Source organism: Cavia porcellus, unplaced genomic scaffold (assembly GCF_034190915.1).
Source record: "Cavia porcellus strain 051 isolate PalLab524CR breed Dunkin Hartley unplaced genomic scaffold, mCavPor4.1 scaffold_17, whole genome shotgun sequence".
NCBI classification, from domain to species: Eukaryota; Metazoa; Chordata; class Mammalia; order Rodentia; family Caviidae; genus Cavia; species Cavia porcellus.
In genome coordinates, this window is record NW_026947500.1 from 47,051,939 (window position 1) to 47,112,886 (window position 60,948).

The 60,948-nt window shown below is 48.6% G+C and overlaps 1 protein-coding gene and 1 long non-coding RNA gene across 4 annotated transcripts; one reads left to right on the forward strand and one right to left on the reverse strand.

Annotated features, from left to right (window-relative positions):
• Positions 1–31,862: 31,862 nt before the first annotated feature.
• Positions 31,863–36,908, reverse strand: Clec4o (C-type lectin domain family 4 member O). The gene is made up of 5 exons (XM_063229262.1): positions 36,814–36,908; positions 36,189–36,405; positions 34,488–34,639; positions 32,932–33,005; positions 31,863–32,208 (listed from the first exon to the last, which is right to left on the reverse strand). Exons 2-5 carry the CDS (start codon positions 36,223–36,225, stop codon positions 32,070–32,072), a joined length of 402 nt encoding a protein of 133 aa, XP_063085332.1. The 5' UTR covers positions 36,226–36,405; positions 36,814–36,908; the 3' UTR covers positions 31,863–32,069.
• A 12,393-nt stretch (positions 36,909–49,301) lies between these two features.
• On the forward strand, positions 49,302–57,878 carry LOC134470963 (uncharacterized). 3 transcript variants are annotated; one of them, XR_010040253.1, is made up of 2 exons: positions 49,302–51,858; positions 54,508–57,878. It is a non-coding gene; the product is annotated as an uncharacterized LOC134470963 (long non-coding RNA). The 3 variants fall into 3 exon arrangements; XR_010040254.1 differs by having other exon boundaries at positions 49,302–51,345; XR_010040255.1 differs by having other exon boundaries at positions 49,302–50,798.
• The last annotated feature ends 3,070 nt before the right edge of the window (positions 57,879–60,948 follow it).

Genomic DNA, 60,948 nt, shown 5'->3' on the forward strand with positions numbered 1-60,948 from the left:
CAGCATTACTGAAAATACTCAAAAGAATCCTAATGGAGACAATTAGATCCCAACATCACCCAAGAGCCTAGAGGAAAGAATACATCTCACTTTTCTCATTGCTGAGGCAAAATACCTAACACCTACAAGTTAATGGAGGAAAGGTGTATTTCCCCTCACAATTTGTAGAGGTTTCAATTCATTGTCAGCTGCTCCAAGGTAGATTGGCATAGGGAGGGATATCAGAGAAACAGCTCATGGCATGCAGGCAGAAGGCAGCAAGCAGCACCAAGCCTGCGTTTCCATTGTATCCTATCCAAGTTACAAACCTTTTGGGTGATGCCACCCACATCCAGGATATGGCTTCTATTTTTGGTAAATCCATTCAGTCACATGCAGAACTACACTAATTCCAATCAGTGCACTTATTTAGTATCACATGCCTTCAATCCCAGTACCACACCCCTAGATTTAGCAAACTCCAAAAGTCCCACCTACAAGTGCAGGAAACAAGATATAACAAAGTAAAATAAAAAAGAATCAAACTCTGGGAAAAAAATAATACTCAATGTAAATGGTCTTAATTCTCAAAAGAAGTGCAAATGGCTAATATGCATGTGAAAATATACCCAGCATCTTTGGCCATTAGAGGAATAAGAATTAAAACACTGAGATTCCATCTTAGTCCAAAATGAATAGTTACTAATGGTTACTAATGCTTGAAAACAACAAATGCCAGAGATGTAGGTAAAAAGGAGTCCTTCTACACTGTGGGTGGGAATGTAAACTGGTAGTGAGGAAAATACAGCAGCAGGAAATTTAATTCTAGGACAACTACACACCTACTCCCTCCCTCTCAATGTGAACTCTCCTTTGTATAGGCTCTGACCTCAGACCATACACTCAGCCAGAGCCAGTAAATATTTGTGGCTTTTTTTTTCTTTGAGCCAGGGTTTCACTAAGCAGTTCAGGCTGGCCTTGAACTCACTTTGTAGCCCAGGCAGGCCTCGAACTCACAGCTATCTTCCTGCTTCAGCCTCCTGGATGCTGTGATTACTGGCATGCACCACAATGCCCAGTTGTTGTATCTTTCTGTGACATCACTGATAGCAAATATATGGTTTACTGAACACCAACCAACTCCCCAAACCGCTGTGTCCCACAATTCAATTCTGACATAACCTAGAGGACAGTTGATGCAAATCCAAACATGCATTTGGTGTATCTGTTTAATAGTTCTCATCCCAAGGTGACACAAAGTGACATCCAGTCACCTCATTTGCAATGAATTCAATCATTGTCTGTAAAGGGCTTATCATAAACTAGAAGATCTTCCTACTGCTCAAGAAATTCCTGAGGATTTCAATTCTGTTAGAATCTGAGATGAAGACCAACTTTTAAAAATTATTGTGCACCTGAAGTAACTCACACATCTCAAATTCATAAACCTTTCTCTCTAGAGAGCCAAACCCAAAAGTGTCCTTGTCTCGCTGCCCTAAGAGACTTTATTTGGCACAAAATACACTCTTAATGCATCATCTTTGAGGATGCAAAAACAGCTAATGATGTTTATTAACTTCACCCAACTGCTTACTCCTGGTAAACAGCTGTAATTACAAAACTCCCACCTCACAACACTTTCTGGTCTGGAGAATGAATGGTGCAAAGAAATGCCTTCCCATTACACTTGGGTGACGCCTCTTTATTCTAACTTGCACAAAATTTCAGACTTCCCAATTTTGACTTGAAAATAATTAGGCGAACTAACTAATCAGCAGAAACAAAACATGCAGGTAAAGGCTCCTTAGTTCATCTCCTCCCATTCCTCTGATTACCGCTCTCGCCCTCGCCCTCAGTCTGCATCAACAAACTAACAGACTCCTCCCCGCCTCCTCCCTGCGCCTGCGCGCTTCGCCCAGGAAGCAAGTCCGCGCATCCTGACCCCGCTAGAGGCAGCAGACTTCACACTGCGGCCTCTCCCTACAGCATGCTCCTTTCCACAAAGTCGAGTCCTCCTCATTCTGTTAACAGTCGGAAAATAACGATATGTCACACAAAAAAGCCTGCACCCGCCCGCGGCTCCCAGGAACCCCTGGCCTAGACCCGAGGTTCCCAGTGCTGCCGGCCTGAGGTCCCCGCCAAGGGAACAGCAGAGTCGTGGTCAGAGCCCCGCTTCCCTACAGAGAGCCTGGGCCATCTGGGCTCCCCGGAATCTGCGCCACAGAGTCCCGCGCAGTGTGGGAGAACCCCGACCTCCTGCGCCAAGGCCCCGCGACCCGCAGGACGCAGACACGGCGTCAGCCGCTGGGACCATAGGGAACGAGGGCGAGTGGCCCGGAGACTCCGCACGCTGCCAGGCTGGAGCCACCACGCTGCTCTCCAAGCGGGGACACCTGTCGGGCGCAGGCGCTCAACACACCCCGCCCGGGAGGATAAGACCATGTCAGCTTCCGCAATGCATTATGTCCCTCTCTAAACTAGCCACCCCGTGCGCACCTCATGCTCGCTCCGTATTCGCCTGTGCTGACTCTGTGGCAACCCCTGATTGGCCACAGCTGGGTATAGTAGCCAGAGCCTGGGTCCCATTCCCGCCCTGCTTCCTCCTGGCAGCCTGTGATTGGTCACAGCCGAATATATAAACCAGAGCCCTTGTAAATAAAGCAGCAGTTACCTGTTACCCACAAGAGCGTCCTCTGTCTCATTGGGGGGCTGCGCCGGTCAGATGCCGAGCCTGCACAGTCACCACTTCCAGCTTCCAGGGTCCCAGCGTCTTCCCCACAGCTCCTAAAGTCAGTGGCGAGTGTGGAGCGGTGGGGTTTATGCCACCAGGGAGTCTCTCAAAAGCGAGCAAGACTATAACTATGGTGGTGCCGGAAGTGACGATCTTGAAGCTGGCACGCCCACCGCCACTGCTGCTCCTGATTGGGTGGTTCTTACAACTTAGCCCTGTTTCGGGAAACTGTGTTTATCAAAGCCGGGCCCCTGAGGCATGAGTGTTGGAGTTCCGGATTTACGCGGAACTGCCTGAGGGTAATGGAAAAGAAACAGCCCCGCTCTGGCTCTTTCCAGGCCAGGCTTCCTCCCAGAGCAGGAATCTAGCCCAGTCATGGGAATAACGACATTTCAGTCAAGCTTGTCCTGGCTTTCCAGAGCGGGCATCGACTTTGCACTTCTTACTTACTGCTGTAAAAGTTGATATTCTGTGAAAGTGTAATAACTCAGACCCTGGTATAAAATCCAAGGAAGCAAGAGACTGAAATTTGGGAAGCAAAGGCTTTACTTCCAGGCCTGGTGACAAGTCTCCGGGAGCCAGTTTGGAGACTGTGTGCCAAAGACTGAAGGGAGGACTTGAAAAAGAGGCTGGAGGAAAATGGGGGGGGGCCTGACAAAGAAACCTGCAGAGCCATCAAACTTGTTGACCCGAATCTGGAAACTGGATAGCTGTCCACTTAGTTCTGACAACCTCGGGAGCCTTTGGCGCCTTTTGAGTTACTCCCATCCTGCAGATAAGAATTATCTGCAATATCATTTGGAGAAGAAAGTAGAAAACTAATTATCTCAGGACAGCTCCTTAACACTAACAGGTGGGAAGGGGTCGAAAGTTACAAGAAGCTGAAACTTGAGCCTTCATAAGAATTTGGAACTTAACCCTTTTGGTGCATTAGGGTTAAGCCACAGCATTTTCCTGTAATTTCTCTGAAGCTAAGGCATATTTTATGACAGACCACCACCAGGTCAGGAAGAGGTCACCAGAAACCCAAAATCTTTATGGCCTAGTCTAGATAGATAGGTAAGGGGAGAGGGGAAGCAATAAGGCACCATACAGAACAGAAAATGGTGGTTATGTTTTTCTTTCTGGGGAGCGAGATCAAGGTCAGGTAAAAGGTTATGTTAATAAGCAAATCTCCCTGCACACAAGCAAGTTACTTCAAACAAGTGTAAATTAGAGGGCCATCCTAGTTTTCTTTAGCTCTTTAGTGGAGAATAGAGGCGCCTAACAGTGATTAATAACCCGTTAGCTTGTTTTAGCACAACTTCTGTTATGTAGAGGGCAACAATGGTTAACATATCAATTAGGTAAGGTTTTACAATTCTTTACAGAGGAGAGCATTGCTTAACATATCAATTAGGTCATCGAAAGACGTAAGAAGGAAAACATATACAGTAAGCCCGTGTTACAGGTTTTGCTATAATACACATATAACGAAGCTATTTTTTTAGAGTACAACAAAAGCACAGTGTTGAGCCTCCAGTCACCTTCACACTACTCCAACCTCATTAATGGTTTATAAATATGCTTTGCATTAAAATAGGAGTCAATTCTAGGATGACATGCTTAAACAGTGGCCTGTCAAGCACACCTAGAGATTCAGGAGGAGGAACCTAAGATGGGGTGCCTGACCTTTAGCGTGGAGAATAATTATGTCATAAAGTTGCAGAAACATGGATCTACCAGACCCACACTTATTCTTTGGAATATTTCTATTGATGAATTATTTTATGAGTTTTATTATATTAACCTGAGTACTTAGCAGGAAAAATACCACAAAAATAAAGTATTGAGTTTTTAGTATTTATTGTTTATTTAAAAAGTATCAAACGTTTCAAAATCGACTTTTTTGGTGTATAAAGTCTAAGAAATCCTTGCAAGTGCACGGTTGTGAGTCCAATCCCCAGTACCAAAAAAAAAAAAAGTCTAAGAAACAACAACACAAATTCTTATATGAACTACAATGAAAATTCCAATGGCACTTTACAAAAAAATCTGTACTTCAATAATCATGTGTTTGCACACATGACAACAGCATATTCCATAGACATGCATGACCTACACTGACAGCACATGTCTTTTGATTTCCTGGCCTTTTTGTAGGACATAACTGACATCTCATTGATTTTGCTATGGTATCAGAATATTATTATATTATACCATATGTAGTTAACAAGAACATAAAATATAAATGAAATAAACTATTAAATTCTTCATATGTACTGTGCCTCTAGAATAAACATCGACTGTTGGAGCCACTGAACTAGTTATTGTTTACACAGGTAAAGCCAAAAGCACAGAGCACCAGAAGAATGCCCTGAGGGCATGGAGCACTGAGGCAATCAGGTGTTTCAGCCCAGAGAACATGGGGCATAAGAAATGAGCTCCTGGGGCTGGGGATTTAGCTCAGCGGCATAAGCACTTGCCTTGCAAGCAGGCAGTCGTGAGTTCGATCCCTGGTACTGATAAAAACGAAAAAAGACAAAAAAAAAAAAAAAGGAAATGAGCTACTTAAACTAAGGGGCATCCTATGACAAATGTCTAAATAAACTCATTTTATTGGACAATGAACCAATCACAGATGCATAATGTAAACGCATGAGGCCTGGGGGCCACCGACAAAAACCATGACAATTATTTTCCAAACACTAAACATCTAGGTCACATTTAAGGGTAGGAGAAGTATTCTTTATCCAGAATATTTGAAAACAAATATGTTTTGATTTTGAATTTTGAAATACTTGTACATACACAAGGAGAAATGTTACACATGAGAACTAAACATAATCATAAAAGCAGTAATATTTTATATACACCTACTTCCAAATCATTAATAATTCTACACAACATTTTTAATGCTTATTTTGCGTGGAACAAAGTTTCTGTACATTAAAAGATAAGAAACAGGGCTGGATATTTAGCTCAATGGCATAAGCACCTGCCTTGCAAGCACATGAACTTAAGTTCCATCCCTGGTACCAAAAAAAATATATATATATATCAGAAACAGTGACTTCTTCTATTGAATTGGTACTTAAAAAATTTAAGATGTTAGAGTAGGTGCCTCCTTGGTAAGCGGCAGCGGTGTGGCCAGCTGTGGCCCTTCCAGGGGGAGAACCACCAGCAGCTCCTGAGATCCGCACCATGTTGGAACTTAGGACGCTGGGAAACCAAACAACCAGCCTGCCTCCCTACTAAGCAATAGTGAACCTACTGGTACACAGCCTAGAGTCAAACATCCCACTCCCCCTACCCCCTTTCTCCTGTCCCCCCATTAGCAAATGGGAATCAGAAATCTGAGCATCTCTTGGGAGGTTGACCATAGCAAATAAGGGGGATTTCCTTCTACCATCTCTTTGAAGGCAAATATTTTTATTACCGTTTTGCTCTATTCTGATTAATGGTACTTCTGTATTCAATATTCTATTTTGATAAGTTCTATAATGTTCTATATTTCTTTTTATTTTGATATATGTGATTGAAAGAACAACTATTGTAAAGATAACAAAATATACTGTGATATCTATTACTGTTATCCCAGTCACCTGCTGTAAAGTTCTGTACCAATTTCACTACACAGTCTCAGTTGGCTTTATTCTGTCTTGTTCTGTTGTATTTTACTACTTACAAATTAAATTTTAAAAAAAGATGTTAGAGTAGGTAGAGTTTTGACTTTCTGAAATGCAGATATTCAACTTGCAGTTTTGGAGAAAGTTTTTTGACAGAAAAAAATTTTCTGAGTCTCCCCATGTAGTTCAGATCAGCTATGAACTCCCCATGAAGCCCAGGATAGCCTTGAACTCACAGGACTCCTCCTGCGTCACCCTCCTAAGTGCTGGGATTACAGGCATGCACCATCATATCCAGCAACATGAAGATATTTTGAAGAAAGTAGGGAGGGGTTGCTTGCTTTCTTTAAATAGTTTCAGTCATGCAAATATTGTGAAGAACACTGCTTTCTTTTGTAAGTATGCATCACCTTGAATTGCTCCCAGAATCTTTGTACTCATCTTCAATGATGTGATCTCCCCATTTGTGTCCTAAAATGCAGACCTAGACTAAACATTATGAAATATTACTACATAATAAAAATTGTAACATGTTGCACTGTGTGACCATGGCAGTGTAAAGTGTGAGTGATTACTCAGACACACGACTTAATTCAGTATCCAAGAAGTCCCAGAGGAGTTAGCTCAACTGAGAGCACCCAGCATTAGAGAGACTCCCAAGAGAACCCCAAAGCTGAGAACTCTCTGGCTTTTATTTAGAATATCAGTGGAAGTGAAAAAAGCAGGGGGGGAAGCAGTTTGGAAAAGGAGCTGTCTGAAGGCTTGGCAGTTTTCTTGGCAAAAGGGGAAGAACGATGATCACACACAATGCGCTTCACCAGCCATTCATTCCTCACAGAAGCTGTGTGCTCTGCCCTGCAGCAGAACCACTCATTCTTCATCCCAAGTCCAACACAGTAGCCTTCTAAGTTCCATTGCATTGCATCCATGCCATATTTACCTGCAAAATAATTCCCTCTTTAAAGCCAAACTTCTCAGCAGCGTTGATGAGCAAGAAATACTTGTTCGTGGAGTGACCAAATGCAGAAACGATGGCATGCTTACCTACAGAGGCAGAGGCCAGGTTCCTAATGGTTCCCTGCATCACAGCTCTGTAAAGGTCCTCCTGGGAAGACTTCAGGAAAGCCTACCCTTCCTGGGTGAAGTTCACGGACATGTCCGCAGTGGTCACTGCCTCCTAAAACATCTCAAATGTGTTTTCAGATAAAAGGGTGCAGCTGATGGCACCAGGCCTATTCATGAGGCCTGTTCATGAGGAGTCTGTGTGATGCTGTGCCTTCCAGACATTCACTGCATGCCTTGATTCATTTATTCTTTCTGTTGTCCACAGTTTCATGTGCTCACAAGACTTTCTAGGACTAGATTTGAGTATTTCCATAAAGAATAATCAAATCAGAAACAATGGTCTCCTAGTGACTATAGGTGTACTGCTGAACATCCCAGATGGTTCTTTGCACAGTGTGTGTCTAATGGCAGTCAGAGCCCTGGTATCTGCCATGTGCCATACACAACACACTTAATATCAACAGTCCTGAGACTTTGTACACTAATTAAAATATTCACCTGCTCTTTCTGTCTCCTTTTACTACTCTCTGAGAGAACTGGGGTACATATCATATATCTGGTGGGGAAGAAGAGCTTAGCTCAATTAGCCTTAGCTCAGATTTCCTCAATTTGACCATAACTTAAGAGTCCAGTCATGTTCTGCAAGAATATATTATGCATTTAAAACTTAAGAAAGTTACAAACTCATGTTTTTTCCTGGAGTAAAAATTCAACATGAAAAATGCAAACACCACAATCACTGGAATGAGTAGACTAAACGGTCTTTGCCTCAGACACTACCATGTCTGCAACACACCTCAGGAAAGCAAGTGAATAAATCCTTCACTGTAATTTCATTAAGACTCATTTATTCAGAGTCCAAAGGATGTGAAACTAAAAGAACACTGTTCAGTGAGATATAGTAGATAGTAAAGACAGGGAAAGTAGCCAAAGAAGCAGAACAGAGGTCATCTATGGGGAACATGGAGAGGTGCCAGGGAAGGGCGACCTGGACACTCCAAAGATTCTCAAATGACCTCACAAACTTTCCTGAAAATCCAAAGATATTTATATTGTTAATCTTAAATCTCACCAGAAACTTTGTACTCATTCTTTGGTGACTATTTCTTTTTTGTCTTTTTTTTTCTTTTTTTATCAGTACCGGGGATCAAATTCATGACTGCCTGCTTACAAGGCAGGCGCTTATGCTGCTGAGCTAAATCCCCAGCCCCTTTTGTAACTATTTCAACACTGCTTCTGCAGCCCTTCTGAGGAGATGTATGCCACTTGTATGGGAGGGTGATATCTCAGGAAGCACACAAAGGCTCTTAGGCTTCCCTGTGTAGACTCAAGATGGGCCTCGACTTGGACTCCCCAGACAGATCCTCTTCTACTGCTCCCAGAATACTTTTAAAACATAATTAGTGTACAAGCAATGGGCACCTGCCTTACACTAACACTGAAGTTCTAAAGGAGAAAAAGAGACTTCCGGGAGAGCATGGCAGACAGATAGCAGCAGCTACGGAGGCTCTCTAAAAGACCCAGCTTAGAATTCAGGAATGGTGCGGAGTAAGGAATCATAAGCAAGTGGAGATATGCCCTGCTGACCCAAGAACGAACTGAGCTGAGAGAAACCAACTGGGAATGCAATCCTGGTGCTATAACAGGAACAGAAAAGCCTCAGTGTGTAAGCTGGAGCGGCGGCATTGGAAGCCACGATTTGGGTTTCCCACTGTGCGGCGGCTGCGTCTACATCGGCTCGGCAGGGAGAGAGACGCGCAGAAGCTCTGAGAACGGGAATCGGCAAACGGAGTTGAAAACAGGATGGGAGGGGAGCTGTGCATTGACTTGCGGTGAGGTGAGTGAGAGAAACTGACACTCTTCCACAGTTTAGGAGACTCCAACAGAGGACATTCTGGGACTGGGCAGACTTGCGGGAACAGGGCGCTGCAGCGACTTCAGCCACATATCCCCCTCTCAAGCAGGATTGGTGAGAAGTGCCTAGCCTACGTGACGCTGCTGGCTGAGACCCAGTGGGCTAGCACAACCCAGATCCCAGAGCCTGAGGGTGACCTGGAGGGGCGGGCCCCACGTAGGCTTGCCTGGTCTGCAACTTCCTGGTGTGCTGCAGTGGGCGGGAACACCTAGCCAGCGCAATTCAATCAGACTGTGGCTGACAGGGTAGAAAGCTGGGCCTCCTATATACGCTTGCATATAAAAGGAACAAAGAATATGGGAAGAGGGAGCAACAAGAAAGGCCCTTCGGCCCCCAGTCCTGAGAAACAGGCAATAGCGGACACCACACCAATAGACATAAAGCGCCATCTAGAGAGCTCATAGATGAGTTCAGGAATGAAGTTATTAATGACCTGAAGCTAGAAATAAGCAGAATAGTTAGAAAAATGCTAAGCACCACCCCAGAAAAAACAGATGGTGGAATGGAAGAACAGAAAAAGAGGGAAGAATTGTTCGATGGAGAAAACAGAGAAAGCATAGAATACGTGAAGCAGGTTCAAAGAGACTACCAGGAAACTAAAAACTCTATCAAAAACTGGCATAACAGCTTGAAAGAAACTAAGGAAAGATTATCTGAACTGGTGGGCAGATTTGTAATATGGGAGAATGAAATGAAAAACTTCTTAAAAGTAACAAAGAAACAAACAGCAATAATACAAAGACTAGAAGATGATAAGAGGATCCATAACTTAAGAATTAAGAACATAAAAGAAGAAGTAGGGACACAAACAAATGAACTACAAAAGCTACTCACAGAAATAATCCAGGAGAATTTTCCTAATTCAGCAAAAGGTAAAGATACTCAGTTACATGAAGCATACAGGACTCCAGACACCTACAACCCAAACAGAGCAACACCCAGGCATATAATAATTAAAATTCCAGAAATTCAATACAAGAACAGAATATTAAAAGCTGTCAGAGACAAGAAACAGACCACTTACAAGGGAACACCCATCAGAATTACAGCAGATTTCTCTGCACAAACCATCAAATCACAAAGAGCATGGGGGGAAATAATTCAACCTTTGAAAGATAATAATCTCCAGCCAAGATTGATATATCCTGCACAACTATCCCTGGAAATTGATGGAAAAACAAGGTGCTTCCAGGATAAAGAGGAACTAGGGAAATTTGCAACCACCAATTCAACTCTACAGAGAATACTGCAGGATATTCTAAAAAAGTAAAATACGAAGAAACCTGAAATAGTGGCAAAGAAGCCACAATGAATGGAGCAGAAAACAAAATGAAGAAGACAAACTGACAACTAATGACAGAAAAAGAGCTCAACAGAAATGAGGCAGAGAAGATTGGATCATAGGAATAGCTATTTTGGAGAAAATAGGTATATTGATTTAGTATCATCTTGTTTTGAAGTCTCATCAAGCTTTTGTTGTTCTGTCTCCATTGGTCTAAACAGGTTGTATCTTATTGGATTTTGCTATGTATGATAGTATAAGCAAAAACTTTTAAAGACAAGGACATTATACAGAAACCATTGTTCATTTTCTGTTAGTTGATTCTAAATACCCTGTAATGCTGTCATTCTCTTAAATGGTTTTACATTGTTTTGATATATTTGATGCTACAGTATACGAAGTTATACTCAAAGATTTCAAGGAAAGAGACAATATGGTAACTACTTTTATGTCAGGATTATCTCGTGGTGAAACACTATTCTGCTTAAATGGTTATGTTTTGATCTGCGCTGTTTTGCTGTTATGCCCTCTTTTATCTCAATCTCCACTTCATTATTTACTTTTTTATTTTTATCCTTTTAATTAAGGGAAAAATAAATAAAAAACAGCAGGATATATTATAGTAACCCACTTTGACTTTCCATTATCTTGATTTAAAGCTCTGTATTACTCTCACCATCTTGTTTTTGACTGATGTCCCCCTATTCTGTTTTGCTTGATAGTACCAGGTTCGAAAGTTTAAGCAACAGCTGTGAAAATACTGAGACTCATTATGACGCCCATTCTCATTGACTATTATCTACTTTTGAAGACATATAATGTCTCCAATGTTTTGGTTTTGTCGGTTTTGTTCTTTATTGTTTTGTTCAATTTTATTATAACTGATGATATAGGCAATTCTATTAGAGATAGCGGAAGGCATATGGTAACCATTGTTGATCACCTTGTATTATGCTTTTACCTTATCTATTATGTCCACCCTTTTGATTTGACTGACTCTGTTCTGTTATGTCACATTTGGTTCTACTCCCTTCCAAAAAAGTAATAAGAACTGTGGGAGCAACAAAACCCAAAATGTGTAATTGTCATTGTACAAAAGAGAGGAAAAGAAGTGCTCTAAACCATATAACTGCATGTATATTTAAGTGTATAAGATAGATAATGATATCACTGAGTTTTGTTGGATCATTGAACAGAACTGTTTTCAGTCTCACTGTTGGAATGTCCACTTTACAAGCTTTAATTTTGTGACTTGAACAATTATTTCTAAGATGACAATATGTAATCCATTAACTAGTGATTTCCTACTGTTTATTTTTTTTCTGTAAATCTGTATAATTTATACCCTTTCTCTGCTTTTTTTTCTCCTTAAATAAAATTTTAAAAAAATAAAAAAAAATAAAGGAGAAAAAGATACTGAGTCTAATTCTTTTAAAACAAAACCTGGAAATCCAGATGCGCTGTGAACCCAGCACTCAGGAGGCAGAAGCAAGAAGTAAGCTTGCTTCTGAGCTCAAAGCCAGCCTGGCTACATAGTGAGTTCAAGCTCAGCCTGAACTACATGGTGAGACCCTGTCTCAAAAACTAAAAATCTAAAAGACCCAATAGGGACCGTACTTTTCTCCTATTTACTTATTAAGTAGACTACAGCACTTCAAAATTATTTCATTATTCCTTTGAGAAAGCTCAGATGCCAGCAAACCATTGTCTTCATGCAAATGAACCCACTAATCACAGGTGAACTCTTTCATTTCCCTCCTCCCTGAGCTGATGTTTGTCACTAGGTCCTGTGTGCTGGGGACTGACATTTTTTTAGTTAGCCTTTTGAAGCTGTGTCCCAAACCTACCCAATCCTCCCTGACCTACCCAGTCAATTCAAGAGCTAAATCTAAGCACACCTGAAAAAAATAAAAAAGAAAAAAACAATAAATCTAAGCATACCATTTACACCTTTCCCTTTGCAAAAACCACAGTTGGCCCTGGTTACATCATCCTGAGCTTTTTCTCACACCCCTTGATTTTGTTATGTATTTGAGGTGATCTTATAGGATAGAAGATGATATTTTTCATGAGTACCAAAGACATTTTCTTTGCTACCATTTCTTAAAACAGCAGCTCCCTGAGGGCATGAGTGGACATTACAGTGTGGAACATCTAAAACCCATGGAATCTCTGGAACACCATCTGCTTTTTGCATGGCAATGAGATAGCAGGTGACCAGAGAACCCAGAAAACTTCAGGGAGAAAAAGGTACAGCTAGAAAGACCAAGATGTGCTGAAGCGGACTTTTAAAATATAATTAGTGTACAAGCAATAGACCAGTATCAAGTTGTTGAGCCTCGCTTCCTAGACTCCGGGCAAAGGAGAGGGTTAGACTTTGAGTTACTCACCAAGGCCCAGTGAGTTAACCAGCTGTGTCAGTGCAACCCCTTGGCAGTGGGGTGTGGAGAACTTCCAGGTTGGGGGATGCACAGAGGTCCCTGGAGGTTGGAACGTCTCAGTGAGACATGGAAGGTTCTCATGGCCCCATCTCCACAAAATTGGCAGTGTTGATTAAAGTGCTGAGTCCCGTGAGCCATCTCAGCATATTACCAAGCATGAAGGGAGGGGAGTCGCACATGACGAGGTAGTCCTCTGAGATGAATTGTGGGGCACCGAAAACACCTCAGTCTGACGTCTCACAGGAGGGTTCTCTTGGATGCTGTGCCCTTGAACCTTTGAAATCAGACACCAGTTCCAGGTGGTGAGAGATTTCAGTGGAATCATTAGACACTTTGTGCATGCCTGGGGAAGTGGCCAAAGTCAACCTGAGGGACAGCAAAAATGTCACTTGTCCAGCTCCAAACTATCTTCATCCTTGGGCTGTTGACAACAGTGACAGACGTAGCATCACTCCGACAGGTGGAGGGACAGCCGCTTGCTGTCCTCAGAGGTGGGTCGTGCAGGGGTCAGGATGGTGTAGACCTTCTAGGCCTGGTTACTTCACCTCCCCCTTCTTCCCCTATGCCTCTCAGCCTCTGTTTCTGCTTCTCTGATGTGAGTGCATCTAACCAGAAGGCCACTCAGAGACCTGAGCTGACACTAGGATTCTCCTGGAATCTTCGGCGTGCAGAGGGCTCGACTCTTGTTTTGCTAGACGTTTACGTCGATCTTTCTTCAGCTCAGCGGAACCTGGATCTTCTCGCTGAAACGGGAAACCAGGGGAACCCATTGTCACCCACGATGGTGGACGCTGTGTGGGAGACTCCTACAAGAGCTCTAGGAGGGCCCACGAGAGCCGCACCTGTGCAGGCACCCGGTCCCGGGTCGCTTCCCTCTGTGGCTGACAGGTAAGGAAGCCCAGCACAGGGTAAGGTCCTGGAGCCCATTCAACCCCTCCCAAGTTTCTCTCGAACATGGGTGTGATCAACAAATATGATTTGTATTACAAAAATTTAAAACAATTAAATTTAAAAACATATTACAATAAAAGACATCGGGCACACAAAAAAAAAGACACCTTGCTTGTGAATCCCCCTCAGAACCCCACCCCACCCCACACACACACACACACACACACACACACACACACGCGTCCTGTGGTCCTTGCCGCTGTCCGCAGCAGCTCTGCGGCGCTCTTTCCTGAGGATCTTCAACTGCAGGGTCCTTCCGCCCCGGGGTCCTGAATGGATTCAAAATGATTCACTTGCATGGTCACTTTGGCTCTGGGAAACAAGCAGAAGTCTCAAGGTAGATGAAGACAGGGTTTCAGGTGGCTCAGTTTCCACTGGGTGGCGCTGGGCAGCAGCATTCAGCAAACTTCAGGTCAAGCTTCACTTAGAGGCACACACAGGAGCCTCCCTAGAGTCGCTCCAGCCCTGGGCACAAAACCAAGGATGGGGCCCTGAGGGAGATTAACAGCCAGGCGTCCTTTACTGTGATAAATTTTAATTCAGACTCACACCGTATTTCTTGTACACAAGCTAAGTTACGTTCCTTCCAAAATCCAGATCAGGACAGAATAGGCCTAGTGGGATCTTAGGGGAAAGGCATGATGCAGTCCTCCACACTAACCTAACTCTGGCTGGAACCTGCTTGAAGCTGCAGCCATTTACCTGGGCTTCCACTGGCCCAGGAGCAATCATTTTGCCGAAATTAAGGAGCCAACAATTCATAATAGCAGATTTTGGAAACCACCTAAATGCTCATTGACTGAGGAATGGATCAAGATGGGGTATTTTTATACAATGGAGTACTGCTCAGCCATAAACAAGGGTAAACTGGAGGCTTTCATAGGTAAACGGATACAACTTGAGACTACATTCATTAGTGAAATAAATAAGACACACCTGTGCAAACATCGTATTGTCTCATTAAAGTGAGAAGCCGAAATAACATTATCTATAAATGTATTTATATATAAAATGGTTAAGATAGTTCACGTACTGATTTTTCTGAGTTCACTGAAGAGAAAGATTTGTGCTAGTCCTGTTTGGACAATTGAATACAGATGTCTTGTGCTCTGGGTGAATGAATTGGGGATGACAATGCCCAATGTATGTACCATGGCTGTCCCTTGAAAAACAATTAATTAAGGAGCCGTGGTGGTCTATCCCAGCCCGCTTTTCCAGGTCACCTTCCCTTCATGCTCAATATGCCCCCGGGCCTTGGCTCAAACTATTTACTCTGCCAAGAATGCGACTCCTGTATTGCCTGGAAAACACCTCTTCCTCCTCCCATGTTCTCTGTTCAAGCGCGCCCTCTACCGACAACCCAGTCTCCTTCAAGCGGCCTTCCTTGAGCATTCTCACTGCGCCCCGCCCTCTTTCGATTCCCCACACAGTCAGCAAATGTCTGTTCCATGCTCACTGGACGTGGAAACCTCCTAGGTGCCAAGTACCAGCAGTGACCAAGCATGCAGGCCTCCCCTGCCTCCCGCTATCCTACTTCCATTTGGGAAGCTCTCCTGCAGCCCATGATGACAGTGACCAGAGGTGTGGCAATGAGGATTTTGAGGGGGACTCATGGCACTCTGTGTGTATTTCATATGACTCATTGGTTCTTTGGCTCTTGCTGACTCAATGTCTTGCCCATCTGCCCTCCGCGGAGGTCCAGTGCGCAGGGCTCAAATTCTGCCTTTATAGTCACTTACAAATAAAAGATATTGTTTTCACACCAGAGAGTCGGAGGGCCTTAGGAGCTCTTGGCTGGAAACCCTGTACCAAGACCCAGCATTCCCATCATTGACACGAGTCCTCCATAAACACGTTGTGTGACCAGTTAGGGAGAATGACGGCAAAGAATACGTCCTTGGGACTCACACAAAATATCACTACCTGTCCTATAAGAGCATTTCTAAAGGAAGACACAAGTAGAGGGGGAGGGGGACTCAACTTGTGGCCGCGCAGGCTTCTTGAAAGGGAGAAGTATCTTTAAGATGCTTGAAAATGGATTTACCTCAGAAACGACTGCCTAGCGCAATGGTTTTAAAGGTGCTGTTGACCGTTTTGGAGGAGTAGCCAGAATGTGTAAGTCCCCAGGCAAACATCCATGTGTGAAAGACCCAGTCAACAGCCTGAGGCGTTAGCTACTGGGAATTAGGACGTGGGACCAAGTGGGAGGAAATGAGGTCACTGCGGGGTGGGGCATAAAGGGGCTATTGATGCTCTATTCTTCCTGTGTCTCCGTCTGTCTGCTGTCTGTCTGTCTCTCTCTCCCTCTCTGTCTCTTTCCCAAAAGCAAAAAAACTATAACCATGAACTGAAACCTCCAGAACCATAAAACAAGATAAATGTTTCCTCCCTACAAGTTGTTTATCTTGGATATTGATCGTGTCACAGTGGCAGAAAGTTGACTCACACAGCAATAGAAAGCAAATACGGTGCCATGATGAGCACGTGGGCACCAGCGTGAGCAGGCAACTGGCCCAAGACAGCAGGAAGACGCAGCAGGAGAGGCTGAGGGAAGCCAGGGAAGCCACGGAAGACGAACTCGGCCACTGAGGCACAGTGTAGCCCAAGCACAGCAGTCACACCTGATGGGGAAAGAGGGAAAAAAGGCAGGCAGGTAAAGACGTGAAATGAGTCCTACCTGGAAAAGTCCCAGGGAGAACCCTTCAAAATGGCCTTAGTAACCAGGTCCACTCTTCACGGAGCAGTGCTGAAGTTCAGATGAGATCACTCCCTGAAGGCCCAGCACAGGTCCAGCTCAGAGGAAGTGCTCCAAACTAGCAGTGCTGATTGTCATGGTTGCAGTAACGGAGCTGCCTGCCACCATCCTACTCCAGCCACGTGGCCCTGCCATGGGGCAGACTGATCTCCCCGCATCCCTCCCACCACCTTAAGCCCAAATTCGTCCCATGAATCACAGGGCAGGCTGCTGGCTCAGGGCCAACTTCAGCTGGGAGCTGCTTCTTCCCTGTCACCTGGAGAGGACAACGGTTCTGTCTGACACAAAGCACTACCCCTTGCTAGCTGGCGATCCTGGAAAAAGGAAACATCCCCATCTCATAACTTCTTCCTGGGTCCTTACCCATCATCTAGAAAGCTGGGAAATAACATGAAAAGGGGCTGTTCGCGACACTGTGAGAGCAAAAGGCCAGGGCCAGATGGGGAGCTGGGATTCTTACTGAGCCTCCAAGGATGAGTGAGGGCTCCGGAGCACACAGCACTGGGCTAGGAGCCTCATCTGAGACATGATGAGTGCCCCCAGGTCCATGTGCTAATGGCTTGGCCCCAGCTGGGGCTCTGTGCAGGTGGAGGAGCACCAAGGAGGGAGGCCTGGGGTAGGGCTTTATGTCACAGGAATGTACCCCTAAAGGGGACCTGGGGACCTGGCCCATCCATTCTTCCTGTTGTTTGCTTCCTGGCCAGAAAGTGGCAGTTTTCTACACATGCACCCCCATCATTGCTATTTGGCACCCCCATCCAAGGCCTAAAAGAAGTGTGGACCAGATCCATTAAAACATGAGCCAAAATAAACCAGGCATGGTGGCACATGCCTGTAACCCAGCACTCATGTAGTGGTTGATTGAGACATTTAGAAGCTTGACTAAATCTGCTTAGCAATTCTACATGCTAAGGAGGCTCATCTGCCAGGTGGTACAAAAGGGAAGGAGGAAGGATGGGGAGGTTCCACTCTGCCAACAAACTCCAGTCTTCACCTTTGGCTTAGACATCATCTCCTGGCTTCCAGCAGACTCTTCAGCTTCTGCCTTGGATACTTCAGCCTTCTGGTATAGGCTCTTCAACCTCCCACTGCAGACCCATCGGCCTGCAGTGATGCAGTGATGCAGAATTGCACAGGTTGCTGCAGTGAGCTCCAGACCTTGGACTGAATACTTCAGCCTCCAGCATGCAGATGCCCTCTGTGTGCTTCCTCATCAGACTCTCTGACTGACCATTGTAAGCCAATCTTATAATTTCTTATACATTTGTACATCATGTGTTATATATGTTTTTACTACTAAAATCCTAATACAGATTCAGTCCCAGGAGCCGAATATGCACAAGTTGATTCCTTGCACATGGAAGAAGCTTTGGAATATCACTCCCAGCTGGTAAGAACATACCCAGCATCCCAAATGACCAGAGGATGCATGGGAGGTCCCCACAGGCCTACCTGGGCCATGCCCATTGACCTCCAAGTGGCTAGCAGGGGCCTGCATTCAGTCCCGGGAGCCAAACCTGCATGAGTTGATTCCCAGCACACGGAAAAGCTTTGGAACATGGCTTCCAACCAGTAAGACCATGCCCAACATCCCATATCACTGGAGGATGCACAGTAGGTCCCTGCAGGTATAACTGGGCCACACCCAACAACCTCCAAGTGGCTAGCAGGGACCTGAATCCAGTCCCAGGAGCCAAACATGTGGGGAGTTGATTCACAGTGCACAGGGGAAGCTTTAGAACATTGCTCCCAGCTGGTAAGACCATGGCCAGTATCCTAAATCACCAGAGGATGCACAGGAGGTTCCTCTGGGCCTGACTTGGCCATGCTCAGTGATCTCCAAGTGGCTAGCAGTTGCCTACAGTCTGTTCAGGGAGCCAAAAGTGGGCCAGGTGATTCTCAGCACACAGGTGAAGCTTTAGAACATAGCTTGAAACCCAGACATATGGGAAAATGATAAAATGAAAGAGGAAAATGCAATCTCAAACTTCTGGCCAAACCCAAGCAAGCCTAGGAGACACAGACATAGGAAAAAATGTGAAACACCTGAAAGTACTGAAATTATGGCAATTGAAGTAAAGAAACAATTTCAGGAAGCTATAAAAGAATTTGGATCAGAAATAATCTCCCAAGTCAAAGAAGAAATGATAAATGTAATGAAAGAAATGCTGAACACATCTTTAAAAAAAAAGACAGTTAAAAAATTAAAGGGACAATACAAAATAATGGAAACCCTGAATGAACAATATAAGAAACAAACAGAATGCAGGAAACAGATTCAAAGAGATATATGGAAATGAAAAATTCCATCCAAAGTTGGCAAAACTGCCTCAGTGAAAGTGAAAATAGACTTTCAGACCTTGAAGACAAGATTGCAGCTAGTGAACAGGAAAGGAAAGATCTTTTAAAAAATAAAAAAGAATCAGAAAATAACAATTTAACAGCTGCAAGGTGATGGAAAGAAAAACAACATAAGATTAATAGGTGAAAATGAAAAAGAAGGTAACAACACAAATGATATCAAGAGCAATTTACAAAAGTAATAGCTGAAAATTTCCCAAACATGAGAATGGAAACTGACATACAGACCAGTGAAGCATATAGAACTCCAAATAACCATAACCAAAATAAAACTATGCTCAGCCTTATGATAATCAAAAAACCAGAAATCTGACATAAGAACAGAATATTAAAAGCTGCTAGAGAGAAGAGACATTTCACCTATAAAGGAAAGCCTATCAGGATTACGGTAAACTTCTTAACACAAACAATGAAGTCAAAAAGAGCATGGAGTGAAGTATTTCAGATCCTAAAGGAAAACAACTTCCAACACAGATATATCCTGTAAAACCGTGCTTTTAAATGGATGGAGAAATTAGATCCTTCTATGACAAAGGACACCTGAAGAACTTCATGACCACCAAACGAACCCTGAAAAGAATACTGAAAGACATTCTAGACAGACAGGAAAAAACACTAAGCAAGGCAAACAATTAAACAGAGTGGAAAGGTAAACAATAAACAGCAGAAAGATAACATGTCAAAACTAAATCAATATATATCAGTTATAACCATTAATGTAAAGGGCCTCAATTCACCAATTAAAAGAAATAGACTGGCAGAATGGATCAAGAAACAACATCCAAAAAAAAAAAAGAAACAACATCCAACTATATGCTGTATACAACAAACCCATCTAGCCCAAAAGGAAACTCGTACACTGAAAGTCAAAGGATGGAAAAGAATACTTCATGCAATAGCAACCCAAAAAAAGCAGGAGTAGCTTTTCTGTTTGCAGACAATGTGAACTTTAAACCAAGAATGATCCAGACAGATAAAGAAGATCACTAGATTCTAGTTAGGGGGAAACTTCAAGAGGAAGGGATAACAATCTTAAATATAGACAGAACTGAAAAAGATTGCAGAGAGATAACAGCAGCTACAGTGGCTCTCTGAGCTAGCCAGCTTAAATTCCAGAATGGGGCGGTGTGGGGAGTCCTACACAGGGGGAGATATACCCTGCTGACCCAGGAAGGAACTAAGCTGAGAGAAACCAATTGGAAATGCAATCACGGTGTGTCGAACTTAAATCACAGCTGGGATAGCTTGATAGTTGCAACTCAACAGAGATCCGAGTGCTCTGAGAGCGGGAATCAGTGAACCAAATTGGGAGTGGAACTGGCGGGAAGCCCTACATTGACCTGCATTGATCTGCAGTCGGTGAGAGGGAGGGGGACACTCCCATAGTCAAAGAGGCTCCAACAAAGGACATTCTGAGACCGGGCAGACTGGCCCAGAACAGCATGCTGCAGTGACTTCAGTGACATATTCCCCTCTCAAGTGGGATAGGTGGGGAGCGCTTGACCTAGGTGACACCACAGACTGAGGCCCAATAGGCTAGCCCAAACCAAGAACCTGCACCTGGCAGTGCAACCTAATGCAGCAATGCCTTCAGTAGGTTGACTGACCTGGAGGGGCGGACCCAGCATAGGCTGCGGGGTCTGTACCTCCTAGTACACTGCAGTAGGTGGGACCACCTAGTCAGCATGCTTCAGACAAACTGAAACCGACAAAGAAAGAAACTGGGCCTTCTATATATGTCTGTATGGAAGGAACAAAAAATATGAGAAGAGAAGGCAACAAGAAAGGCTCCTCAGTCCCCAATCCTGAGAACACTGATCCAGGAAAGGTAAATGCAAAGGAGAATGAGGACAGAAAACATGCAATATCAGGCATGGCACCAATAGACATAAAGTGATATCTTAGGGACCTCATAGACAAGTTCAAAAGTGAAGTATTTAACCAAGTAAAGCAAAATATAAGTTGAATAGTTAAAGAAATGCTAAGCACCTCCCAAGAAAAAACAGATGATAGAATGGAAGAACAAAAAAAGGGGAAGAATTATTTGATGGAGAAAATAGAGAAAACATAGAATACATGAGGCAGGTTCAAAGAGATTACCAAGAAACTAAAAATTCTATTGAAAGCTGGCATAACAACTTGAAAGAAACTAAGGATAGATTATCTGTACTGGAGGACAGGTTTGCAACATGGGAGCATGAAAGGAAAAACTTCTTAAAAATAACAAGGAAACAAGCAGTAACAATACAAAGGCTAGAAGATGATAAGAGGATCTATAACTTAAGAATTAAGAATGTAAAGGAGGAAGCAGGGATACAAACAAATGAACTGCAAAGGCTATTCACAGAAATAATCAAGGAGAATTTCCCTAATATGGGGAAAGGTAAAGATGCTCAGATGTATGAGATATACATATTTAGCCACTACAGCCACCTACAATCCAAACAGAACTATGCCCAGGCATATAATAATCAAAATTCCAGAAATCCAATATAAGAACAGAATATTAAAAGCTGTCAGAGACAAGAAACAAATCACTTACAAGGGATCACCCATCAGAATTACAGCAGACTTCTCAGCACAAACCATCAAATCAAGAAGATCATGGGGCGAAATAATCCAGGCTTTGAAAGACAATAACCTCCAGCTAAGATTGATATATCCTGCACAACTGTCCCTAGAAATTAATGGAGAAACAAGGTGCTTCCAGGATAAAGAGGAACTAGGGGAATTTGCAACCACCAATTCAACTCTACAGAGAATACAGCAGGGCATCCTAAAAGAGAAAAGTACCAGGATTCCAGAAACAGTGGCAGAGGACACAATGAATGGAGCAGAAAGTGAAATGAAGAGGACAAACTGACAACTAATGACAGAAAAAGAGCACAACAGAAATGAGACAGAGAAGGCAGAAGAATATAATTTCTAACATAGATGGCCTAGATACACTAACTTAAGGGAAAAAAGAGAGAATTGCAGGCACTGTGGATCAAGAGACAGGGTCCACCGAGAGGCTCTTTATAGGAAATATAATTAGCCTGAAGAAGGTTATATGGACCAAAATCAAGCATGAGAAAACGGAACCTGATGTGATAGGGAACCAGAGAGTAATAGGGGTAACTAGACTAGTATTTATGGATAGGTTGAACAGACAGGCTTTAATAAATGAAGAAATATAACTAGAAATCCAGCTCAGGAGTGAGAAAGTTTGGAAACACTTAAGTAAATAGCAGGTTGCCCGCCCAATACAAAACCATGAGTGTTGGGGAGACCCAAAAATACACAGTTCATTCTGGGGGAATAAAGGGGAGGAATAGTCTTCAAAAAAAACAGCAGAAGATATAGCTAATAATATATCAGGGCATAAAACCCTTATTACTCGTACCACTCTGCTGGGTTTGAACTTGTTCCATCCTAGTTTGTATACAAGCACTGGATCTGAGGGCACAGACAGCTGTCCATAGCACAGGGGACATCTTTAATTTCCTATTAACTCAATCAGGATCCATGTATGACTTATACTGTTGTATCACGACTGATCTTAGTTAAATCTGACTTGTTGACTGCTGCTTATTACTGACAGATTTTATTTGAAACTGTAAGGTTGATGGTATCAAGTTGAGGAGTATAGACAACTATACTGAAAATGACAATGATTCACTATGATATCCATTCTGATTTGATGACTACCTGTTTTTGTAGCTCTACACTATCACAAAGTTGTATTTCTGTTAATCCTGTTATGTACTGATATGTTCAATTATACTTTATCTGATGATACAACCAGTTCTGTTGATGATAACCAGAAACAGCATAGTGACCATGGTAGAACTCCTTATACAGCAGATTTCTATGTCTTTTTAGTTTTATATGTCTATAGGAAAAAGTTTAGGTCTGTCCTGCTTTGTTCTGCTTCTCCCTCTAATATAGAAAGATAGAAATACATGTTAAGATTCATGCTTACGTAAAATCGATAAACAGTTTATGAGAACTGATCTGATGACAAATGGTGAAATGAACAAAAACTCTGAAGGAAAGAAAGGGGCACTGCAGTACCCAATCCTGATTCTGGAGTGTTATGAAGTGAAATCCAGCAATATTATTAATCTTTGTTCAGAAGGATTTTAATCTAATAAATTGTGTTAGGTCTCAACATAAATGAAGATATGGATAAATGCGTACATGTCTAAGTGTATAGGACTGATAGCCATATTACTTAGTTTTTGTTGGATAGTTGAACAGAACTGTTTCCAGGCTCCCTGGTTGAATTCCCATTTATATGGTCCACTTGTGTACCTTGAACAACTATTTATAGGAGGACTATATGTATACATCAGCTAGTGATGTATTACTGTTTATTTATTTTCTTTGAAAGTATGTACTATTTCTGCCCATTTTCTATTTTGTTTTGTCTTTCTTTAAATAAAAAATCTTAAATATTTATGCAACAAATTTGGGAGCACTCAGCTATACAAAATAAATATTAACAGGAATGAAAAATCAAATAAGCAATAACACAATTATAACAGGAGACTTTAACACACCATTGACACAAAGGGACAGATCAGACAGATAATCAGCAAAGAAATAACAGAACTGAATCATACTTTTGAACAAATGAACTTAAGAGACATATACAGAGTGTTCCACCCAGCAACATCAGAATATACATTCTTCTCAGCAGCATATGGAACATTCTCTAAAACAGACCATATACTAGCCCACAGAACATGCTTAAGTAAATGCAAAAGAATCGATATTATCCCATGCATATTATCAGATCATAGCACCATGAAACTAGAAATTAATGACAAAGGGAACTGCAAAAACCCCACAAACACATGGAAATTGAATAACACACTCCTGAGCCATCAGTGAATCACAGAGGAAATTAAACAACACCTACAAGCAAACAAAAATACAAATAGAACCTAGTGGAACCTGTGGGATGCAATGAAAGCAGTCCTCAGAGGAAAATTTATTGTGGTAAATTCCCACATCAGGAAAACAGATTGAACACAAATATACAACCTAATGCTATACCTCAAATATCTAGAAAAAGAAGAGCGAATCAATCCCGAAGTCAAAAGAAGGGAGGAAATCATAAACATCAGAGCAAAAAATCACTGCAATAGGGACTAAGAAAACAATACAAAGAATCAATGAATCGAACAGTTGGTTCTTTGAAAGAATAAATAAAATTGATAAGCCCCTAGCCAACCTTACTTTTAAAAGGAAGGAAAAAACTCAAACTCATGCAATAAGAAATGAAAAGGGTGAAATCACTATACCCCATGTAGAAATACAGAAGATCATCAATACCTATTTTGAAAACCTGTACTCTCGGGAGCTCAGCGGCATAAGCACCTGCCTTGCAAGCAGGCAGTTGTGAGTTCGATCCCTGGTACCGATAAAAAGGAAAAAGGAGAAAAAAAAACTGTACTATCAGAGGCTTGATAACACAGAAGAAATGGACATATTCCTAAAAACATGAATTGCCAAAGCTGGGTCAAGAAGATGTAAAACTGCTGAATAAACCAACTTCAATTAATAAAACTAGAAAACGTAATTAAATCCTTAGCAACAAAGAAAAGCCCAGGTCCAGACGGATTCACTGCTGAATTCTACAAGAAATTCAAAGATTCAATGGCAACACTCCTCAAATTCTTCAGTGAAATTGAATGGGGAGCAGTTCTCCCTAACTCATTCCTGGAAGCAAGTATTACTCTGATACCAAAACCTGAGAAAGACCCAACCAAAAAAGACAACTACAGGCCAATCTCTCTAATGAACATAGACGCAAAAATTCTCAATAAAATTTTGGCAAACAGAATGCAGCAAATCATCAAGAAGATTATACATCATGACCAAATGGGATTCATCCCAGGAATGCAGGGATGGTTCAACATACGCAAATCAATAAACGTAAACTGCCATAACAATAGTGCCAAAAGTAAGAACCATATGATGATTTCTATATGCAGAAAAAGCTTTTGTTAAGGTTCAACATTTATTCATAATAGAAACCTTACAGAAAATTGGAATAGGTGATCTTTACCTCAATATGATGAAAGCCATCTATGACAAACCAACAGCCAGCATCATATTAAATGGCCAAAAACTGAAAGCCTTTACCCTAAAATCAGGAACATATAAGGATGTTCACTATCACCACTCCTATTCAATATGGTGTTAGAAATACTAGCCAGAGCAATTAGAAAAGAAAGAGAAATAAAAGGAGTAAGGATAGGAAAAGAAGAAGTTAAATTATCATTGTTTGGAGATGACATGATACTCTACCTAGAAGACCTCCAAAACTCCATTGAAAGACTCCTAGGTATAATAAGTAAATTCAGTAACATAGCTGGATACCAAGTCAACACTCAAAAATCAATAGCATTCCTATACACTAATAACAAACCTACTCAGAGAAATAAGAGAAGTCACAGCCTTCACACTAGCATCCAAAACAATGAAATATTTAGGAATCAATCTAACAAAAGAAGCAAAACATCTATTTAGAGGAAATTATAATACCCTGAAAAAAGAAATCAAAGACCTCAGGAAATGAAAGAACATCCCTTGTTCATGGATAGGAAGAAAAAATACTGTGAAAATGGCCATTATCCCAAAAATGTTACAGATTTAATGCAATCCCTCTCAAAATACCACTAGCATACTTTACAGATCTAGAGAAATTATTCCTAAAATTCATCTGGATCCAGAAGAGACCTAGAATAGCAAAGACAATTCTAAGCAACAAAGGCAAGGCAGGAGGCATCACAATCCTGGACTTGAAGTTATACTACAAAGCTACTATAATAAAATCAGCATGGTACTGGAGTAAAAACAGACCTGAAAATCAATGGAATAGATTATAAGATACAACCAAGTACAAACACACTCAGACACCTTATCTTTGATAAAGGGGCCAAACATCTTCACTTGAAATATAAGTCTCTTCAATAAATGCAATAAATGGTACTGGAAAAATTGGCTCTCCATATGTTGAAAACTAAAGCTAAACCCATGCCTATCACCATGTACTGACCTAAAGTCTAAATGGATCAAAGATCTAAATATTAAAACAGAAACACTAAATCTGTTGGAAGGCAAAGTAAGTAAAAATCCTGAAGACATAGGGGTAAGTAGAGAATTCATGAACAAGAATCAAACCATACGTGAAATACTTCACAGAATCAACAACTGGGATTGCATCCTATTAAAGAGTTTTTGCATGTCAAAGAAATTTCCTACATAGTGAAAAGCAAACCCACAAATTGAGAAAAAAAATCTTAGTGAATGGTCCCTCAGACAAAGCACTTCTGCCTAGAACATATAAAGAATTTTTACAAAATCTTAATCCTGAAATTCAAGGACCCAATCCAAAAATGGGCATCTGAGATGAATACACAGTTCTCAGATAAAGAAAGACAAATGGCTAATAAATGTGTGGGGAAATGTTCAGCATCATCAGTCATTAGAGAAATGCAAATTAAAACCACCCTGAGATTCCATCTCACTCCAGAACGAATGGACAGGATCAAGAAAATGACTAACAACAAATGCTGGAGAGGCTGTGGGGGAAAAGGAACTCTTCTGCACTGTTGGTGGGAGTGCAGACTGGTGCACAGTGGTTACTGTGCATGTCAGTGTAGAGGTTCCTCAAAAAGCTGTGATTGGAGGTCTCATTTGACCCAGCTATTCCATTTCCCAGAAGAACTGAAAACATTATACCACAGTGATATATGTGCACTCATGTTTACAGCAGCACAATTTGTAATAGTCAGATCTTAGACACAGTCTAAATGCCCATCGCCTTAGGAACAAATAAAAAAGACATGGTATTTTTATAAAACTGAGTACTACTCAGCTATGAAAAATGATCACACTGAGATACTTATAAGTAAATGGATGTAACTCAAGACCATACTCATAAGTGAAATAAATCAAACTCGCATGTATATGCCATATAGTCTCCCTAGTGTAAGAAATGGTAAGGGTACATGAGATACAAAAAACTGAATACATACAGTGAAAGGATAAGAACCTGGCTTAAAGGGGGGAAAATAATATCTCAGGGAAAATGAGGAAAAAGAAAAAGGAAGGGAAAAGAAAAATATCAAATTATATAAACACACAGGATAGCTGATTGTGCTACAAATTCTGTAAGTCCTTGGAACAAAAAGTTAGCATTCATAGGACTGGAACAATTGTGCATGTTATTGTAGGGTGACCTGAGGAACTCTTGAAGATCATTATGTAAAATAACAACCCTAGTTACACTCATACCACCTTGTTTTGAAGGCCCATATTGTCAGTGTTCTGGGCACTTTGCTATTGTTATTTGTCTTTTTTGTGTCATTTTTTCTAGCAATTTGTTTTGTTTTTCCCTGTAATATAGAAAGGATAGGTATACATATAGAGACTCAGCATAGAACTTTGCCTAAACAGTTTATGAGAATTGATTATATAATGCATGATGAAATGAACAGCTACTTTAAAAAAGAGAGACACTATAGTATTCAGTGCTGATTTTGTAGCATCATGATGTGAAATCTAGCAATACTATTATTCGTTATTCAGAGTGGTTAGTCTGTTTTGTATTGTTTAAGTTCAACATACATGAAGGTATGGACAGCTATTTTGGAGAGAACAAGAGACCTTATAGCAGCCATTGTTAATTTCCCTGTTGTCTGATTTTGAAGGCCTATAATGCTTTCATCATTCTGTTCTGATCAGTATAGTAGTATTTTGTTTTGTATTAATTCATTGTGTGTGAAGATATGGACAACTATTTAGAAGAAAACAAGAGACTATGATAGCAAAAAAAAATCCTAATACAACTCGGGAGGCTGAGGCAGAAGGATCTCCACAAGTTCAAGGTCAGCCTGAACTGTAGGATGAGACCAAAAAAAAAAGCTTTCTCCTCAAAGCGAATTATCTCTGGTGTTTTGCTACAGCGATGCAAAGCTGACTGGCCAAAGCCCAGGCAGAGGAGCACCCAGGACGGGGAGGGGCAGTTGGTAGGGACCTAAAGGGCTCAGAGCAGCTGCTAGGGTGCCATGGAGGAGGAGGGGCTACACGGAGGAGACTGGAAGGGTCACAGCCTGGGCTGAGGGTGTGATCCGAACTCTTACTCCTGCTCCAGCCGCCTTGAGGACCTGGCTTGGCCCCCAGACATTCACAGGAAGCAGTCTCAGCACAGCCCAAGCCAGGAAGGGGCCTCTGTGGGACAGATGGTCTGCGGGACAGACTGGGGAAGAAGCAGCACATGGGCCTGGGTCCCACAGAGCAGCAAAAGCAGTGAGGGGGCTCACCCCACAGCAGCCAGCACTCGGCCAGGCCCCTGAGGTACTCAGGTCCTGGGGCTAACTCAGCCCAGGTCCCCTCGAGGCCCCGCCCCAGTGACCTCACTTCCTCCCTTGGCCCCGCCTCCCAGAGGCTCCTGACCTCTCAGTGGCGTCGCAGGTTGGTGGCCAAGCCTTTAGCTTGTGAGTCTTGGGGCCTGCTCACCGACCACAGCCCCCTCACCCTTGCCGGTACCTTGCAGCACCTGAGGGACATCGCACTTGTCCGCCCCTTCCCCGCCCACCCCGCAAGCTCTCAGAGTTGGACTCCCAGTCCCATCATCTCCGGAGCTTGCGGCAGATGTTCCCAGGGTCAGTTTCACAGCAAGATTAGGGTCGAGTAGGGTGGGAGGGCTCGGGTGGGAGGACTGTCCCATGCCTCTGGCCACAGCTTGCACAGGAAGTCTGCTCTCCCTGAGATAAGCAGCTGCCTAGAAGGAAACCGAGGGGCGCTTCCTGTCTCTATCTGTTCTATGACAAGAAGTCACTGTGGTTTTACCCGCTGCTCTGTGTGATAAAGAGGACAGCCCCATTATGTAAAAGCTGCACAGACAAGGACTCTATCTCCCGCTCTGAGGAGGCCCAGCCCTGGCCACCATCAGCCTGTCACAGTCAGAGACTTGCATGTCCTTTTATACAGGAGATTAAGAGCTTCAACCTTGAGAGACTGTGGTTTTAGGGTTAGGGTTCTTGAGACCCAAGGGGGCATTAAAGAAAGAGGAGCGTCCCAAGGGAGGTGAGCCAGGGTGACACAAGGTGGCTGCATGTACACAGCACTGGGGAAGAGGAGCATGTCAAAGGCCTGAAGATGTAGGCAGGGTGTGAGTGCAAAGGGCCGTCCTGGTGTACCCAGCAGCACAGGGACACAGTCTGTGACTCCCACCAAGGGCAAGGGGTTCCTACCATGCCACCCACACTCAACAAGAGAATTGGGAATGGTGGTCATCCCCATTTCAGGAGTTTTCAGCTTGTGGACGTTCCATGGAGCTGTTAGGCAGATTCTGAATGGACAGCAGAGGAAAGGTTGGCTCTGCTCATGTTTCAGAGGCTCAGTGCATGGTGGCCATTTATCCATTGAAACGGGTAGGGGTGTAAGCTGCCCACCTGGCCATAACCAGGGAGCCGAGATGGAGAGACAGAGCCAGAGGGGAAGGGGCTGGCACCCAGTGCAGTCCGGGGAGGGGGGGGCTGGCACCCGGTGCAGTCCTCGGGGTCACAGCCCATCTGGGATGCCAGCAAAGCACAAAGTCATCCTGGATTCACCCACTGGATCACATCAGAGCCTCGGGACCGGATCATTTCCCCTGCGGCCCACCAGGTGGCAAGTGAGCCCTCAGCAAGTGTGTCTGGGGGACATTTTAAACCCAACCACAGCGACTGTCCTGGGTCATGTGCTCATTGCCCACTGAGTATGTATGGAGCACCTATTGGATCCCAGGTGCTGGGATCACAAGAAGGAGTGAGTCCAGGGTGATCTGGGCCTCCTGGGGCTGCTGGGGGTGGGGGTTGGGGGAGTCAAGAGGTTTATGTGACACCGTGCTGTCAAAACAATGGAGGTGGTAGCTTCAGGTTCTCACACCCTGGATACCTTTGCCGTGTCACACCACCCGCAGCCCCGGCTGCACCCTCGGGTGCTGTGCGCTCCAGCTCTACTGATCTGGGAGCAAGGGTGCCTCCTGCTGCTTTCAGCGTGGCGGGGAGGGGGGGGGCGGGGACCTGGTGCCTCAGTCAGCCTGAGTGGGGCGTCCCCTGGGGGCCCAGTCTCCGCCTCCGCTCAGAGCAGAATCCCAGCCAGCGCCTCCTGCTGGTCTCAGCAGACCCTCAGGGACTCGGCCTGGAACTCCTAACCAGGCCCAGGAGTCACTGGGACCCCACGGCCTGCTCCCCAGGGACACCTGGGTCTGACTTCCTGAGGACCATGCCCACAGCGGGGTGGCCAGGCTGTGTGCCTGGGCTCCACCCTGTCATCCAGGGCTGCCGTGTTTGGCAGTGGTCTGTCCTCAGGCACCACAGAGCCCCAGGGACTAGGGGAGAGTGACAGGCACCCAGGGCTCTGGGGACCAGTTAGGGGCGCAGGAGAACCCGTGCACCACTTTGAGGAGGTCTGTGGGCTTCTTTTCTTCCCCCTCCTCCCCTCCCTCCTCCCCCTTATTCGTCCTTCTCCCTCTCCCTCCCCCTCCTCCTCCCCTTCCCTCCTCCCCCCTCCTTTCTCCTCCCTCCTCCTCCTCTTCACTCCTCCCTGACCACCTCCCCTTTCCTCCTCTCCTTTCTCCCTTGGAGGCCTCAGGCCTGTTAAGCCTGCCCTCTGCACTGCACTCCACCCCATCCCTATTTTCTTTTCCAAAACCGAGAGCCACTGCTCCATCACTGCTGAATCAGCAGGGAAAACCTGGCCGGCTTCAAATCTTGGCACCCTGGCTCGAAGCCCCTTCCAGGCTGTGTGACATTGGGGAAGCAGCCTGACCTCTCTGGGCCTCTGTCCGTCCATAGGACTAACAGTAGCGGCACCTGCCTCAGTGTGGCAACCTGGGGGACTTGCTGGCCAGCACAGGTGCAGTGCAGTGCTGTCCCTCAGCAGAGCCTGGGGTGTCCGGGTGTCGCTGGATGGCACAGAGGCCACAGGGAAATGAGGCCTGCAGGCTCAGCGCCTCCTCACAGGACGGAGCCAGGCAAGCACTCTCCAGGATGCAGGTTGCTGAGCAAGGGCACTGGGCACTGCACCCCTGTCTGAGCAGTCCCCTCACAAAGGTCTTCGATGTTATTCACTGCAATCTGTTTATGGAGCACCCGCCCAGCAGACTGGAGAGTTGCCACTCAGGAGGCTGAGGCAGGATGGCTAGAACTGTAAATCCAGCCTGGGCTTCTTGAAGAGATCTCGTCTCGTAGTTTAAAAATAAAAAAGGGCTGGAGGTACAGCTGGGTGCCCCCTGGGTTCAATCCCCAGTGCCTAAGGGTGGGGGGAAAGAAAACGCTCATTCCTCACAGCTCTGGAAGCTGGGCAGGGGGACAGCACAGTGGGTCTCCTAAGGCCAGCAGAAGCCCTGTCCTAAGGGGTCCCCCAGGGATCCCACTCTAGAATGACTGGATCTTGGAGCAGAACCAACGCTGAGGACAAGCCTGCCTCCATCTTAGTGGTCCAGGCACTGGCATGGCCACACCTGGCCCCACAGGAACAGAGCTGTGACCCTCCTTTGGGGCACAGGGACCCAAGAGTGCTCCCAGGTTATTCCTTCTGCTCAACAGAAATGGAATTGGAGGTAGCCTCTAGGTACATGAGCAGATGACCAGACAAAGAAATGTAGAATTCACCTGCCACGGAGTACTACTCTGCCATAAAGAAGGATCAACTGGAGCCATTTGTAGGAAAATAAATCAGACGCCCAAGCTTAAATACTGCATGGTTTCTCTTATAAGAAAACCCCAAAGCAGAAAAAAAAAGTAAAATAAAAGATAGATGACAGCAGGCAGGGGCCAGGTCTTTTGCAAAAGGGGTTGGGATCAGGAAGGAGATGATACAATACAGTGACAGACAGAACAGAGGAAAGGGGCACAGGAGACTTTTGCCAAGAAAGGGGCGTGGGCGGTGGAGAGATGCCCCTTACAGTCGTGGTGGGGCCCGCACTCCCCAGGCTCAGCAGCTCTGCCGCGGCTCGCAGATGGACGCCGCATCATCAGTTCTGCAGGATGAGCCCTGCCAGGACCCCCAGGGCAGCATCGCCACGCAGCTCCGCGTGGCCCTGTCATCTCCGGGTTCTCCAGGGGCCCAGTTTCTGTGAAGAAAAAGCCAACAGCTCCAATCCTGTCCTCAGCCCTCGGTGCCTGTCACAGGCAACTGGGGCAGCCGAGCCTGAATGGACACCAGAGGACCCTCTGGTCCCTCCAACAGAGACTGGGCTTCTAGGGCAGCGCGGTGAGAGTGTGGCCTGGGGGTCTCCGGCTCCTGGGCCCTCTCCCCTTCTGAGTGATGTCAGGCAGACCCCACCACTTGCTCTCTCTGAGGCCATATGGAAGGTCTCCAAACCTCAGTTTCCTCTCTTGCAAAAAGAGAGTCCTGCTAAGCATGATGGTTCAGGCTTGTCATCCAGCACTTGGGAGGCTGAGGCAGGAGGGTCGCAAATTCAAGCCCAGCCAAGGGCACGTTAGTGACTTAGGGAGACCTTCTCTTTTGTTTTGTGTTTTCTTACATTTGTTTGGGTTTTTTTTTTTTACAGTGTCTGGCCTTGAACTTATGGAGATCTCCCTGCCTCGGCCTTTCAAGCATTGGGATGACAGGTGTGCACCATCATGCCTGGCTTCTAGGAAGACCCTGTATTAAAATGAAAACTAAAAAGGCTGGATAGAAGTGGAGCTCAGGGAAAGTGCTGACCCGAGTCCTGAACAAGTGGAAGAGAAACACACAGTGGCCTGAACTTGCTTCCCAAAGTCCCTCGGGGAAGATGGACCCGAGACAGTGTGACACTCATGTGTAATTGAGGACTGAGCCATTGACCCACCGGTGGGTGCCTTCCTGGGCCTCTCTGGAGAGTCCAATCCAGGTTGTGGTATTCACAGTTGATGTCAGGAAAGTCTGGATAGGAGAAGCACATTGGCTGTCTGCATAGCAAACTCTTACTAACCCATCAAAACCCCAACATGAAAACCCTAACACAAGTAGTTCCTTCCATCAAAACTGAAAGAATGGAGGTAGGAATGCCCAGGGGGCTAGTAGCAGAATGCACACAGGAACTTCCAGACAGGTGGATGGACAAAGGTACAGTGTGTGCTTTGATTCCTCACTGCAAGCCCCACACCCACCATGTTCACAATGTCTGACCTCAGACAGGTGACCTGCCTCAGTTTCCCATCTATGCAGAGGAAAGAGCACCCTCAAGCTTGAGAGTCAAGCGTGCAGGTTTGCACCCCTAGGAAGAAATGCCGGTCACATATGGACCAAGTGTCCTCTGAGGTGACTGCCATGCGCCCTGCCAAGCCTCACTCTCAGCCCGGGAGACCGCAGGGTACACAGACTGGCCCAGGTGGTGGCCGGGCAGCTGACACAGCCTATGAAGGTCTGCAGTGGAGTCTCCAGAATGATGAGGTATCCGAGATGCAGGGGAAAACATATACTGCATTCAAATTAAACAATCATGAGCCGGGCATGGTGGCACATGCCTGTCCTCCCAACCCTTGGGAGGCTGACGCAGGGGGATTCTTGTGAGTTTGAGGCCAGCCTGGACTACACAGTGAGTCGGAAGCCATCCTGAACTGCAAGGTGAGACCCTGTCTCAAAAAACAAAATAAATGAACTTTTAAAAAAAAAAAAAAAACAGTAAAAGCACACTGCAAGAACCCCTTAGAATCTGCCTCCTTCAAACACTGGTCCGTCCTCGTCCTGGCCACTTCCTGCAGCAGCTCTGGAGTCCCCTCTCCCAAGGGGCCTCAGCAGCTCTGTCCTGGCTGCCTCAGGGTCCTGATCAATTCAGAACGGCTCCCTTTCCTGGCCACTGTGACCCTGGGGAGGTCTCAGAAGTTTCATGGAGCCACACGCAGTGCATAAACCGAACGAGGACATGGCGCCTGTTTTCCCGAGCCACTTTCTGCCAGATGGCACGCGGTGGGTGGCAGTCATCGCCCCTTCGATCACACCTCCTGAAGACCCTCAGAAAGGTGCGTCTAGAGCCGCCGTCAACAGTGACAAGGAGCGGAGGACAAGTGCACTCAAGAACAAGGAGGAAGCCACAGCAACGCATCCTTCACTAGAATTTTTTAATTTACACATTCACTGTACTTTTCAGTTAACGCCTTTTACTACTCCTTAAAAATCAAGGGGAGCCTTGATTGGGTTTGGTGTTGGGGTTTTGATGGCTGAGTAAGAGTTCCCCAAGCAGACAGCTGGAGAGAGGCTCTCATGTACCCAAGGCAGAGGTGGAAAGGAGCACAGAGCTCAGAGTTCCCCCCACCCTGTGACAGGAAGTGAGGTTGGATGGGGACAGAAAAGGGCGGAGCTTAAAGACGTGGGGGGGGCCTTGAAGCCCTCCTCCCCCTCTGCCCCGCCCTGCTCCCCTCGCACCTGCTCCGCTGGGCCGCTGATGACCACGAGGTGTGCTTGTGCCCACGCACAGCCCAGCAAGGCCTGACTCCAGCTGAAGTTGCCAGGGATGACCAGGTAGCAGGAGCCCTGGGAGGCACCCCAGCCAGGGTCACAGGGCTGGCAGGAGGAGCCTGCAGGACAGGGAGCATCGCGAGTCACACACCACCGGTGGCCTCCCAGAAGGGCACAGGGGGACTTTGGGACTCAGCACGCAGAGTGACTGCACGGCCTTCCACGGCCTTCCCTTCCAGGGGAGAGTGTGGTGTGTGTGTGTGTGTGTGTGTGTGTGTGTGTGTGTGTGTGTGTGTGAGATACTCCTGTCTGCCCAGAGAGGCTGTCAGCCAGGTGACTGTGCCCCCAGGGGGCATCTAGACACAGCTGGAGATGCTTTTGGTCAACACAACTAGGGGCGGTGCACAGAACCTGGGCCCAGGCCTGGAATTCCAGGTACTTAGGAGGCTGAGGTAGGAGGATCGCAAGTTCAAGGCCAGCCTGGGCAACTTCCAGCCATGGGGGAGGAATCCTGCTAGCCTCTGTGGGGATGACCAGGCTGCCACAGAGCACCCCAAACAGCACAGAACCCGACTGCAGGCCCCAAGAAACGCTGCTTCTAAGACAAAATAATCAACTGGTCTCCAGGGTCAGGGGGAGCCTGCGGTACAGAGCTGGGACTGGGCCTGGCCCAGCCACTCCTGTAACCACCAGAGACAGACCAGGCTCCCCGGAACCCAGAGAAATAAGTATTTCTAAATGGCTGACAAAGTCAACTTTTAACGTCCTCACAAAAACATAAAAAGTGAGGCGATGGGTACCCTAATTAGCTTCATCCAGTCACCCCACAATGAACACGGAATTCATCACACTGCGCTCCAGAGTGCTGCATGGTGAGGATTTGTCATTTTGAAATTTTTTTTTTTTTTGTCTTTTTAAGACGGGGTCTCACTGTGCAGTTCAGGCTGGCCTTGAGCTCACTTTGTAGCCCAGGCTGGTCTCGAACTCACAATGATCCTTCTGCCTCAGCCTCCCTAGTGCTGGGATTACAGGCGTGAGCCACCATTCCTGGCTTGAAATCCTTTTTGAAGGAAGAAGTTATATGCAAAATAAATAATAGCAAGGTGACCCAGGAGCGCAGACCTGGAGTCCCAACTACTTGGGAGGCTGGGGCAGGAGGATCACTTGAGCCCAGGGATTGGAGGTAGCCTGGTTGTAACAGGAAGACGACATGTCAGGAAGGAGGAAGAAGAACAAGAAGGTGGCTGCACGCCTATAATTCCAGCACTCTGGAAGGCTGAGGCAGGATAATCACAGGTTCAAACCCAACTCAGGCAACTTAGCAGCGGAAGAGTATCAAGACCTTGTCTCAAAATGAAAAACCAAAAGGCCTGGTTTGTCCCTTGCTTGGTGCAAAGACCCACAAAGGAAGATGCCACTGGAGGTGGTGCAGTGGTGACAATGCTGTTCCTACATGGCTGGCACAGGGCGCCACCTCCAGCAGCACCCAACTCAGTATAAGTGCTGGAGCAAAGCATTTCCCGAGGGCTGCCAAGGCCGCACCACCCACACCCCTGTGGGATGCTTGAGGAAGCTGCCGTTCACCCCACTTTGCAACAGCTGCACCCCAAGGCCTTGTCCCCTCCCCGCACCCCTTCGGCCTCCTGGGGTTTGCCCCCCCAGCCTCACCGTTGCCCACACGGGTGGCCTCCAGTAGCCTGAACATCTCAGCTCTCAGGGTATCCCGGGCATAGCCCACACCGGCCAGTCCCTGGGCCACTGCAGGGAGAGAGGTAGGTGAGGGTCACACTCACACCAGGGCCCCAGGGGATGCCCCCTCTGCGCCACTCACCCGTCCTCTCCATCTGTGTCACTGCCATCCGAAGCTGCTGACTTGTCCTGAACACTGCAGGACACAGACAGGGACTCTGAGGCTCCTGTGCCCCCGCACCTGGCCCTAAGGTCCTCCCAGCCAGGACAGGGACCTTGGAGGTTCTGGGGCCCCGCCCTGCTCTCAGGGAAGGAAACTGAGGCCCAGAGATGTAAACTCTCCCTCTGAAGCAACCAGTGAGTGCACAGCAGGAAGACTGGAGACCTGGGGTGTCACTGGGGTTCAGCCTCTCCATAGGGAGGGGGTCTGGGGCTCTGCAGAAACCCCTGTGATGCACACGGACTAGCCAGGGCTCCTCCTGCCCCAGCCTACCCAAATACCCTTCCAAAGCATCCATGGCTGGCAGGGCACCTCCTGTTGTCACCGTTCTCATGCCTAGGGAAGAAGCCCCTTCAGCAGACTGTGACCAGGGTGGCACCTCACCTTGTGGCAGGACCACACTGAGGACAGTGACCACCAAGACCAGGCTCAGAGACAGCGCCATGCACAGGCACCTCCAGGACTTGTCTTGCCACCCTGGGGGGAAACCAAGTCAGACGCTTCCTCTGCTTCCCAGAAAACTCAGATGGGCTCGAAGAGAGGCTGGGGACCCTACAAGAGCCCTTTACCATCCCGGGCTCCCAAAGGACTCCCCAGCGCATTGAGGACTCTGAAAAGGGCTGAGTAAGGAAGCCCTTCCAGGCTGCCCCTAGCAGCACTCTGGGAGGCTGAGGCAGGAGGGCCACAAGCTGAAGCCCATGCTGGGAAACTTAGCAACTTAGCAAGGCCCTTTCTCAAAACAAAGAATAAAACAGTCTGGGGACAGAGCTGAGTGGGAAGGCCCTGAGTTCCATCCCAGGACCACAAAAAATAAAACAAAAGGTAAGAAGGGCCTTTCCCTCCAGGACGGGATGGGAGGAGGTGTAACAGGGATAAGAGACTCAGCACCCTGCTGACCTCATGTGCGAAGGACCCCTGAACTCACCAGCCACTCCCAGCCCGCGGGAACACTTGGTCTCCAGCGCTGGGAAGTCCTTGAGGTCCCTACAGTTGTCGCCCCCACCTCTGGCCATGGCTGCACCACTGTGCCCGAGGTGCCCCCAGCGTTCTGGGGCAGCCACACCCCACACAGAAGGGGCCCCAGCACCAGCTGCACTTCCTTCCTGGCCAAGTGAGGGGCAGGTGACCGGGGACAGAAGGGACCCAGGTCCGCAGCTACTGTTCACTACCCCAAGGCCCAAACCACAGGTGTCTGCACCCTCAGGGGAGGAGACGCCCCCACCCGCGGGTCTCCTGCTCTGGGAGGTGGAATGCTCCAAAGCCACAGCCCTCATCTTTTCATGGGCGCCTGATGCCCGCCCACACTCCTCTTGGAAGGTGGGGAGCATGGTAATGACACATCCTCCTTCTCCTTCTCATCGTTTTTTATTCATTTATTCATTTATTTTGGTTTTTTGAGACAAGATCTTGCTGTGTGGCCCAGGGTGGGCTTGAAGTCACAGCGATCCTCCTGCCTCAGCCTTCGAGTGCCAGGATGACAAGCTTGTGTCACCATGCTCTGTGCGGTCCTTCAACTTCCATCCCCTCCATTCCCCTCCTCTCCTCGCCCGTCCCCTCCCACCCCTCCCCGACCCTCCCCCTTCCTCTCCTGGTCCTCTTCCAGATCTCTTATCTCCCCGCATCTGCTCCTCGGAGGTTCCAATGAATAATACCTTGAGCCGGAGCTTCCAACTGAAGAGGAAGCCCATAAACGCAGCCGCGCCTCTCACCTCCTTCTTCCCCCAGGCCCAGGCGCTCCCCTTCCTGCTCAGGATCCCGAGGACCCTGCTTCTGCGGGCTCCGCACACCAAGAAGCCAGAGGGCTCCTGGGACCCCTGGAGACAAATTCAAATGCAGCTTCACCTCCTCGCAGACACGACGCGGGAGGGGGTGTCCAATTTGTTTTCATTTTTGCTTGTTTGTTTACTGGGATGGTGGCAACATCTGTAACCCCAGTACTTTCCCCGCACTTAAAACCTGCCCTCAGGGCTGGGGTGAGGGGGCAGGACTGGCTTAGCACTCGCTTTGCAATCCCAGGACCCCCCAGACCTAATCACCTGGCAATTTCCATGCACAGTCAGCCCGCTTTGTGAGTAATGCTCCAAACAACCAATGATCCAAAATAGGTGTTTTAAAAGTTTCTGCATGGAAAAGAGGTAACCTTTTAGTAATACATATGAATGGAAAATGTTGAAAATTTATCAAATCAGCTAAGAAAAACAGAAACAAATGTCTTTAAAGGCCTATAAGGTTATTTGAAAAAACAAGATCTACTCCATGCTCTAGGATGGAATGAGCTATTATAAAGGTGTCAGTTCTTTCTAAATGAGCCAATATCAATAAAAAAATCTAGCTGGATTTTTTCTTTGGAATTTACAATCTTATTCTAATTGGAAGACTTAAATTTCATCAAGAATATGAAATCAACCAGGGTATGTGGCACACTCTGTGATCTCAGCATTTGGGAGAGGGTTGGCAGGAGGATTGCCACAAGTTCTGGGCCAGCCTGAGCTACAGAGTGAGTTCAAGGCCAACCTGAACAACATAGAAAGACCCTGTCTCAAAAAAAAAAAAAAAAGAAAGAAAGAAAAATATATATATATAAATTTAACATTCCTGTCACTTTCAACATTTATCATTTCTTTGCAGTAAAAACATTCATTCTGAGCTCATGCCTTCAGTTGGCCCTTGGCTGTAGTTTGGATCTTAAATGCCCTGTTAAAGGTCCCCTTGTGCTGTTTGGTTTTCAGCCTGAGGCAGTGGGGGGTGAAGAGTGGAACTTGCAGGATGTGGGACCTAGGGGGAGGAAGTGAGGTCCTTGAGATCATTGCCTGGAAGGGATGTTGGATGCTGGCAGCTTTCTGTCTCTCTGGACTTCCTGGCTGCCAGGAGGGGAGCAGTCTCCTCCACCACAGTGCACAGTGACACCACAACAGAGCCAAATGACAACAGATCGAATCTCTGAAAGGCCAAAATAAGCTTTTCCTCCTTTTAGATTACTTTACCTCAGGTATTCGTTGCTGTGATGGAAAGTTGGTGAACATGCCCATGTAGCCAGAGAGAGAGATCTCTAGTGCCCAGTCTGACCTGTTCTTCCCCTGCTCAAACATCTCCCATGGCTCCCCACTGTCTTCTATGCTAATCATGGATCTCCCTTTAAGCAGGGAATGGCTGTCCAGATGCAAAAGGTACAGAGCCGTTAGCTACCTCCAGCCACTGGATCTTCGGTCCCAGCTGGACACTGAGGCCACAGTCTACCTTCCTAGCATATCTCCATGCACTCATATTGTGGGAAGCCATGTAATTGGCTGCCACCTTATATCCACAGGCCGCACCACCTTACCTCCCTCTAAAGAGTTAAGTTTGGTAGTTAAGCAGCACCTTGCCTAGCTCGTATGGCCTATTCAGGGATTATGTTATGAGCCCGCACACAGGAAATTTGAAAATTTGATTTAATCTATAACCTTCAGTCTTGCCACTGTTGCTAAGTTACCTGCTGATGTCTCAGAACTCAACTCCCTCCTCCCCAATACCCCTATATATCTGATACTTTTTCCTTGAATAAATGAGACTTGATCGGACTTCTGTCTTGTCTCCATTCTTTGTGTCTCTTGTCCCTTTCATCACCACTCCCCCTCTAGGGTCTCCGTGGACGTACCCTGTCGGGAGCCGAGCCAGAGGACCTGCCTAAGCAGATGAGGCCTGTAGGAAAGAGCGAAGCCTTCAGTAGATTACCCCTCCCATCGAATGATGCCAAGATGGCGCCCGTTTCCTACTTCCGTATTCTTACCCTCAGCTTCTCCCTAGTTACAGCTGATGTCCCCCAATCAGACTTTGCCACGCCTTGTTACCCTATAGGACAGGACTATAGATATAAGGACAGAGCAGGAGGTAGAGAGAAGAGAAGACACGCAGACCATAGAGAGTGGAGGACTACGCGGGGTTACTCAACAGAGAGAGCCCCACTGGAGAGTCCGATCAGGGAGGAACGTTCCGGGGACGACCTGTGTGGAGAGTCAATAAACGCGACCTCTGTCTCTGCATTCTGGTGTGTCGTGTGAGTCAGTTCCCCTGCCGGTCGGGGGTTCAGAGGCCGCGCGGCGCATTTTGGTGGCCCGTACGGGGAGCTGATCACCCCCGTACTGCAGAGACAGACCGCTTTTGGCTTACCACGCGGCAGAGGTCGTCGGCCAGGTAAGTTGGGAGTACGCCTGGGCCCTGGGTGGCGCGCACCTACAGGGCAAGTTTCTTAACTCCCCTGGTGTACATACGCCAGGTATCGAGGTGAGCAGATCTTAGCCACCCGAGGGTATCTTTTGATAGAATATGGGCCAATTACCGAGCAAAGAGGCTGGGGATTTAGCCAAGGCCCTTAAGAGACTGTTAAAAACAAAAGATCTTGGGGTAAGTCGTGCCACTCTCGAGCTGTTTATTGCCGAGATTGACCGGATAGCCCCGTGGTTCCTACCCACGGGACGTTTGACTTTGCCTTCATGGGAGAGGTTGGGGGGGATCTGGCCTCTGCCGAGCTCGGCGGGGACTTATCCCCTTCCGTTCGCCCCTTGTGGGAGATGATACATACCTGCTTAGAGAAGGAAAACGAGGGTTTCCCGCCCGCTGTCCATGGTGCAGGTATCAAAGAGGTGAGAGAAGCCTTCGAACGGGCGAAAGCTGAAAACTCTAGGGAAGGTTCCCTTCGGGAGGAAGACCCCAGGGGGGAGGAATCGGACTCGTCTGATTCCTATTATGAAGAAGCACAGTCCAGGAAAAGCATCTATGGGGGTCTCCGACGCGAGCTCCGCGCCATCTCAATGGGGGACGCGGAGGGAGAAAAAGAGAAGCCCTCTGCTGACCCCTGCTGGCGACAGGAGAAATTACCTTCGGCCCCACCTTGGGACCTATTTCCGGAGGCGGTGCGCCGTGAGGAACTGTGCCACCAGGGGGCGCAGAGTGAGGTTAGGAGACTGGCGGCTACTATCGGTCCCCGCCCATCGCCACCGTCCTATGCTGAGCCGCCTCGGGGTTCAAGATACTTCCATGGCTCGCTCTGGCGTTCTAAATGGTGGGCGGGACCAAGGATGCCGGAACCAGGGATAGACGTGGGCCCCTATGGAGTGTACCCCATACAAGTTGCCCCAGGCCAGGGTAGGAATGTGTGGGAGCCTTTTGACCTTAAGCAGATAAAAGAGTTGAAAAGCGCGGTCACGACTTTTGGCCCCGAAGCTCCATACACGGTGGCAATACTAGAAAATCTCTGCTCTATTCCCCTTACGCCTGGGGATTGGGCCCAATTGGCTAAGGCCTGCCTTCCAGCTGGCAGCTATCTGGATTGGAGGGCTTGGTATGCTGAGTACGCAGCAGAACAGGCAGAGAGGAATGCTGCCGGGGGTCATAGGGGATGGAGCAGAGACATGTTAACGGGGGAGGGGCAATATGCTGAAGATCAAACGCAGTACCCCAGTGCAGTCTACGAGCAGATCAATACTATTGGAATGCGAGCCTGGAAACAGGTAAGCGGCTCTGGGACCGCATCCGCATGCCTCTCTAAGGTAGTTCAAGGCACCGCAGAACCATTTGTAGATTTTGTGGCTAGAATGCAAGATGCAGCAGAAAAGATTTTCCCTAGTAAGGAGACAGCTCTACCACTGGTCAAGCAACTGATTTTCGAACAATGTACTAAAGAATGCAGGGCAGCAATCGCACCACATAAGAACAAGGACTTAAACACCTGGATAAGAATTTGCAGGGAGATAGGGGGCCCCCTTTCCAACGCAGGTGTGGCCGCCCTGCTCGCAGCGGCTACCAATAACAAAATAAAGGCCAGAGAGAGGCCCCAAGGAGGCGCCTGCTTCACTTGCGGAAAGCTAGGGCATCTGAAGCGTGAGTGCCCCCAAAGGAATCGCTCCGGTGGATCCGTCCAAGGGGGAGGGGAGATTTGCAGGCGCTGCCGGAAAGGAGCTCACCGTGCTGAGGACTGTCGTTCCATCTTTGATAGTGACGGAAACCGCTTGAGTGGCAGACAGCTATCAGAGACAAAAAACGGCCAGAGGGGGCCCCTCCAAGGAGTGGGCCCCCGGACCCTGAGAATGTCCCCTCGAGACAGCCAAACCTCACAAGAGCCACGCTCGGCTCGGGAGGACTGGACCTCTGTGCCACCACCAGACTCATACTAACGCCTGAATTGGGTACCCAAATCGTAGAAACCCCGTGTTGTGGACCGCTGCCTGAGGGGACAGTTGGACTGGTGTTGGGTAGAGCTTCAGCTGCCCTGCAAGGTCTCATTGTTGTCCCCGGAGTCATTGATTCTGACTACACAGGCCGCATAAAAATTCTGGTCCGATCCCCTAACGGAACTCTGGTCATTAACGAGGGAGATAAGATAGCGCAGCTTTTGTTGCTCCCCAGCCTTCACGGAAAATTCCCCTCTCAGCAGAGGATCAGGGGCGGTAGGGGACCAGGCGCGGGGTCGGGGATTTTCGAAGGGCTGCATTTGACACTTGACAAAAGACCCATGTTATCATTGAGAATAAATGGGAGAAAAATTACAGGGCTTTTGGACACTGGGGCCGATCGGTCTATCATCTCTAAGAAGGACTGGCCCTCTAGTTGGCCCACAAATACAGCAGACAACACACTTCAAGGGTTAGGGATGGTGACAGCTCCTCAGGTTAGCGCCATAACCCTGCCTTGGTGTGATGAGGAAGGCCACCAGGGTCATTTCCAGCCTTTTGTCCTACAACTGCCAGTGTCTCTGTGGGGGAGAGACATCCTTACCCAGATGGACGTCACCCTTACATCCAATTGTTCTCCTCAGGCCAAGGGCATGCTTAAGAATCAAGGGTATATCCCCGGCAAGGGCTTGGGCTCTGCCCTACAGGGCCAGACTTCCCCTGTACCTATGGAGAAGAAGGAAGGCAGACATGGCCTGGGTTTTTTCTAGGGGCCACTGAAGAAGTTCTCCTACCCACCCCGATTAAAATCACTTGGAAGTCCCCAAGTCCAGTTTGGGTACCTCAGTGGCCCCTGCCCAAGGAGAAGCTCTCAGCACTAACGGAAATAATAAAAACCCAGCTTCAAGCTGGACACTTAAAGCCGTCGACTTCCCCATGGAATACCCCCATTTTTGTCATCAGGAAGAAATCAGGCAGATGGAGGCTGCTCCATGATTTGAGAGCGATCAATGCGCAGATGCAACCCTTAGGGGCAGTTCAAAGGGGGCTTCCGGCACTCTCAGCGATCCCAAGACATTGGCCAGTCTATGTCATAGACCTTAAGGATTGTTTTTTCTCTATTCCCCTGCATCCGGAAGACACCCATCGATTTGCCTTCACCCTGCCCACGGTTAACCAGGAGAGCCCTGATCTCAGATACGAATGGGTGGTCCTACCTCAGGGTATGGCCAACAGTCCCTCTATGTGTCAAATCTATTTGGATTCCTTGCTGACCCCTATATGAAAAGCCTTCCCCAAGATTAGATGCGTTCATTATATGGATGACCTGCTTATCAGTGCAAAGGAAACAAAAATGTTAGAAGATATGTTAGGCCAACTGGTCAAGGCCCTGAGAAAGGCTAACTTGAACATTGCCCCTGACAAGATTCAAGGGGGAGAAGTGGTGACCTACTTGGGTGCCAAACTCTCCTCTACTCTGGTTTCTCCGCAGAAGGTAACCATCAGAACGGATAATCTCACCACTTTAAATGACATGCAGAAGTTATTAGGAGATATAAACTGGGTCAGACCTTACTTACATGTCTCCAATTCTGACTTAAAGCCTCTGTTTGATCTCTTGAAGGGGGACCCGGACATTGCCTCCCCCAGAGAGTTCACCCCAGAGGCCAGGGTTGCCTTAGAGAGGGTTGAAAAGGCCATAAGTAGAGCTACTTTACAGAGGATTGACCCAGGACAGCCTTTCGAAATCTGCTTGCTGCAGACCAGATGTCAGCCCACGGCGGTGATTTGGCAAAAGGGACCACTCCTGTGGGTGCACCCTAAGGTCTCACCTGCCAAGGTCATTGAACACTACCCGGAATCAGTTGCTTCTCTGGCATTGGAGGCGCACAGTAGAGCGATCCAACATCTTGGTTCCCCGCCTTATGCCATTCGGGTGCCCTATACTGCTTCTCAGATAAAGACCCTGACCGCCTGCCTGGATACTTGGACCATCTTGAGATGCGTGTTCCCCGGGGATATAGATAATCAATTTCCTAAGGACCCCATACTACAGTTTGTTACTCAACATCCGGTGATATTCCCAAAGATCACCGCCTCCGCACCTCTTGCTCATGCAACAACTATCTATACTGATGGGTCGAAAACCGGGATAGGGGCCTATGTAGTCTCAGGCAAGTCTCCGGTTACCATACAGTTTGAACCAGATCAACCACAGGTGGTAGAGTTGTTGATTGTACAAACAGTTCTCCAAAAATTTTCAGAGGCCCTCAATATTGTTTCTGATTCGAAATACGTTGTTAATGCCCTACAGGTCCTGGAAACTGCGGGCCCAATCAAGCCAACCTCTAAAGTAACAAACTTGTTCTTATCTATCCAGGCATTGCTCACGAGTAGACACCATAAAGTGTTTATCACTCATATAAGAGCACATACGCACCTACCGGGGCCCATGGTGCAGAGCAATGCGGCCGCGGATGCGGCTACTCGCCCGCTATGGATTCTCAATATACTGTCCCCACTGGAACAAGCCCGTCAATTTCATGACAAATTTCATGTTAATGCCAGGACTCTTGCCAATACATTCCATATCCCCAGAGCAGATGCACGCGACATTGTGCGACTCTGTGGCTCATGTGACACCCATTCGCCTGTAGTGTCAGTCGGAGTTAACCCTAGGGGGTTGACCCCCGGCGACATTTGGCAGATGGATGTCACTCATGTGGCAGAGTTTGGTTCTCTAAAGTATGTTCATGTCTCCATAGACACCTGCTCTCATATAATCTTTGCGTCAGTGGAAACAGGGGAAAAGGTGTCTAATGTGATTAACCACTGCCTGGCAGCATGGGCAGCCTGGGGAAAACCCAGACATCTCAAAACAGACAATGGCCCAGCATACACTGGGAAATCTTTTGCAAAATTTTGTGAAACCATGCAAGTCCAGTTAAAACATGGAATCCCCTATAACCCACAAGGACAGGGCATCATTGAGAGAGCCCATAAAACCCTCAAAAACATCTTAACAAAACAAAAAGGGGGAATAGGCCACAGCCTGACCCCAAAAGCAAGACTATCCATGGCACTGTTTACATATAATTTTTTGAATCAAAACTGCAATGATCGCTCCCCGGCGATGGAGCATTGTAGCCCTTCTCCCGCCAACAAAGGATGGGTAAAGTGGAAGGATGTCCTAACGGGACAGTGGATGGGCCCGGATCCAGTGGTCAGCTGGAACCGAGGCGCGGTTTGTGTGTCCCCACAGGAAAAGGAACCACTGTGGGTACCGGAGCGATTGATAAGAAAGACTCCAAGCCCCACAAAGGAAGAAAAAGGAGAAGGGGACCATAATGCTAAGGACCAACTTGACAACGCAGAAGGAGAACAATGACACCCTAGCCAAGGCACCGAACCACCTACTGCTGGGTGTGGTAATGTATACTCTGGTATTCCTCTTTGGGGTCTGCCTGGGACGGAGCGCCTTCTTGTTTGCTCATGCACCGCGCCCTGTCAACTGGCATAAAATATGCCTGGCGGTACTACTGCTGATTAACGGTGCTTATGCTGAAATAGTATGGGGGGCTACATCCCCCAGCCCTGTCCATTGTTTCAGTTACATCTCCAACCCTCCCGCAAACCTATGCCCACAACTGTACAGCTAGATTGCCATGCCTTCCTGATGCCCCGATTACTTCCCATGAGTTCAATATCACTGTGCCCCTCTCTAATGATATGGTGGTTTTCTCCACCTTTAAGCCCCCAAATGCTTCCTCGCTGCCCAACTGGATCATGTTTACTGAGGAAAGCATCAGTTGGGGACCGAGAAAGACAGGTGCCTCTGGATGGCATCCTTCTTCCCCGAGGAGATGAGTGATGGAGTCAATGACGGGTAAGGCGGGAGGGGCTCTCCCGACCAACCTAAGACAGACCCCACTCTATTAGGGTCCTCTCATGGAGCTAAGTTGTTGGCATTGAGATGCGAGACCAAGGGTACTGCAGTGCCACCCGCCCCAAAGCTGGGGGGAAGGCAGGAATGAATGTCTATATGCATCCAGGTTCGGTTCACAAAAGCCTGGCCCTGCGAAAAAATGAACCACTCACCTCAAGCATGGTCCTAGCGCGAGGATATGCATCGAAATGAGGTGATGCACAGCAGGGTATAGACCTCTACATTCTCTCATGCCGTGGCCTACAAAGTAGGCCCACTCCCAGGTATCTAACAACATCATACCTTGGAGGGACCCTTAGATCCACCGCCTTTAATAAAGAAAAAAGGGGGAGATGTCGGGAGCCGAGCCAGAGGACCTGCCTAAGCAGATGAGGCCTGTAGGAAAGAGCGAAGCCTTCAGTAGATTACCCCTCCCATCGAATGATGCCAAGATGGCGCCCGTTTCCTACTTCTGTATTCTTACCCTCAGCTTCTGCCTAGTTACAGCTGATGTCCCCCAATCAGACTTTGCCACGCCTTGTTACCCTATAGGACAGGACTATAGATATAAGGACAGAGCAGGAGGTAGAGAGAAGAGAAGACACGCAGACCATAGAGAGTGGAGGACTACGCGGGGTTACTCAACAGAGAGAGCCCCACTGGAGAGTCCGATCAGGGAGGAACGTTCCGGGGACGACCTGTGTGGAGAGTCAATAAACGCGACCTCTGTCTCTGCATTCTGGTGTGTCGTGTGAGTCAGTTCCCCTGCCGGTCGGGGGTTCAGAGGCCGCGCGGCGCAGTACCCAAAGGCTGGGACATCATATCTAGCCATCCCAGTGCCTGATGAGAACCAAAGTGCAGAGCAAATATCAAGAGAACCCAACTCCCAATCAAAAGTCACCAATCAGCAGATTGGATTTAAAAATGAAATACTATATACTGCCTTCAGGAGACACACCTCATCCAACAGGAAGCTTATAGGGGCCAGAAAGGACAGTGATGGGGCACTTGCCTGGTACATGTGAGGCCCTGAGTGTGAGTCCCAGCACTGCAAAAAACAAAAAACTAAAACTAAAAGTAGAGCCCAGACTCAAGGCAAAAGGATGGAAAATAACACTGCATTCAAACAGAGCCCAAAAGCAAGCAGGAGTAGCTATCTTTTTTGCAGATACAGCAAAAAAACTGATTAGAAAAGACAAAGATGTCCACTAAAGAGTGGAGAAAGGATATCAGATGTGGTGGTGCATGCCTGTAATCTCAGAACTCAGAAGGCTGAGGCAGGAGGATTGCTGTGAGTTTGAGGCCAGCCTGGGCTACATAGTAAGTTCAAGGCCAGCCTAAACTGCATAGTGAGACCCTGTCTCCAAAAAACCAAAAAAAAGGCTGGGAAAAGAAACAGTTCAACAGGAAGACATAAAAATTGGAAGCATCTATGCACAAACTGTCAGCACACCCAACTTCATAAAATAAAAACTACTAGATTGACAGATAGAAGTACAGTCACAGTCAGGGACTTCAATACCTGACTCTTACAATTAGACAGGCCAACAAGATCCAAAAAGTCAGCAAAGAAAGCTCCAAGTTAAACCACACCATTGAACAAAAGTATTGAACAGACAGCTCTGAAGAATTTCATGCAACAGCAGAATTTTTCTCACTAGCACATGGAACATTTTTCCAAACTGGAACATATCTTAAGCCATAAAGCAAACCTTAAATAAATATAAAAGAATTGAAATAACCCCTGCATTCTAATGGGTCATAGTGGAATGAAGCTAGAAATCACCAGCAAAAGCCACTGGAGCTATGCAAACCAATGGAGATGAAATAATACATTACTTAATAATCAGTGATTCACAGAAGAAATCAAAGAAAAGACAAAAGACTTCCTAGAACCAAATGATAATGGAAGTACAGCAAAGCAAAAGCAATGGGATACAATGAAAGTGATTCTGAAAGGAAGATTATAGCCATAAATGTGCACATAAAAATATAAAAGTGATCCCAAATAAAGAAGCTAATGAGGCATCTCAAGCTCCTAAGGAAAAAAGAACCCACATCTGAAACCAATAGAAAGAAAGAAATGTAAAGATCAGACCAAAAAGTTAGTGGAGTTGAGACAAAAATAACTCAAGGTCTCAATGAATGGGAGAGCTGGTTCTTTTGGAGGATGTGGTGGGGCCTGGGATGAAGAGAGATGAAGAGAGCAAGAAAAGACATAAAAAGAAGCAAGGTGCTACCTATCTGCGAACCGATTCCCCCACAATGAGTGTACGTACTACGCATTACAAATGTGTACTAAAATGAAATTGAGAAAAAATTACAAGGAGAGAGGGTCTGGGAGGGAAGAAATAACTTCAAGCACAAAAGTGGAGAAGGAGGACAGTTGTCTCCCAGGTCCATCGTGAGCGTCATCTGCTGAACTCACATCGTCACTGATTCCCCCAGCATCTCGGGTAAGGGTATAGATTCACACACACACACACACACACACACACACACACACACACACACCGGTGCAGAGGAACAGGCGTGCTGACCTTGTTTAGCAAGCTGGTGAGGCAGGAAATAAGGGCTCTCAGCCTTTTGTTCCCACCCTCCTGAGCCGGGTGGGTACCAGGCTCAGCTCCTGTAGTGACCAGCTGCAGCTCTTGACGTTCAGTGGCGGAGGAGGGAATGGTGAGAGGGTGAGAAAATAAAGAGACAGAGCCGGGGTCAGGTGGAGCCTTTACCCTCCTGATGGGAGAGAAGGAACTGCTCAGCCACTGCAGCACGTTTGTATATACACTCAACTTGTCTGCCAGGCTGGCCCGGGCCCCTTCTTGGAGCCGCCACAGCTTGTCAACGTGGCTTGCCCTGGGCTCTCTGTTTTCAGGGCCCCACACGTGTGATCAATCTCCAGCTTCAATGGCTCCCTACAAACTCCTGTTGTCCCCAAGAATTTTTGGAAGAACCAGCAAAAAATTCTCCCCTTTCTCCAGCTGGAGTGCGATGCCAATAAGAGGGGCTCGGGGCCAGCGCCCAGGCACTGGACTCGCTATTCAAGCACGTGAGGCTCGAGGTCCCTCGAAAACGTGGCCAACAGTGCGCCAGTGCTCTGAGCGCCCGGGTCTCACAGGGCCAGGGAGGTCAGAGGCCGTGGCTTCAGCACCACCGCGTGGACAGCGCCCTGCCAGCGAGGAAGCCGGAAAAGCGTGTGCAGGGTGCGCGCATCTCTGCAGCCCACGTCAGCTCCCACCTCCACGCGTGAGTGTGTCGACTTCCGCGCTTGTGTCCCTGAGTGACCACATCTGCCCATCGTCATCGCGGAGGCAAGGCTAGACCCCCGAGATGCCCCGGCCCCGAGGGCCGCAGAGCCTCTGGTGAGACCAGCGACCCGAGGTCATGATCTGTTCACTCTGCCGTTCAGACCCCGGAGACGCCCGCAGGACGCCTCAGCGAAGTAGTCTTCCACTCGGCCTTGGTCAGGAGAAGTCACCGGCGCCTGCTGTGCGCCGGGCTCAGGCCCACCTGGAGGGAGGCAGCACAGGAAGCCCGGATCCAGGTCTTCCCGCCCCAACCGGCACCGAGGTCACCGGGACCCCTGCAGGACGCGCCCCCTCTCCTCGATCTCCCTTCCCGCCCTCAGCCGGGCGCGTGGTGCACGCCTGTCCTCTCAGCGCTCGGGAGCCTGAGGCAGGAGGATCGCTGAGAGTTCAAGACCAGCCTGGGCTCCACAATGAGCCCAAGACCAGCCCAAACTGCATAGCGAGACCCTGTGTCAAAACAAAACAGGACGCCGGGCCGCACTCTCGGACACTCCTCCTCCCTCCACGTTTGCTCCTGGCTTCCCGCTAGCAAGGGACGCCCTGGAAGTTGCTGCCAGAGCTGAACGCGCACGGCCACCGGCTGAGGCTCGGCCACAGCCAGACCCGCACCGCCCTCCAAGAGCGGATAATGCCACACTGCCCGGCCGGAGACAGGGACACAGCTGGAGCTGGGCAGGGACGGGAACGGGCTCCTACTGAGAGCAGCGGAGCCTTTAAGGGGCGTGGTCTGGTTGGCGGACTGACGTCACGAGGCGTGGCCTGCAGGGAACGCTGGGACTCTGGCGCTTCTGTATCCTTCGCTTCCGGGTCTCAGCGAGTTGAGTGTGTTTCTCCCGCTGCCACGCGGCTGCTCCGTTGCACTCAGCCCTCCCGCGGGCTCGGAGCCCGGGGCACACGAGGAGGCGTTTCCATCGCGTGACACTGGCAGCTGGGCAGGCTGGACTCGGGGCCTAGACAGCACCGTAGAGTACATAGTATCTTAATAGTGTATGTGTGTGTATATTAACTTCTGTGTGCCGTATGCATGTAACATGTGAGTACTGTATGTGTTGCGTCCCTGTGTTCTGGAGCACACGCTGTGTATATAACATGGCTTATACTTGTTGTATAAACGTATGATCTCGCGGGTCTGCAGGGCCCAGTGCACACCAGACAACTGCCCTGCCACTCACTGTGTCCCGCAGCCCTCAGAAATAAGACTTTTGAGCGTGTCTACGCTTTTTTTTTTTTTTTTTTTTTTTTTTTTTTTTTTGTATTTTTGAGACGGGGTCTCGCCATGCAATTCAGGCTGGCCTTGACCTCACTTTATAGCCCAGGCTGTCTCCAACTCGCAAGGATTCTCCTGCCTCAGCCTCCCCAGTGCTGGGATTACAGGCATGAGCCACCACGCCCGGCTTGTCTATGCTTTTAAAGAAAAGAAAGAGACAAGATTTCGCATCTTCTCCTCCCAGAAGGCAGAGGAAGAAGCTGACCCACCCACAGGGGTCGGGTCCTCCCCCAGCTCACGCTCCCCGTGTCCTCCCACATCCCCCAGGTGAGTGCAGACCCCAGGGCCTGGCTCCCTGGCTGTTAATTGATGATGGGACACAGAAGGAGGTGATAGCAGCCGTGTGATGCAGTTACACGCCTGGGGACCTCTGCCCTGTGGCATGATTTTCAGCGACCCCTGAGGTAACAGGAAGCATGGACACCAGCAGCTCTAGTGCTCAGACCTGCAGGACCCTGGAACTGGTGGACCTCGGCTGAGGAGGAGGCAGAGGAGCTGGGGCTCCACAGGACACTGCCAAGAATCCGAGGCTGGGAGCGGAGGCTCAGACCCTGCCCAGAGCCCAGTGGGCTTCCGATTATCTGCTTAATTGAAGTGAAACACACGAGGTCAGCCGACAAGGACCTGTATGTCCTTGTATGTGGTGCTCAGGCTTAGGGACTGTCCCCGGGCCTTTTTTGTATTTTTACTTTGAGACATAGTCTTGCTAAGTCTGAGTTGCCGGAGCTGGACTCCCACTTGACATCCTCCTGCCTCTGTCTCCCAGAATGCTGGCATCAGGTGAGCACCACCATGCCAGGCTGAGGATCAAATAGGCTTTTTGTTAATACATTACCTACTGTTATATCTTTGAAGTAGTTCAGATTACAAAACATAAGCATGAAAAAAGGATCAAACAACTGCACAGTGAAAGCACAAACTCCTTTTTGATGAGCTAACAGATTGGTAGTATAGTTAGCTATCTTGTGAATGTGTATATACAGACATATAATCTTTTCCCTTCTTTCCCTTGTCTCAATTGTTCTTTCCATTTGAGCAGTTTCTTTCCCTTTTACTTTCACAATATCCATTGTACATTTTGGATCTTCCTTACTCTTCCAGTGTTTTACGCTAGGGAGATTTTTATTTTTAAGGGGAATTACTTTGCCAACCAAGCCCCTGGTCACTCGGTCTTCAGTGACCAAGCTGACAAAGAGCCTGTGCATGAGTTTAAGGGGTTGGAATTACCTTTGCCTCCATTGGGCCCCTGTCCTGGAAGAGAATGGTGAAGATCTAGGGTCACTGCTGGCTGCTGGTTTAGAGATTCATCTCCTCCGGCTTGGATAAAGTCTTCTTTGCTCATCTGATTTTTTTTTTTTAAGTGTCTTGCTATGTAACCCAGGCTGGCCTCAAACTCACAGTGATCTTTCTGCCTCAGCCTCCTGAGTGCTGGGGTGACGGATACCACCATGCCCAGCTCTCATCTAAATTTGAAGGAAATTAAAACATCTTCATGAGCGTTGGTCTCCAGCAGCCAGTGGAGAAAGGGTGCAGGCCCAGCCCCTGTGAAGAGGCTGAGCAGGCTTCACTGGGCCATGAGGAGCCAGCAAGACCAGTGTCTTCTCCCTTCTCACACTCTAGCAAAGGACTTTGGACCCCAAATGCACTTGGCAAGGATGAAAACGTGGAAGGTGTTAACTGGGCTCAGTCATGTTGTCCCAGCACCCCCTTAGCAGGAGGATCCCAAGTTCAATACCAGCCTGAGCAGCTGGAGGTGGAACTCAGTGCAAAGGCCCTGGGTTCTATTCCAAGGACCACACGGTAGAGGAAAAAGTATCTGAAAGTACAAATCCAATTTCACATAGAACACTACATGTCTCTGCTAAGCCCAGGTGGATGGGCACCAGAGGGGCTGAGGGCTGTCCACCCTTAGACGCTTTCCCTCAGAGGTTTCCGGGGCCCTGGGGAGAGGCCACTGCTCTCGGTGTCTGGGCCCAGCTTGTGCCTGGGTGTTGCGCAGCATACTTGATGTGCCCACCAGCATGCAGGACAGCATCCCTGCCCCGTAAACCCTGGCAGGGGCAGCCCCATGCTGACCGAAGAAGCAACTGCAGAGCTGGAGGCCAGCCTGTTCTCCACAGTGAGCCCTACTGCGCACAGCCAGAACCAAAACCAAATAAAGGCCTCTGATCTTTTTTCTTGCTCAGTGCTGGGCTTGGAGCCCGGGGCCTCCTGTGTGCTGGGCTAGGGCTTGGGCCCCACTTCAGCTCGAGTAAGGACCCAAGCCAGGGAGCTGCTGCCTGAGAGGGTGTATGCTGAGCTCATTGCTTAACCCTCAGCTGCTAGGAGGAAGGACTGATGGGTAAACTGAGTCATGGAAGGTTAGACCAAGTCCCGAGTCAAGGGTACAGCTGGGTTGGTGTCCAAACCTTGCTCTGGGGTAGCCTATAGTATATCCTCCCCCCAGGTGCCACTGAAACCCTGTTCCTTCTTGGGGCAACCTCCCCTGCCCGTCTCCAGGTGACCCTGTCTACCCTGGGTGTGGAAGTGCCTTGGGTCCCAGCAGCCTCCAGGTCCAGGCTCTGGGGCGTGGGACCCACAGTCTCCAGTCTCCCATCAAGCCTGTTAGTGAAATCCTTGTTACAAAATAAACCCAAGGTACCAGGTGAGGTGGCACACACCTGTCACCCCTGCACTTGAGAGACTGAGGCAGGAGCATTAAAAAAGTTCTCAAGGCCAGCCTAGGCAACGTGGATACTGTCTCAAAAAAATTTTTTTTTAGATTTAGTAGATTTCAGGGCCTCTGGACAGCTAGGCACATGCAGTTCACAGGCAGTGAGGGGGGTCCCTGCCTGCAGAAGGCATGCGCCCCAGCCCTGCAGGGGTGCCGTCCCGACCCCACCCAATGCTCCTCTGAGTGGTTTCCTGTGTCCTCTCCAGTGATGGGGATGGTGGAGTCCAGGCTTCCCCAAGCTCTGGGCACTGCTGCAGTGGGTAAAGGGATTCAGCTGTGACTGCGCTGGTTTGTACTTCCCCTCGCTGCTGTGCTCTCCCCACTGCTTGGCCTTTGGGGATCCCCATGGCCCATGTCTGTCTCTGAAGCCACCCTCAAGTTCCTGCAGCAGAGAACATGCACAGCTGAGAGGCTCTCGGCAGTGCTCATGGGGCTGGCCTGGGCCGGGTCGGTTGGCTCTGTTTTAAGGCCGTGTCTCTCCGTGATCCCGGCTGGCCTTGGACCCAGGCTGTCTCTTTGGGCTCAATGGCACTGAGCTTGTACTGCCCCAGGAGGCTGCGTTTGCCCAGCTGGCCCACGCCAGTTCCCATCCACAGCTCCCTGGAGGCTGCAGCCCAGGTCTGTAGGTCCTTGTGCTCTTTCTTGTACAAAGCCATCCGTGGGTCCATCCAACCCCTCACCCATTTTTTACTGGCTCACCTGTGCCTCCTTCGCAGGTCCTGACTTTCTCTGGATGCGAAGCTTTGTCCATCCTCCTATGTGTCTGGCTGGATCTCAGACGATTGCCAGCTCCACAACCAGCACCGGCCTTGTCGCGATGGTGTCACGAGTTCAGCATCCTCCCCACCAGCACCTCTCACCTTCCTTTCCCAGGCATTGCTTCCCCTTTGTCACCTGAGAATCGGGAAGGAAGCAGCCTTTCCACAGGGTGTGGATGGAGCCCGGGGACCCAGGCTCTGCGCTGCTCCCATCCCTGGCCAAGCTGCCTGCAAGGCCCCAGCTCCACGCCCTGCACAGAGCACCTCAAAGTGCTGGGCATCTGCACAGAGGGCAGAGGCTGCAACCTCTGCCTGGAGGAGGCGGGAGGTGGGTAAAGATGGGTCTGGCTCCTGCCTATCCTGACCACAGTGAGGAGCCACAGTCAGTCATCAGTAATCACTGTTATTTCTGCTGAGATGGCCTCCATCACCCCTGCTGCCTGGAGGGGCCACTGTGAGGCCAGTGCAGCTGGCACAGAGGTGACATCACCCACCAGGACCTTTGCTGGAGCCCTGTCCTTCCTTCCTGTGGGCAACAGGATACCCAGAGGACAGGGCAAGAGGCTCAGATCAGCACCTCAGACTTCACCCTCGTGGGACTTTTCAGCTGCATGGTTCCTCCCCCAACACCCAGTGACCACCATGTTCCCCATGGGCCTGCTCCTGACCTGGGTGGATCCCAGGCTTCCCACACCCATGCACCTCCTGCCAGGCCACTGCTCCCTGCTGGACCCCAGCTTCCTCTGGTCACCGTCCCCAAGCTCTTGGCTGACTTCCTGCGGGAGGACAACACCATCTCCTTGACCAGCTGCACAGCCTGAATGTCCTCCTCATGCTGCTGGGCATCTCTGAGGGCGTTCTGCTGGCCCTCCTGTCTGGTGCACTTGCTCAGGTGGCTGCATCCCAGCTCCCGGGGGGCGCTAGGGGCCACAGTGCTGTGCTTCCCATTCTGCACCTCACACACCCTGGCCCTCTTCCACCTACTGCAGCTCCCTTTGAGCTGGCACTGTCCATCCCGAGGTACTGACCCAGTGCCACCTCTGTCCCTTGTTACCAACACCTATGGCCTGGTGCTGGGCCCTGAGCTCCACATGGATGTGGTACAGGGCCCTGACCACCTGTTCCTCCTGCACCACGGTGCTGGGGCTCTTCAATGGGGTGGCTGTGCTCATTGATGCACATGGTGCCCCACTCCTGCCACCAACTGGCCAGAATCACTCAGTCACCCAGTGCTGCAGCCTGCAGCCCCTACACTGAACCCCTCATCTACAGCCTAGGAGTAGAGAGGTGCTCAGCCCTGGCCACAGCAGAGCTGGCTTCAGGTCTCAGGGGTCACGGCAGGGGACCCTGGCTGGTTAGAGACCTTCACTCAGAACGGAGTTAGCTCTTGGGGGTGGGTGGCAGGGTGCAGGTTCACTGTGGCCCAGAGGACACAGGAAACAGTCATTCCAGTCACACAAAGACAGGAGGTTTTTTCAGTCTTAAATGGAAGATATTTTCAGTATAAAAATTAAAATCCAAGCAGGGTATAACCCCAGCACTCTAGGAGGCTGAAGCAAGATCACATGTTTAGGCCTATCTGGACCACTTAGAAACTTGAGATCTTGCCTCAAAATTTAAAAAAAATAATAAAAATTTCAGAAGGCTAGCACGGGGGCTGGGCAGTTAGCTCAGTGGTGTAAGTGCCTGCCTGGCACACACAAGGTCATGAGTTCGATCCCTTGTACCAAAAAAAAAAAAGGCTAGCACTGTCACTCAGTGCACTGACCCTGGGGTAAATCGCCATTGCCATCTGTTCACAGGTGAGCTTCAATCGCCTGCTGAAGGCCATGCAGATCAGAAGGAGGGGAACAGGACATGGGCTCCTCTGAGTCCAAGTTCAACAGCTGGAAAGTGACTCCCTAGGGCCCAAAGAAGTGGCATCACCAGGGCAGGGAGGGGTGGCAGCACGGTGAAGATGCCCCCAGCCCCAGCAACCCTGATTGTCCCAGGATGGTCACTCAGATCCCAGGGGACAAGTGAGGCCATGGGAAGTGACTGCCAGCCCCACCTCCCAGCAGGCCGGCTGTTCTCCACTCTGCTCTGCTCAGCTTGTGTTGCCCCCAGAGATCAACTGTGTGCTTTTCTTTCTTTCCCATTATCCATTGTTGGCTTTTGTAGCACAGCTTCCCATTCCTGTTTTATGCATGCGGCTTCTCCTCCATCACTGACACTGTTAGGGAAGGTCCCCTTGAGGTCACAGGTAGATACAGGAAGACAAGACAAAGCTGACCTGTAAATAAGATGGCACTGAGGACTGGGGGCCACGCAGGTGGGGAGCTTGCCTGGGACTGAGGCATGGCTTTGACCCTCAGCACTGTAATAACAACAATAGTAATAGCCCCCTATAGGCACACTTGTTTAGGATGGAAATTCGTATCACGCCTCTGCTGCTTGGAGTTTTTAGCAGGGACATGGGAAGGGTTTGTGCTGTTCTGCTCACCTGCGGGATCAAGACTTGATGATCCTAAGTCTTTCCTGTCATTCCACTGGACTTCGGTCCTTAGACTTCCCAAATCCAACAACACCACTGCACCTACAATAAGTAGGTTTCAAATTTAAAAACAAACGCACTCAAGAAGCCAAGGCAAGAGGGTCCCAAATCCAAAGCCAGCCTGGGCAAATGGTAACCAGCACTGAGGTGGACAACTCATCCAGCACAGAAAGGAAGGTAGAGACTCTCTCCCAAACACAAAAACAAAAAAGAAGGAGGTAAAAAAGCAGATTTGGGGAGAAGATTGATGCCCAGCAAACCAGGGCAGAGGCTCCACAGGAGAGGTCTGTGAGTGCTCACACCTCTAAGTCTGAAATGTTTCACAGTGCAAAAACAGAAGCACTAGTATCACAGAGATGGGTGAGGAGAAACTCACCAATCATGTGGTCTGTGTGGGCCCCCCATGTGTCTACCAGATGAACGGGCATGGTGGCACATGCCTGTAACCCAAGCAGTTAGGAGACTGAGGCAGGATTGCCTCAAGTTCAAGGACAGCCTGGGCTACATATGGAGACCCTGGCTGGAAAACACAAAGAAAGGCCTGGGGTTTGGCTTAGCAACGTAAGTGCCTGCTTTGCAAACATGGGGTCGTGAGTTCAACCCCTGGTACCAAAAAACACTCACACCAAGAAGAAAGAGAAAGAAAGGGAAAATATTTACACACAATGGAGTGCTACTGTGCCATGAAGAAGGATAAACGTGAGTCACCTGCAGGACAATGGGTGTACCTCGGGACCATGATATTAAGTGAAATAAATTAGGCACACAAGCTGAGATTTCACATGCTCTCACTTACATGCAAGAGCCAAAATATAAATAAAGAGCAAAGTAAAAGACACACAATAAAGGAAAGACGACTGAGAGATGGGAGGAGGGGAGGAGGCGGGGAGGGGGGAAGGGGTGCATCCTGAGCGTGTCCAGCTCCACCCAAGGCACGCCGTCATTGTGCGCTGTAAACATGCACTAATAAAAACTTTAAATAAAATAGAGTATGTATCTACTGCACCCAACAAACCCGGGAGTAAATAACACGGGCAGAGGTCGCTGGGCAAGGCGGGGTGTGCAGGAGGGGGTGGCCGCGGAGCTGAGCTGGAAAGCGCCGCGCGACGGGATGTTCCTTGATTTCCCTCAAACCACTGTGTCCGGCTGTTCGGGCGGGTTTCCAGGCGAGGCCGCCAGGGGGCGCGAGCGCCTCGCAGCCAGGGGAGCGCAGTCGCCCATCCTCCCTCTGACCTGGGCGTCAGGGCTGGACACTTTCCCGATGCCCGCGGCCAATGTTTGCCTGCCTGTTCGTCCGTCCGTCCGTCTGTCTGTCTATTTTGAAGCAGTGCTTCACTGTGTCGCTCAGGCTGGCTTCAAAGCCCTAGGCTCAAGCAGTACTCCTGCCTCAGCCTCATTCCCAAGTAGCTGGGAATACAAGGACTCAGCACTGTGCCTGGAATTTGTTTATGTATTTATTTAGTTATTTATGTATTTCTTTTCCTTTCTTCTGGACAGGAGTCTCACCGAGTAGCTAAACTAGCCAGGCAACGCTTGAACTTATAACCCTCCTGCCTCAGCCTCCTGTCTGAGCCCGGCTTGGTGACAGCCTTCAGAGTCTGAAGGAGGCTGACGGGGTCACAGGATGAGGGGCAGGGAGGATGCAGGAGTCTAACACCAGTGACTGACAGCCCCCTTCCCCCAAGGTGTCCCATTAATTCTTCAGTTCACTGATCATAAACCCAGGTTCAACCCTGCAGGGAGGCAGAACCCTCAGCTCTTCTCAAAGATGGCACCTGATCCCACCTGCCAACCAGTCACAGTGGGAAGCCAGGCACAGTGGCCTCCACCCAAAGGCCCCGACACTCAGGAGGCTGAGGCAGGAAGATCTCTTATGCCCAGGAGGCCAGCCCCTGCAACACGGTGAGTCCCAGGCTAAAAGGACCGCGTAAGATGAAATAGTCTGCATCTGAGATATGACATCTTGTCAAAGGGGTTTGTTGTGAACTGGATTTGGGGGGCCTCCCCACATTCCAACCACCCAGCTGCTGCTCCACCTGATCCCGTTGCCGAAGCCAACGCAGCACCAATCTCCTGTCCCAGCCAGCACACTGTGTCAGGGCAGCCCGGCCTACCGGAACCCGGAACCGTTAGTGGCTGGAGGAATCGGGATCCCAGGCCGGGCGGAGCGGGCGGGGCAGGGGCCCAGGCCGTGCACTGCGCTAGTGGCAGCGCCCTCGGCGCGGGCTACCGCGCACATGGGGACGGTGCCAACCGGCAGGCACGCCACATCCTGGACGAAGATAAGAAGTCACTGCGGGGAGAGGAGGGAGCCCTGGGGACGCAGGAGGCGCGGTCCTGGCAGGAGCACACAGTCAGCGGAGTCCTAATGGGACCGGGGAGCGCTGTGCTGTGCGGCCCGAGACCCTGGAGTGGGAAAGGGAAGCCGGGCCTGGGACAGGATCCACGCCAGCAATGCAGGGAACCGGCGCGGCCTGGGAAAGCGCGCCCAGCACCTGCGGCCGCCGAGAACTCCTGGACTGGTGACCCCGGTAATGCGGGGACCTCACACCTCCCAACCTGCCTGTGCCCCAAGTAGACAGTGAATTCTAAGGAACAGCAGAGGTCATGAGCGGGGACCCTGACTTAAGGGAGGCGGCTCCGGAGCCTCGGGGAGGGCGAGTGGGTCACCCGGAGCCCCCTGGAGCGCACTTCCGAGCAGGCGCCAGGTGGGGCGCAGCTGCGCTGGGAGACAAGACTCCAGGCCCAGCGCTGAGGGAGGGACAGGAGGACCTCACTTTGGAAGGGATGAGTTAGGAGGTCCCAGTCACAAACCGGGGTGACCGATGTCTCTGCGACTGCACCGGGCCAGGTGTCACCACTTACCCCTGGGGGGCAAGTGAGCCTGGTTCTTCTATCCTAGTCCCGAGGCCTGGCCCCCAGCAACGCCACAGTGCTGTGTTCACATCCCCCACAGGTCTCCCTGGAGGGCTCGGCCCTCTGAACACTGGTCATATTTCTACCTAATTTAGCTGTCAACGATGTAGCAATGTGAGAGGCTGAAGCAGGAGGAACCCAAGTTACAGCTCACCTTGGGCAACTCAGTGACTTGGCAAAACTCTATCTCAAAGCAAAATAAATGACAAGGGCGAGGGACACAGCTCAGCATGGGTCCCCAGGCCCTGTGTCCAGGGCTGGGGACCCAGTATATGGGGCTCAGGGCAGGTGGAGAGGGTTCTGTGCCCTCAGAGGGGACAGCAGGGGACACGGTGACCCTGCCCAGAGAAGGAGGTGGGTCTGTGGCACTCACCCTCCAGAGAGCAGCTCCCTGAGTCACTGAGCAGCCCAGGCTAGACTTGGACGTGGGATCCTCCTGCCTCAGCCTTCCAGAGTGCTGGGATGACAGGTACAAGCCACTGAGCCCAGATTTTTGTTCCACAATTCTTAGGTTAGACAGGACATGGAGACTCACACCTGTTGGGACTAGATGTTCTGTTTCCTTGCACCACAGGGGACAAAGCCCAGTGTGTGTGTGTGTGTGTGTGTGTGTGTGTGTGTGTGCCAGTGTGTGTTCATGTGTACCTGTTCAGGACAGTGTGAGCCTCAAGCAAGCAAACAAAGCCAGGCATGGTGGCGCACGCCTGTCATCCCAGCACTTGGGAGGCTGAGGCAGGAGAATCACTGTGAGTTTGAGTGCACTGACGGCCAGCCTGAACTGTGTAGCAAGACCCTGTCTCAAAAAGACAGTGGATTTTTTAAAAGGAAAGAAAGCACAGAAAACGAGGCTGCACTCACCCTCCTGGGTCCCCTCAAGCCCTGTCCCTCCCTGCCCCTCCACATCACTCTCCTCTGTGTCTGTGCTCCTGGAACCCACTCTGTGGCCTCCT

Coding starts and splice junctions, on each gene's coding strand:
- Clec4o (XM_063229262.1), bottom strand. CDS start 36,225: ATGTTCAGGCTACTGGAGGCCACCCGTGTGGGCAACG. Junction 34,640..36,188: donor GGCCACCCGTGTGGGCAACG/GTGAGGCTGGGG, acceptor CCTGTCCTGCAG/GCTCCTCCTGCCAGCCCTGT. Junction 33,006..34,487: donor TCAGCGGCCCAGCGGAGCAG/GTGCGAGGGGAG, acceptor TCTCCTATCCAG/ACTTTCCTGACATCAACTGT.